This window comes from Somniosus microcephalus, chromosome 2, assembly GCF_052327205.1.
Source record: "Somniosus microcephalus isolate GS21.2 chromosome 2, FLI_Smic_1.0, whole genome shotgun sequence".
In the NCBI taxonomy this organism is placed as follows: Eukaryota; Metazoa; Chordata; class Chondrichthyes; order Squaliformes; family Somniosidae; genus Somniosus; species Somniosus microcephalus.
This window is the reverse complement of record NC_140988.1, coordinates 340,335,451-340,407,539: the sequence shown is the minus strand read 5'-3', so window position 1 is coordinate 340,407,539 and position 72,089 is coordinate 340,335,451. Positions and strand designations below refer to the sequence as shown.

Here is a 72,089-nt window from a genome sequence, read left to right as displayed (position 1 = left end):
GCCTGCAGCAGCTGTGGCCAGTGCCAGACCCCGAGCTGCCTCCATATTCGACGAAGCTTCACTGCAGGCATTATTGGATGGGGTTAGGGCCCACAGGGAGGTCCTCTTCCCTAGGTCAGGCAGGAAGAGGCCTCCCACTGAGACCAAGGCTGCATGGATGCAGGTATCAGCAGATGTCAAGTCGCTGGGAGTCACCAGAAGAACCTGGATACAATGTCGGAAACGATTCCATGACCTTCACCGTACAGGAAAAGTAAGAATGAAGTTTCCAACACCCTCAGCCTGATCCCCATTGCCTTTCCCCACCAGCACTCAGCTTTAGCACTCTCTTCCTCCACATCCCACTTCACAGTCACATCCATGCACCCTTACCCATTTCATCTCTCTCTATGCTCACATTCACATAACTATTCCACCATGCAGCCCTCACACTCCCTCTCACTCTAATGCTTTGAACACAGCTGACAACACACAGGGAGGGCCCTTGGTCTTGCAGCCTCACACCATCTTTGTCTCCCTCTAAGTATCTATGCTATGCCATCTCTACACTCACTCCTTCCTTCTCACTCAACCTCCACTTGTCTCCCTCATTGCAGGAAAAGAGAACTCACAACAACAGCGAGTGAGCCAGGACTGGAGGAGGCCCACCCTCAGTAGTCCACCTGACCCCCTGGGAGGAAGGAGTGCTGGAAATTGTTGGGGCTGATGTGGCCGCGGAAGTTGGGGAAGGAGAGACGGGGGCAGTCCCACAAGCTGGTGACAGAATAGTTTGCCATCTCCCTCATTGACATAGCATGAGTCGCTGTTATGATTCTGAAGCTACATCATTTGGACTTATGAACATCTGCCAACTCCAATGTGCATGTAACCTTGGCATCACATCTCTAACTCCTTCCTCTACTCCCCCACAGGAGCATCCAGAGCCCTCGCCCCCACTGTGGAGGAGGAAGAGGCTGTGCAGCCAGACTCCTCAGAGGAAGCTCCAACCTCTGAGGGCGCAGCGTCAGCAGAAGTAAGCACACCCAGCACCAGCGCAGACACTCACACCTCGGGGGGACCTTCAGGACATAGAGTAGTGCTGTCACCTGGTGTTTCACAGCTCACAAGTGAGCCTCAGCAGATTCTGGAGACAGGGACAGCAGTGGAGAGTCCTCGTTGGAGGGTGCAGGACTCTGCCAGCTCAGCTCAGCTGTGCTGCATGTCGACCCTCTGCCTCTGGGACCATCCGCAAGAGAAGAGGTGATGGATCTCCATGCACAGATGCAGGAGTCTCTGGCAGGTTTTGTCTCCAGGGTCGCTGCGAGTGTAGAGCGAATGGAGGCGTCCAAAGCGACCATGAGCAGAGCCTTTGTGGAGGCATTGGCGCATGAACGCATCACCATGGAAAGGTTGGCAACCTCCATGGAGGAGATAAGTTGCCAGGGTATGGAAAACATGGTGAGTGCTCATAAGAGAATGACATCTCTTGAGGAGCGATGGCCATCTATTGAACAGAGAAACCAGACCTTCATGGAAGTCCTTCTGAGTAGGATTGCCAGTGCAGATACGGGTCCCCATGACCCCCTAATGCGCAGCAAGGTGCTCTCAAGCTACTTCCAAGCGCTGGCCCCTTCTGGCCTGTGCAGCTTCAGGTGAGTGAGCAGCAGCCTGGTGCTCCTGTTGCTGATCCTGCTGTTCCTGGTTCTGCTGCTGCCGCCTCTGCTGCTGGAGAACCTCTAATGGCAAGAAGGGAAGGAAAAAAAAGCATCCCATGCTTCTGGTAGATGCCTCCACTGAGGAAGCGCTGAGTGAGGGTGGCGAGAGGGGCTTCCCAGGAGCTCACATTGGAGAAGTGTGTGAGGCTCTAACCTTCCACAGCTGTGCCTAAGCCTTGAACAAGTAGCCCCAAGCCTGCAACAACAAGGTCCTTCAACATACAAATGCTCTCCGATCAAATCTCAGCTTTCCCGAATGACCTGCAGCTGAGAGCAAGCAAGCCGGGATGCTTCACGCCAGGTTTCATCAGCGGGGTTCCCCGCAGGCGTGTTTAGCGTGGGAAACCCTTGAAAATAGCAAGGGCCCCTTAAAATGGCATTAAACATGCCAATAATTGCTGATTAGGGTCCCGACGGCCAGTCCCGCCAGCGGCGGGCGGGACTGATTCGGGTTGGAGAGAAACAGCGGTCCGAAAGTCGGACGGGGCGGAGAATCAGGTGGGGGGGGGGTGGTCGCGACCCCCTATTTCTGCGATTTTCAGCCCCCGCCTGCCTGAAAACCCGCCCGACGGCTGGGAGAAAATCGGGGCCAAAGAGTCTGCAATGGGATATAGATAGTTAAGTGAGTGGGCAAAAATTTGGCAGATGGAGTATAATGAGGGAAGATGTGAGGTAGGAAGAATAGAAAAGCAAAATATGATTTAAATGGAGAGATACTACAGAATGCTGCGGTACAGAAGGATCTGGGTGTCCTCGTACATGAAACTCAAAAAGCTAGCATGCAGGTACGGCAAGGAATTAGGAAGGCAAATGGAATGTTGGCCTTTATTGCTGGGGGATGGAATATAAAAGTAGGGAAGTCTTGCTACAACTGTACAGGGCATTGGTGAGACCACACCTAGAGCACTGTGTACAGTTTTGGTCACCTTATTTGAGGAGGGATATACTTGCATTGGAGGCAGTTCAGAGAAGGTTCACGAGGTTGATTCCTGGGATGGAAGGGTTGTCTTATGAGGAAAGGTTGAGCAGGTTGGGCCTGTACTCATTGGAGTTTAGAAGAATGAGAGGTGATCTTATTGAAACATATAAGATTCTGAGGGGGCTCGACAGGGTAGATGCAGGGAGGATGTTTCCCCTCGTGGGGGAATCTCGAACTAGGGGGCATAATTTCAGAATAAGGGGAAACACTTTTAAATTGGAAATGGGGAGGAATTTCTTCTCTCAGAGGGTCGTGAATCTTTGGAGTTCTCTACCCCAGCGAGCTGTGGAGGCGGAGTCAGTGAATATATTCAAGGCTGAGATAGACAGATATTTGAGCTACAGAGGAGTCAAGGGTTATGGGGAGCGGGCGGGAAAGTGGAGTTGAAGCGAAGATCAGATCTGCCATGATCTTATTGAATGGCGGAGCAGGCTCGAGGGGCCAAATGGCCTACTCCTGCTCCTATTTCTTATGGATCATCAGGGGTCAGGTCAGGAAGGTCGTAACGGAGACCTGGTGTTATGGGTCTCTGTCCATATTTCCTGTTCACTACACTTCTGCTACAAGTAATCTTGGGGTTCCAGGGCAAGGAAAATCTTAGATTCCTTCAGCAGGAGTTTAAGGGTACCAGTTCCAAATCGCATAGCATTTAACTCTTAGGAAAATTCACTACCCTTGAGAAATAACCTACTCTGCAGTCAAACCCTCAACAACTTGAGGTGCTGACTGCCAACCTCCTCAGCACCCATCAGAACATCCAAGCCTTTGGTTTTAAATCCATTAATCTCCTCAGCTGCCATCTTAAGCTAACATAGAAACATGGAAGATAGGAGCAGGAATAGGCCATTCGGCCCCTCGAGCCTGCTTCGCCATTTAATGAGATCATGGCTGATCATCCAAATTCAGTACCCTGTCCCTGCTTTCTCACCATATCCCTTGATCCCTTTCGCCTTAAGAAATATATCTAACTCCTTGAATATATTTAATGAATTGGCCTCAACTGCCTTGTGTGGTAAAGAATTCCACAGGTTCACCACTCTGGGTGAAGAAATTCCTCCTCATCTCTGTCCTAAATGGCTTACCCCTTATCTTTAGACTGTGACCCCTGGTTCGGGACTCCCCCGCCATCGGGAACATCCTTCCTGCATCTAGTCCCTCTAGTCTTGTTAGAATTTTATAAGTTTCAATGAGATCCCCTCTCATTCTTCTAAACTCCAGCGAATATAAGCACAATCGACCCAATCTCTCCTCATACGTCATTCCTGCCATCCCAGGTATCAGTCTGGTGAATCTTCGCTGCACTCCCTCCATGGCAAGAACATTCTTCCTCAGATAAGGCGACCAAAACTGCACACAATAGTCAAGGTGTGGTCTCACCAAGGCCCTGTCCAACTGCAGCAAGACATCCTTGCTCCTGTACTCGAATCCTCTCGCTATGAAGGCCAATATACCTTTTGCCTTCTTGACCGCCTGCTGCACCTGCATGCTTACCTTCAGCGACTGGTGCATAAGGACACCCAGGTTTCGTTGCACTTCCCCTTCTCCCAATCTATTGCCGTTCAGATAATAATCTGTCTTCCTGTTTTTGCCACCAAAGTGGATAACCTCGCATTTATCCACATTATACTGCATCTGCCATGCATCTGCCCAATCACCCAACCTGTCCAAATCAGATTGGAGTTTCTCGGCATCCTCCTCACAGCACACACGCCCACCCAGCTTTGTGTCATCTGCAAACTTGGAGATATTACATCTCGTCCCCTCGTCTAGATCATTAATATATATTGTGAATAGCTGGGGTCCTAGCACCGATCCCTGCGGTACCCCACTAGTCACTGCCTGCCACTCGGAAAAAGACCTGTTTATTCCAACTCTTTGCTTCCTGTCTGCCAACCAGTTCTCTATCCAAGTCAGTACCTTACCCCCAATCCCATGTGCTTTAACTTTACACGCTAATCTCTTATGCAGGAACTTATCGAAAGCCTTCTGAAAGTCCAAATACACCACATCCACTGGTTCTCCCTTATCTATTTTATCAGTTACATTGTGGCAGAGCCACTGAAGGACTTTGAGCAACTGTATATAATTCCCTTTAATGATGTTTTACTCCAACCTAAGCCTGTACCAGTCTGTTAGTGATTTCTGTGTTTGTACATACTGTTTGCATGTACGGGGCGTGGTCCCTTTAAGACTGCGGCAAAGCGCGGGTAAACGCGATGACGTCATGCCGCTAATCACGTGACCACCCAAGCGCGGGAGAAACGTGATGATGTCATGACGCCATCCACGGGACCACCCTGGCAGTTCTCGTGGAGCCTCCGACCAGCAAAGACCTGTTTTCGTGGTTCTCCTGTATCGATCTCGACAAACTGTTTAAACTCGTTAGTTCTGCATTAAAACTTGTTTGTTTGATCGCCTGAGTCGACCTCAGTTCTTAGATAGGAATTTGGCAATTCCTACATTGGTGACCCCGTCTTTTGCGAACATTTTTCGCAGAAAGAACGTGTTTGCGTGGGTTTCCTCCGGGTGCTCCGGTTTCCTCCCACAGTCCAAAGATGTGCGGGTTAGGTTGATTGGCTATGATAAATTGACCCTTAGTGTTAGGGGGATTAAATACGTGGGGTTACGGGGATAGGGTGGGATATGTGTTGGTGTAGGGGTTACGGGGATCGGGTGGGATATGTGTCGGTGCAGGCTCGATGGGCCGAAATGGCCTCTATCTGCACTGTGGGATTTCTGTGATTTACATGGAGGCCAACGCCGTTTCGTTGAAGCTACCGCAGTTCTGGGAGCAGCAGGCAACCTCGTGGTTCATCCAGGTTGAAGCCCAGTTCACCCTGAGAGGCATCGTTGCAGATCAAACTAAATATCTCTACGTGGTCTCGGCACTCGAAAGCTCCACCGCCTCGCGGATCATCAGGCTCCTCCAGAACCCACCAATGGAGCGCAAGTATGACACCATCAAAGCACGGTTGCTGCAAGTCTTCGGGCTCACTAAATCAGAGCGCGCACGTCGATTGCTCGCCATGCCCGGGCTGGGGGACTCCAAGCCTTCGGAATTGATGAGCCAAATGCTCACACTCCTGGGCTCCAAACCGGAATGCTTCCTTTTCCGGGAACTATTCCTCAGCCAGCTGCCTGAGCAGGTGCAAGCTGCCCTGGCCAGATCCGAGGTAGAAGACTGTGCGGCACTCGCGGCAGAGGCGGACAAAATATTGGTGGTTACGCAGCAGTACTGCACCGCCACGAGGCGCCCATCTCCCGCGGAAGCCGCCACGAGGTGCCCCTCCCCCACAGACGCCGCCACAGCTCGTCAGTCAACAGGGCTGTGTTTCTACCACGCGCAGTTCGGCACGAAGGCAAGACAGTGGCGTCCTCCCTGCAGCTTTCCCCAAAAAACAGAACAGCTGCGAATAATGAGGAATGGGTCTAATGGCCGCCCCGCGGCCGCCATTGCGATCGGCAATGCGGGCAAGCTGCTTTTCATTACCGACACGCTCTCCGGCCGTCGTTTTCTGTGCGACACTGGAGCGCAGTGCAGCATATTGCCAGCGTCGCCCCTCGATGTTCAGGCAGGGAAGCACGGCCTCGCCCCTGACGTGGCCAATGGCGGAGCGATTCGGACTTTCGGCAGACGGCGTGTGGAGGTTTGCTTTGGGGGGCAACGTTTTCACTGGGAGTTTGTTACGGCCAAGGTTTCTCAACCCATTCTCGGCGCAGATTTCTTGTGCGCCAACAGCCTCCTGGTCGACGTGAAAAACCGGCGGTTGATCAACGCGGCAACCTTCAATTCCATCCCCTGTTACCGCAGTAACACTACGTCACGCACGGTCGCCTGTGCTTTCCCGACTCCTGACGAGTTCGCCCGTCTGCTCACAGAATTTCCCAACCTGACGAGACCCACGTTCTCCTCCACAGCCACAAAACATGGTGTGGAACACCACATCACCACCAACGGTCCCCCGGTCTACGCGCGAGCTCGGCGCCTGGATCCTGGCAAGCTGGCGTTTGCAAAGGCAGAGTTCGCCACCATGGAACGTTTAGGGATTATTCGCCGGTCGAATAGTCCCTGGTCTTCACCCCTTCATATCGTTCCGAAGCCTGGCGGCGGATGGCGACCATGCGGCGACTATCGACGCCTGAACGACGCCACCACTCTGGATCGGTACCCGATCCCCCCACATCCAGGATTTCTCTGCCCATTTGGCAGGAAGCAACTTCTTCTCCAAAGTCGACCTCACCCGGGGCTACCACCAGGTCCCAGTGCACCCGCAGGACGTCCAGAAGACCGCGGTCATCACCCCATTCAGCCTCTTTGAATTTCTACGCATGCCGTTTGGCTTAAAGAACGCCGCCCAGGCTTTCCAGCGCCTGATGGATTCCGTGCTGTGGCACCTCAACTTCATCTTCATCTATCTGGACGACATTTTGATCGCCAGCTCCACCAAAGAGGAACATCTCCGTCACCTACGCACCCTTTTTCGACACCTCAGCCAACATGGCCTGATTATCAACCCGGCTAAGTGCCAGTTTGGCCTGCAACAAATTGATTTCCTGGGGCATCGCATCACCGCAGAGGGGGCGGTCCCTTTACAAGCTAAGGTAGAGGCGGTGACATCCTTTCCACGCCTGCAGAGCATAAAGGCCCTGCAGGAATTCCTAGGCATGGTAAACTTTTATCACCGTTCCGTGCCTAAGGCAGCACTGCTCATGCAGCCCCTGTACGAGGCCCTCAAGGGCAGGACTGGCAAGGACCCGATAGACTGGCCGGATGACATGGACCGAGCGTTCACCGACACCAAAAGCGCCTTAGCCAACGCAACCATGCTGGCACACCCATTACCAGGAGCCACCATCGCCCTCACCACCGACGCGTCAGACTACGCAATCGGCGCCATACAGGAGCAGTGGGTGAACGGGACGTGGCAGCCCTTGGCGTTCTTCAGCCGACAACTTAGACAGAACGAAAGATCCTATAGCACTTTCGACCGGGAGTTGCTAGCCCTTTTTCTGGCCATCCGCCATTTTCGGTTCCTGCTGGAAGGACGTCCTTTCACCGCTTTTGTGGACCACAAGCCACTCACCTTTGCCATGGCCAAGACCGCCGAACCGTGGTCATCCCAACAGCAGCGTCAGCTGACTTACATATCCGAATTCACTACGGATATCCAGCACGTGGCCGGTAAGGACAACCTGGTGGCAGACTGCCTCTCCTGCGCGACTGTCAATGCAGTCCATCTGGGCATCCACTACGCCCTCATGGCAGCGGACCAAGTCTCAGACCCAGAAGTTCAGGCTTACCGAGCCAACATCACTAGTCTCCAGTTAGCCAACATCGAGTTCCATTCAGCAGGTACCACGCTGCTGTGCGACGTCTCCGTACGGGACCCTCGCCCTGTCGTGCCGGTCGCCTGGCGCCGCAAGGTTTTCGACGCCATACATGGGTTGTCGCACCCAGGGATGAAGGCCTCTCAGAAGCTCGTGTCGGCTAAATTCATTTGGCACGGCATGCATAAGGATGTCCATGACTTGGCCAAAACCTATGTCGTCTGCCAAAAGGCCAAGGTACAGCGCCACATCAAGGCCCCATTGGCCACCTTCACGGTTCCAGAGCGGCATTTTGACCACGTCAATGTGGACCTGGTAGGACCACTTCCACCTTCCCATGGTTTTTCTCACATTCTGACCATGGTAGACCGCACCACCAGATGGCCAGAAGCGGTGCCCCTGTCATCCACTACTTTGGCGGACGTGGCCAGGGCGTTCATTTCTTCCTGGGTCGCCCGTTTTGGAGTGCCCGCTGACATTTCTTCGGATCGAGGACCGCAGTTTTCCTCCGAACTCTGGAATGCAGTGGCTCAGGGACTCGGCATCAAATTGCACCGCACTACAGCCTACCACCCTCAAGCGAATGGCCTTTGTGAACGTTTTCACAGATTGCTGAAAGCCGCCCTGAGGGCCAGCCTCCAGGACACTGGATGGGCGGACAAGCTACCGTGGGTTCTGTTGGGCCTTCGCACGGCCCCCAAAGAAGACCTTCACTCTTCCTCTGCAGAGTTGGTTTATGGTCAGCCGCTGCGAGTCCCAGGGGATTTCCTGCCAACGCCGACGGAGCCATGGTCCGCGTCAGGCCAGCTTAACAGTCACCAGGAGGCGGCCAGATGTTTCGTGCCAGTCCCCACGGGCTTCAGCGATCGCACGTGCCCACAGAGCTAAAAAAGGCTGAATACATTTTCATCCGCCACGATGCGCATCGGGATCCGCTCAAGGCCCTGTATACTCGTCCTTTCTGCGTGTTAGAGGCAGGAGACAAAACCTTCAAGGTGGATGTCGGTGGTAAACCGGACCACATTTCAGTCGACCGTTTAAAGCCGGCACACTTGGACCTCGACCGCCCCGTCGAGACAGCACAGCCGCCAAGACGAGGTCGGCCACCCATCATCATCACACCAGATCAAGTGCAATCGCCCACTCGACCGCCAGCCGTCCAGCAGCCTCCGCTTCGGGAGTACAGGAGTCGTTCTGACAGGCTTGTCTGACCCCCTCACCGTTTGACTTTTTCCGTTAAAGAGAATTCTGGGGGGGCGCATGTGGCAGAGCCACTGAGGGACTCTGAGCAACTGTATATAATTCCCTTTAACGATGTTTTACTCCAGCCTAAGCCTGTACCAGTCTGTTAGTGATTTCTGTGTTTGTACATACTGTTTGCATGTACGGGGCGCGATCCCTTTAAGACTGCGGCAAAGCGCGGGTAAACGCGATGACGTCATGCCGCTAATCACGTGACCACCCAAGCACGGGAGAAACGTGATGATGTCATGACGCCATCCACGGGACTGCCCTGGCAGTCCTCGTGGAGCCTCCAACCAGCAAAGACCTGTTTTCATGGTTCTCCTGTATCGATCTCGACAAACTGTTTAAACTCGTTAGTTCTGCATTAAAACTTGTTTGTTTGATCGCCTGAGTCGACCTCCGTTCTTAGATAGGAATTTGGCAATTCCTACAACATCCTCAAAAAATTCCAGTAGATTAGTCAAGCATGATTTACCTTTTGTAAATCCATGTTGACTTTGTCCGATCCTGTCACTGTTTTCCAAGTGCTCTGCTATTACATCTTTTATAATGGACTCTAGCATTTTCCCCACTACCGATGTCAGGCTTACCGGTCTATAATTCCCTGTTTTCTCTCTACCACCTTTTTTGAATAGTGGGGTTACATTAGCTACCCTCCAATCCATGGGAAATGTTCCAGAGTCTATAGAATTTTGGAAGGTGACCAGCAAAGCATCTACTATTTCTAGGGCCACTTCCTTAAGTACCCTAGGATGTAGATTATCAGGCCTGGGGATTTATCGGCCTTCAATCCCGTCAATTTCCCTAACGCCATTTCCCTACAAATACTGATTTCATTCAGTTCCTCCCTCTTATTAGACCCTATGTTCCCCGACATCTCTGGGAGGTTATTTGTGTCTTCCTTTGTGAAGACAGAACAAAAGTATGTATTTAATTGGTCTGCCATTTCTTTGTTCCCCATTATAAATTCCCCTGATTCTGACTGCAAGGGACCTACGTTTGACTTCACCAATCTTTTTCTCTTCACATATCTATAGAACCTTTTACAGTCAGTTTTTATGTTCCCTGCAAGCTTACACTCATACTCTATTTTCCCCCTCTTAATTAATCCCTTTGTCCTCCTTTGCTGAATCCTAAACTGCTCCCAATCCTCAGGTTTGCTGCTTTTTCTGGCCAATTTATATGTCCTCTCCTTGGATCTTATGCTATCCCTAATTTCCCTTGTTAGCCATGGTTGAGTCACCCTTCTTGTTTTATTTTTATGCCAAACAGAGATGAACAAATTCTGTAGTTCATCCATGCGATCTTTAAATGTTTGCCATTGCCTATCTACCGCCAACCCTTTAAGTAACGTTCCACAATCCATCCTAGCCAACTCATGCCTCATACCATCGTAGTTTCCTTTATTTCAATCCAGGAAGTGTGTAATTTAATGTCCTTCTGAACGGCAAGCTTAGCTTCCTCTCCCACATCTACTCCATTGCCTTCCTCTACCTCCGCAATAGTGGCCCCCACCCCTACCTCTCTTCTGCTACTGAATCACTAGTCCATGTATTTATCACCTCAAAGCTTGAATTCTCGAACACCCTGCTATCTGGTCTCCCTGTATCAACCCTCCATAAGCTTCAGCTCATCCAAATACCAGCGCCAGTGCTGTGTACTGATCTATACCTACCCATCACCCCATTTCTCTCCAAGCTCCACTGCTTTCCCATGCCCGAATGTGTCAATTTCAAAATTCTAATGCTTGTTTTCAAATATCTTCATGGCCTCATCCTCCCTCAGTAATCCCCTCCTTTCTGTGGGTTCCTTACACACCTACTGCTCCTCTAACACTGGACTTCTCTTCACCCTTCGCACTCTCTGCTCCATCATTGGTTCATACAGCCACGGCGCTCCTGTCTTTTGGAAAAGTCCACTCAGTCTACTCTGTCCTGTCATCAACTTTTTCAAAAACTCCTTCAAAACCCTCTCCTTCTATCATATTTTGGGTTCCACACCGTTGCCTCTCCATCCCCATCCTCCTTCTTCATGCTCACTTTCCACCATATAATTTTGCTCCTTATTGTAAAGTGCACATGAGGACTATTATAGCAATGCAGGCTGTTGTTTGACATTCCATAGAACCTCTGAAGGGCTAATCTCGGCATCAATGGCAAAGGAAAATAACATTTTCCAGAACCTTTTCATATTTCCTCTCAAATCCCACTCTGCACGAAGCCCAGCATTGTTCACATCAATGCATTTAGCAGAGTGCAGGTGATCAAGGTATTGTAAAGATGATTTCACCACAAGTGACATTTTTCCGTTAGCACTTGTTAACTAACATGGTAAAACTGGACAATCCTCGCTCTGCTGAATATTTTGCATTGTAACTGCGTGTAATAAAAGTAGCGACACTAGTTAAGAACATAAGAACATAAGAAATAGGAGCAGGAGTAGGCCAATCGGCCCCTCAAGCCTGCTCCGCCATTCAATAAGATCATGGCTGATCTGACCCTAACCGCCAATCTACTATCACAGAACCATCTCCTGAATCTAACAGAATTAGACACACGAAATAGGAGCAGGATCAGGCTACACGGCCCCTGGGCCCGCTCCGCTACCCACAGGGCCATGACCGATCCGAACCTAGACTCATGTCCAAATTCCTGCCCGCTCCCCATAACCCTTTATTCCCTTTACTTCTAGGAAACTGTCTATTTCTGTTTTAAATTTATGTAATGATGTAGCTTCTACAGCTTTTTGGGGCAGCATATTCCATGGACCTACCACCCTCTGAGTGAAGTAGTTCCTCCTCATCTCAGTTTTGAAAGAGCAGCCCCTTATTCTAAGACTATGCCCCCTAGTTCTAGTTTCACCCATCATCGGGAACATCCTCCCCGCATCCACCCGATCCAACCCCTTCACAATCTTATATGTTTCAATAAGATCGCCTCTCATTCTTCTGAACTCCAATGAGTAGAGTCCCAATCTACTCAACCTCTCCTCATATGTCCATCCCCTCATCCCCGGGATTAACCGAGTGAACCTTCTTTGTACTGACTCGAGAGCAAGTATGTCTTTTCTTAAGTATGGACACCAAAACTGTATGCAGTATTCCAGGTGCGGTCTCACCAATACCTTGTATAACTGAAGCAATACCTCCCTATTTTTATATTCTATCCCCCTAGCAATGAAAGCCAACATTCCATTGGCCTTCTTAATCACTTGCTGCACCTGCATACTAACCTTTTGAGTTTCGTGCACCAGGACCCCCAGATCCCTTTGTACTTCAGTACTTTCCAGTTTCTTGCCATTAAGATAATAACTTGCTCTACGATTTTTCCTGCCAAAGTGCATAACCTCACACTTTCCAGTATTGTATTCCATCTGCCAAATCTCTGCCCACTTACTTAGCCTGTCTATGTCCCCTTGCAGGTTTTTTATGCCCTCCTCACTCACTACTTTCCCTCCCATCTTAGTATCATCTGCAAACTTTGATATGTTATACTCGGTCCCCTCCTCCAAATCGTTAATATAGATTGTAAAGAGTTGGGGACCCAGCACTGACCCCTGTGGAACACCACTAGTTACTGATTGCCAGTCTGAGAATGAACCATTTATCCCAACTCTCTGCCTTCTGTTAGATAGCCAATCCTCTATCCATGCCAGAATATTACCCCCAATCCCGTGATTTTTTATCTTAGGCAATAATCTTTTGTGTGGCACCTTGTCAAATGCCTTTTGGAAGTCTAAATACACTACGTCCACTGGTTCCCCTTTATCCACCCTATATGTTACTTCCTCAAAGAACTCCAGCAAATTTGGCAAACATGACTTCCCCTTCATAAAACCATGCTGACTTTGTCCTATTAAATTATGATTATCCAAATGTCCTGTTACTGTCTCCTTAATAATGGACTCCAATATTTTACCTACCATAGATGTTAGGTTAACCGGTCTATAGTTTCCAGCCTTCTGTCTACTGCCCTTTTTAAATAAGGGCGTTACATTAGCAGTTTTCCAGTCTGCCGGGACCTTTGCTGAGTCCAGGGAGTTTTGGAAAATTATTACCAATGCATCCACAATCCCTACCGCCACTTCCCTCAAGACCCTAGGATGTAAGCCATCAGGTCCAGGTGATTTATCCGCCTTGAGTCCCATTATTTTACCGAGTACCACTTCCTTAGTGATTTTGATCGTGTTTAGCTCCTCCCCCCCTATAGCCCCCTGTTTGTCCAATGTTGGGATATTCTTAGTGTCTTCTACTGTAAAGACTGATACAAAATATTCATTCAGTGTTTTTGCCATCTCCATATTTCCCACCATTAATTTCCCGGTCTCATCCTCTAAGGGACCAACATTTACTTTATCCACCCTTTTTCTTTTTATATAACTATAAAAACTCTTACTATCTGTTTTTATATTTTTTGCTAATTTACTTTCATAATCTATCTTCCCTTTCTTAATTAATCTTTTTGTTATTTTTTGCTGTCTTTTAAAGTTTTCCCAATCCTCTATCCTCCCACTAGATTTGGCTACCTTATATGCCCTTGTTTTTAGTCGAATACTATCCTTAATTTCTTTACTTAGCCACGGATGGCTGTCTTTTCTTTTACACCCTTTTCTTCTCAGTGGAATATATTTTTTTTGGAAGTTGTAAAATAACTCCTTAAATTTACACCACTGATCGTGTATCGTCTTACCCTTTAATCTATTTTCCCAATCCACTTTACTCAATTCCGCTCTCATACCTTCATAGTCTCCTTTATTCAAGCTTGTTGTTTGAGATCCAACCTTCTCACCCTCTAATTGAATATGGAATTCAACCATATTATGGTCACTCATTCCAAGGGGATCCTTTACTAGGACATTTTTAATTAATCCTGTCTCGTTGCACAGGACCAGATCTAAGGTTGCTTGCCCCCTGGTTGGTTCAGTTACATACTGCTCAAGAAACCCATCCCTAATACACTCAATGAACTCATCCTCAAGGCAGCCCTGCCCAATTTGATTTGTCCAATTAATATGATAGTTAAAATCCCCCATAATTATAGATGCTCCCTTATTACAAGCCTCAACTATTTCCTGATTGATACTCCGTCCAACAGAGTTGCAACTGTTCGGAGGCCTATAGACTACGCCCACTAGTGTTTTTTTCCCCTTATTATTCCTTACCTCCACCCAAACTGTTTCATTATCCTGATCTTTTGACCCAATATAATTTCTCTGTATTACAGTGATTCCTTCCTTTATTAACATAGCCACCCCACCTCCCCTTCCTTCCTGCCTGGGACAAGGACATAAAAAAGGAAAGCAAGCTCTAGGGTTCATTTCTAGAGGGATAGAATTGAAAAGTAGAGAAGTTACACTAAACTTGTATCGAACCTTGGTTAGACAACACTTAGAGTACTGTGTACAATTCTGGTCACCATATTATAGAAAGGATGTAGAGGCAGTGGAGAGGGTGCAGAGATTTACAAGGATGATACCAGAAATACGAGAGTATACCTATCAGGAAAGGATGAACAGGCTGGGTTTCTTTTCTCTTGAAAACAGAAGGCTGAGGGGTGACCTAATAGAGGTCTTTAAAATTATGAAAGGTTTTGATAGAGTAGACACAGAGAGAATGTTTCAACTTGTGGGGAAGAGCATAACTAGAGGCCATCAATATAAGATAGCCACTAAGAAATCAAATAGTGAATTCAGAAGAAACTTCTTTACCCAGAGTGATGAGAATGTGGAATTCGCTACCACTGGGAGTGGTTGAAGCGAATAGTATAGATGTATTTAAGGGGAGGCTAGATAAGCATATGAGGGAGAAGGGAATAGAGGGTTTTGCTGATAGTTAGATGAGGAAAGATGGGAGGAGGCTCGAGTGGAGCATAAACACCGGCATAGACTGGTTGGGCCAAATGGCCTGTTTCTGTGCCGAATATCCTATGTAATTGATGTGCCTCAATAATCCCGAGACTCGATGTTAGCGAAACAAAACAAGGCTTTTATTAACTTAGAAGATAACACGCAGTGGAGAGAGGTATCTTCCCTGGAGGTCTGCAGTACTGGCTGTGAGGCCAGACTGAGCTGGCTTACATAGAGGCCAGGTATGGGCGGAGCCCTACACACAACACATTCCATACATTCCAATACACAATACAATGGTGAGGAGAAACCTGAAACCAACCACAGTCACAGGCAATACAATGGTAAGGGGGAACCTGAAACCAACCACAGTCACAGGCAGTGATGAATGGAATATTTCATCACAGTAATCCTATGTAATGTTCGTTGCTGGATGCACTCAATCTTGGCACAATCCTGAACAGTGAAGATAGTTTGTCACACCTGACAGGCACACTGCACCACTGGTCTACAACTGACATAAAATAATACAAATGGGCTGCTTTAGCTCTCTTGAGCATTGTCACAATATAATTAGCTTTCAAGTCTTAATTTATGCTTTTGGCTGTGGGTTCCAACGTGCAGTCGATGAACATATTTACAACTGGCATGGGAATTGGCTTGGCACCTGGCTTGCTTCATTGGTTAAATGCAAATGGACACCAACTGTCTGTGGTGTTGCATGGCCATAATAACCACCACAGTCTGTGTGTTATTTACCTTGGTACATTGGAAAGCTGGGCTTCCTGTTTCAAACTGTTAGAGATTATTTCACTGCAGGAGGTCTCTTAGAGCAGAGACCACCTCCCCCCCCACAAAGAATGTGAGAGAAGGAAAGGAGTTATGCATCCAAAATGAAAAATAAAAGGAAAGATCTTCCTGGGTCATGCCTAGGTGCATTGGATTGCCAGGATGCAACAAATATCAGAAAATTGGGCGGGTCAGATAAGATGCCTGTAAATGAATTTATCCGATCTTCTGATATTCAGCGCATCCAGGTGATCCATTGCAGCTGGGCACAGAGCCAGGAACATCTCCCCATAAATCTTTTTCTTTTTGGCCTTAATTACTACATTATTATTGGGCAGAGACCAGCTCTCGACATAGAATCACAGAAATTTACAGCACAGAAGGAGGCTGAAAAAGAGCTATCCAGCCTAATCCCACTTTCCAGCTCCTGGTCCGTAGCCTTGTAGGTTACGACACTTCAGGTGCATATCCAAGTACTTTTTAAATGTGGTGAGGGTTTCTGCCTCTACCACCCTTTCAGGCAGTGAGTTCCAGACCCCCACCACCCTCTGGGTGAAGAAAGTTCTCCTCAACTCCCCTCTAATCTTTCTACCAATTACTTTAAATCTATGCCCCCTGGTTATTGACCCTTCTGCGAAGAGAAATAGGTCCTTCCTATCCGCTCTATCTAGGCCTCTCATAATTTTATACACCTCAGTTAAGTCTCCCCTCAGCCTCCCCTGTTCCAAGGAAAACAACCCCAGCCTATCCAATCTTTCCTCATAGCTAAAATTCTCCAGTCCTGGCAACGTCCTCTTAAATCTCCTTCCTGACGTGCTTCAGGTCAGCCAACAATCCCCTCAAAGTGTAGATACTCAAGTTTACTGCCGTTTTGTATTATCCACTGTCATTGTTCCTGAAATTGAATTGTTTATTTATCAAAAAAGAAGTGGAGCAAGTCTGGTGCCTTGAGAGACACCAGTATCAGCAGCCAACCATCCTGATAATTCTCTTCCCCTGTTTTTACTTGCTGTACTCATTTGGTTAAAAAGAGAACCCAAAGCATCAAAGGAGAGCTGAATGGCTGTTCACAGCTTCATTTCGTGCAGAAGAATATGGTAGTTGATCAAGTTAAATGTTTTTCAACAATCTGCCAGTACTGATCTGACTGTACAGGCAACATTTTCTGCTCCATGTCCAGCTGAATTTGGACTGACTTAAAGTGGTCAGGATTGGGAAGTGTGGGGGAACCATTCTGCTAATTCCCCAGTATCCTCCACCATTTCCAGGACTTTCTGCCAGGAGCGATGACGGATATTGAATATGCAGCGCATTCAAATGATAGATTAATGATAATGTGGTTCCTAGTATCCAGTGTCATATTTCATGTTTTTTGTAAAACCATTTTTCCACAGAAAGGATTTGGAATAAAAAGATTTCCTTTAATGTTTTTAAAACAAGTTTAAAAAAATGATAGGTGATAGTTAGTTGAGATACTAATGAGCTAGCTTTGATGGCATTTCCCCATAAATTGTAAATACGCAATTTGTTAGCCTGTTTTGACAATCAAAAAGCCTTTGATTTTTTTGGCTGTGTACAGAGAGGTATCAGATAGAGGCAGGGACATAGACTGGCAGGGGAGGGTTTTGAACAGGAAGTCTGTAAGGCAGTCCAGCTTTAATTGTAAGGCCTCTCCCTGAGACTAAGAGGTCAGAAGTGCTGGAGGAACAAATAGAATTTATCTTGTTTAAGTCAAGTAAGCCAACCCACTGTTGCGGGAAAAGAGTGGCATGTTCTTTATTTTGTATTATTAAGCGAAAATAAGTTGTACTGTTTGAATTAAGCAAGTCCAGTTATAACTGCTGTTCAGTCTTTTCTGCATTATGGACAGGGACCAGCTCTTGACATGCTTTACTGTGTAATGAAACAACAACAATGCCTGTCAATGCAAAACATAGTAAAACATCCCAAGGCACTTTACAGGAGTGTTACCAAACAAAATTTGACAGCAAGCCACATAAACAGATAGTAGGACAGGTGACCAAAAGCTTGATCAAAGAGGTAGGTTTTAAGGAGTGTCTTAAAGGAGGAAAATGAGGTAGAGAGGTGGAGAGGTTTAGGGAGGGAATTCCAGAGCTTAGGGCCGAGGTAGCTGAAGGTATGGCCGCCAATGGTGATTATTTTGTATCATTAAGCGAAAATAAGTTGTACTATTTGAATTAAGCTAGTCCAATTATAACTTCTGTTCTGTATTTTCTACATTATTGGCCATGGACGGGGTACGGTAGTATAGTGGTAATGTTACTGGACTAGTAATCCAGAGGCCTGGACTATTGATCCGGAGACATGAGTTCAAATCCCACCACGGCAGCTGGGGAATTTAAATTCAAATAAATCTGGAATAAAAAGCTAGTGTCAGTAATGGTGACCATGAAACTACTGGATTGTCTTAATAAACCCTGATGCGCTATCAATTACTCATAAAAGACAGAGAGTAACTAAAGGCTTTTATTAGCAAAGAACAGAGCATGCCTCTCGTGGTTGACTGGGTTCCAAGAAGGCAGGGGGCTGCAGGTCAATCACCTTTATACCTGGGCCTGTGTGGGTGGAGCCAGCCGAGACATGTTGAGGCATGCATAGGTACAACAGTGTGTATCAACAACAACAACAACAACAGTGGTTTACCACAAACCCATCTGGTTCACTAATGTCCTTTAGGGAAGGAAATCTGCCGCCCCTTACCCGGTCTGGCCTATATGCAACTCCAGACCCACAGCAATGTGGTTGACTCTTAACTGCCCTCTGAAATGGCCTAGCAAGTCACTCAGTTGTATTCAAGAAGGCGGCTCACCACCACCTTCTTGAGGGCAATTAGTAATGGGCAATAAATGCTGGTCTTACCGGCGACATCCACATTCAATGAATTAAAAAAATGGACCAGCTTAATGATATATACAGGCCTTCAGAGAGATTAAAGAGCGTTAGCGTGAAAACGCAAATATACAGTCCGGATTACAAAAGGATGCTATTGTTACATCCCTGGGTTAAGCCTCCAGGGCAGCCTGAGTCAACACGCATAAAAGTAAGATGCTGTGACAGCTTACAGGACTAACTGATGTCACTGAACCAGAGAAAGTATCTACACCATATCAGAATTTGTAATACCAAAAACAAACTATAATACCTCCTTGCCCAAGTACAATCAATTGTCTTAGGCCATGATATAGATCCTCAGCCACTGCAAGTGACCCATCTGCCTCACAAATGCTATACACTAGGATCAGTATGGCATTATCACATTGGCTGACACATTCCTGTCATGTGACTGTGGCAACCCAAATATGTATTCAAAATCTGCCATCACTTCCAGGAGAAAATCTTGGAAGTAGCAGAGGGCACCTTGGAGACATTATACTGGCTCCAAGGTGCCCTCTGCTACTTCCAAGATTTTCTCCTGGAAATGATGGCAGACTTTGAATACATGTATGGGGGTATGTGAATGCCACACTTCACACTCCTGTAGCAGTCGGCGCAGACTCCATGGATTTTTAGATTATGAACATATACCCTTATTAAAAACTGGACAGGCTGTTTGGGGGGGAAGCTGTGAAAAACCACTCAAGCTGAAGGTGGCTCACGTAACCAGGTTGCATTCGTATGGTAACGAACTGTCCTTGGGAACAATGGCCCAAGAGGCCCACTCCCAAGTCTTGAATAACGAAGCTGGCGACTCATTGTTTCTGGAGAAGAGGAGCTCGTTAAGTTAATCGGCTGGGAGATCGAAATGAGATCTAAACCATCCAAACCTGGGATGAAGCCTGGAAACCATTTCCCTGAGGCCATGTGTCCATTAAAACCACAGACAGCGGTCTGTGTATTGGAGGGGTATATTAGAGAGCAGTTTGGATAGCTCTCTCTCTCCTGCCCTCCACACAACGGAACATCAAGAGGAGCTGAGCCTTGCTCTTCCAACCGAGACGGACTTCGACTAAGGCTGGGACTCGCATGCCGCAAGGCCGGTACGGAAGCAGGTAGCCGAGACGTACGGGAGGAAGCTGCAAGCAAGATCAAAGGGAAATCTAGGTGAGCATTGCCAAGCCTACAGACCCACAAGATCACTTGGCTGTGTGAGGGGGTGCCTGTATGTTCCTACCAAACCAGAGGGGGTTTAGCGTTGGAAGGGTCCTGTGATAGTTTAGTTCATGGGAGGGTGTTTTTAGGCTGTGGCAAGTCAGCACGGCAGGGGCTTGTTGGACAAGTCAGGGTTGTACTGTTTTAAACTGTACTGTTGTGTTCACACTGCTTGTACTGTATGCGAGTGGAGTGGTTTTTGTCAACCTTAATAAACACTGTATGGGTGAGTCCGAAAACGCTGTCTGTGTGCAAATCTGTCCTCAGTAATCCCTATCGTCCAGAACTTGTAGTAAGGGGGTTTGCATGCTCGCTATGGGCGGGGCGAAACCACTTACAATAATTGGCGATTGCGGCAGGGGCCATAGGAAATTGGCCACCGCAAAAACTGGTTACACTCCTAACTGCTTCAGAACAACAATAACTTATATTTATATTAGATCCACCCAAAATCAGGCGCACATGCAGCGAAACCTGTGCCCTAGACCTCTAAGTAATAACTTGGAGAAGCGGCATGATACTTGCATGATGCCCATCTTTAGAAAGGTGCCCATCAATCAATGGTTTCATAAACAAACACTGAAAGCAAATGAGGAGTACCGTCCTTCCATAAAATATGTGAGGTTCCAACAGGGTCACATAATTTGTGTATTTTAACTTTTGAACAATTAAAAAAATTAACATGCATCAAAAACCCAAACATATTATTGAAATGAGTGATATTTTGACAAGCATGAGAAAAACATTTTATTAAAGTGTATATTTATGTTTTGGGTATGAACATAAAAGCAGGAATCATTTTAAATGAAATAAAAAGTAACATAAGCAGGTAATCTATCTAATAGAATTGAGATTTCACAACAATAGTCACAGCAAAAGAGAAGACAATAAATGGATGGCTTCATCATGTTTATAAATCATTATAGCTTTTAACCAAAGTGGGTCAGACAAAACCAACCTGAGTTTCACTTTTCTGATTCTTCCTCCATCCAATTTCTGTCTTGCAGTTTCTTCAGCTTCCAATCTAAATAAGGCCTATTTGTTTATGCTGGTTTTATGGTCTCAGTTGCTCATCATACCTTTCTTGATTCATTTAATTTTGACCTGTTGCTAAATTTATAAGGCTAGAAATCCCTTGTGTCTCTGGTGTTCCAACGCACTCCTGGCTGGCCTCCCACATTCTACCCGACATAAACTTGAGGTGATCCAAAACTCGGCTGCCCGTGTCCCAACTCGCATCAAGTCCCGTTCACCCATCACCCCTGTGCTCGCTGACCTCCATTGGCTCCCGGTTAAGCAATGCCTCGATTTCAAAATTCTCATCCTTGTTTTCAAATCCCTCCATGGCCTCGCCCCTCCCTATCTCTGTAATCTCCCCACAATCCACGGAGATATCTGCGCTCCTCTAATTCTGCCCTCTTGAGCATCCCTGATTATAATCGCTCAACCATTGGTGGCCGTGCCTTCTGTTGCCTAGGCCCTAAGCTCTGGAATTCCCTCCCTAAACCTCTCCGCCTCTCTACCTCTCTTTCCTCCTTTAAGATGCTCCTTAAAACCTACCTCTTTGACCAAGCTTTTGGTCATCTGCCCTAATTTCTCCTTGTATGGCTCGGTGTCAAATTTATTGTCTTATAATACACCTGTGAAGCACCTTGGGATGTTTTACTACATTAAAGGTGCTATATAAATACAAATTGTTGTTGTTGTGTGGAATTAGTGTAATCTGGGAGAAAGGGAGGAACTTGGGATTTCTGCACCAACTTGACCTAGGGTTTTTCTTCCACCCTACCCATTATGACGTTGCCTTTGGAGGGGATACTGATGCCTGCATAACGCTTTACAAGGCAGTGTTAGAAAGCAGGGGTGTCCAAAATGTATATGGTTATGTGGATAAAATTGTGACGCAAATAATGCTGCGTTTACATGATTGTATTAAAACTGGAGACAAAAAGTCTCTTCAGACTAGTATTCGAATAATTAGATAGATGCTTAGAATCTGCTTGTGTTTTGGTTCCCTGTGGATGTTATAGCATTCTGCAGTGTGACGGTCATATATAATCTTGTTTCCAAGCTAACTATCTGCTGTTTTCAAGTTAGGAGTTCAACTTTGTTTATGTATCTCTAATTGGACCAACTAAGGCCCAAAGCCTATGTTTCTTCTATTATTGCTAATTACCATGATATAATGCTACGGTAGAAATTGGAGTTAGCTTAGCAAAACTGTTTGTGAAAATAATTAGCAGTTAGTTAGTATAGAAAGACATATAAGAAAAGAAATTTAGGGGAGTAAAGGTATCCATCTCAGGATGGAGCAGTTTGTTATATGAAAGTGAGATAATGACCGGCTGAAGCAGAACAGCTCTGGCTTGGGCATCTTGATCGAAAGGGTACAATGCCAGGCCTAGTACCAATTGTGCCAGGGAGGATGGGGACAAAGAGAGATAGGACAAATTCCAATGGAGAAACCTTCAAAATGTAAAAACAAGGAAGATAAATTGGCAAAGGACATGAGACCCCTGAGACAAAGAACTCGACGCCCCATTGGGTACTGAGTTTTATGGGGAACTTCTAAGTTAAATGGTCTTGTCAATAATTTGGCCTCAGGCCCACCCCTAAAAAGAGAATTAAAGCAAGACCCAAAAAGCCCTTAGACCAGACAGGGGAGCAGAGGGTGGACACAAGCGGACCCTGGTCCAACACCCTTGGGTAGTTCAGAGAAAGAGAGAGAGAGAGAGACACGTGAGACAAGAAGAGAATGAATAAGAAGAGTTGTTCGTGCAAGCCAGCCATCTGTCCAATTGGGTCCGGTACCAGCTACTTGTCACGGTCGTATGTTTTTGCTGTATTACTAGTGTGTTATATTCCGTCCTAAACTCCGATTAAACACAATAGACCAAATTGGTTTGCACTCGATCCTGTTTACCAGAGATACGCAAATCTCTACAGCAGCAAAGATCAGACAACATTTTTCCATGACAGAATTTGGGTCAAACCAGCTCGGGGCCCCCAAACCCTTCACCCCACCCACCCTGCCCTGCTCTAACATCCTGCTGACTTTGTTACTGGCATGGGTGCCCACACCTATTCTGCAAAAAAAAACCATCCCTGAGATTTGGATGGGGTCAGGTTGAGGGCAAACAGGTAGGTTGACGTCCCACCCTGCTGCACTTCCAGCTACAGAGCGAACCTTCAAGAATTTCAAGGCCTATACCGTACCAAATTCATTTGGTGCCTCCTAACCTTGATAAGTCTCTCGAACATTTCAACTTCTTGTCAAACAAAGTCAAATCTATCATTTCTAAGGGGTAAATTTTCCTCTTTAGTGCTCCCAGCACTGAGTTCCATAGGAAAAGTGGGCACTAGCTGGCCATGCTTTTCTACCATTCTGTGGAGGGGGTGTTAAGATGAAAATTTGTCACTAACTTCCCCGCTGCTGAAATGACCATTCTAGATGACTACCTGCGCTCACTATCATCTGTGACTCTGTTTCTCTCACTGCTCAGACTGGCACTGATGCTTGGTTTTCCTGCGGACATGCAAAACAAGCACCGAAGGATTTCCCAGCCCGTGCCTGTCCAAGACATGACTACTGCTGCTCCACAATTGGGAAGCTTTCTTCTATTGTAACATTTTTTGTTTCTGTTTTAATGATAGTGTTCTGGCCACTGCTGTCCTGAACTTTCTTCTCTTAATCTATGTCATCTTATTCATTCTTTCTCTCCCCTGCATCCTCACTGTTGAAATCAAGATGTCTGTTTCCCAGTCTAATTCAGTCTTCCTGAGCAGCATAAAACTAAGAACATTCCTCATTCTCTTCTTTCTTACAATCTGCATGCCTTTAAAACCCAAGCTTGGTCCTGCCTAACTCCTACTAATTGATTTGGCTAGTCTCCTGTCCTGATTTTTTTTTAACCTTGATGGTATCTGGCTGGCACTATGGGGCTTGGCCCCCTCACCCAATTTTCTAAATTCTACATCTAAGTACTATTTAATCAGACTGGAAAATACATGTTGCACAGCACACATGATTGAACCATATCTTTACATTACAGTTATTTAAATCGGCACATTTTGAAGATTTATGCATTCTTATATATTTCAGGTGGGGAGTTCTCTTCTGTCACCTTGTTCATTGATTGATGTTTCTCATGTGTATGTGAAATATTTTTATAGATGTTATCTAGAAAACAAAAAGGCAAAAATAAAATAAATCTATTCATAGCAAAGATATCTCAATCGTGACTATTGTATAGGCCAAAGTTGAGAAGATGAGCTTCAAACTCAAGGTACTGGCATCTTAATCTACTTTCCTCATTTCGGTGAGGTTTTGTTAGTTTCTAGTCAATGTGGAGGGTGAGGAGAAGGAACATAATGGACATTATTAAACTGAGCCTCTTTCTTTTTTGTTCTATTTTAAACATAATAACAATTTACAGCTGCAGGCAACTGCAACAACTATAAATAATTCACAAATGTTATCCTAGTGGTCGCTAGGAATACAGAAAGGCTTGGGAGGAATTGCACCAGAGGGGGAGGAAGTGGAAAGATCACCTTTTGCTCCCACAGAAAATGACAAACTTCAACAAATAAGGCAGAATCCAGGGCTCTGCCCCAAATTCCGGCAAAAGAAAATGGTCCGGAATTTGCGGTCAGCGGCGAAGCGACGGCAATCGCCGCTGACCTCAAAGAAAGCTGCTCACAAGATCTAGCGATCTCTGTGGCGTGAATTTCAGCTCTCCCAATGTTAGTTTGAATCTGGCGCCAAATCAAGTGAATCTCCAGCGTCCAGCAACAGTGATGTCATCAAGCAGGCTAAGCAGCCAATCACATTGAAGAATTCTCACAGGAAGTAAAATGCACAAATTATAATTTACTTTATAAATTTTGCCGAGAGCGAAATAAAGATTGACGCATAGACATAGGATTAAGGTAGAAGCTGAAATATCATAAACAAACTTAAAAAAAGTATTTTAAAAACCATGTCATTCTTACCATATCAATGGAAAAATGACATTCCACAAATATAAAATTAGATTTTCAGGACCAGAATGGTTGTTCAGCAGTCAATATGCCATTATAAACCCAGTTACGCCTCTTTCAACAAGGCTTTACTTTTTCAGCAGTGCGGGGAGGGGGGGTGGGTGTTTAACAGGTGATATTTCAGCTTACTAGGGGAAGTTTTCATCCTTCAGTATAATTCGAATTGATTGCCGGCTCCGCAAAATGTACCCCAAACTCTATGGAAGACACTGGCTATATGTTTTGAGTGGGCGCATAACATTCTTACCTGATATATCCTCAATTTTCCGACAAGCGAGGCTGAGTTCTGTGCTATTTACATAAAATTGAGAACTGTAACAGACATTTTATAACAGAAGTTTAATGCATGGATTAATTAATACATTTTGACTGAATATATACGGTGATACAAAAGGATTCAAACCGTTATCAGTTGCCGCTAAACTTATCTGGTATTTAACTCTGCTGCTTTTAAACAATATTAAATTATATCAACATAGGGCATGGAACCAGAAAGTGACATTCAGCCCATTCAGCCTGTTCCTTCCTCGATCCGATCTGTCATAGACGCAGCCCAATCTATTTAACTTCCTCAGAAAAAATCTTCAAGGTTTTTCCTTATCGCCGCAAAAATAAATCTAGCAAAACCCCAGAATATCTATCTTGACCAGTTACCAAAACCAGACGTAATCTACCCAGGAGCCGCTTTAACCTCTACAGGTGGCTCGGTTTTTAAAGAGGTCTCTGCTTTGGAGCTCATGTTAGTTGGCCTCAGAGCCTCTCAGCTAGAGAGTAAAAGGATTGCAGCAAGTGTCTGCCCTCTAGTGACCTCTTTTGTGAAGAGTACATCAAGGGGGACAGGATCAGCCATGATGCTCTCTGCCAGCGCTCATTGTCTGGGCTCACAAATGACGAAGCGGGTCTCGGAGGGGTGTTACTGCCCATGGAAATGTACTCCAGCCAACACAAGTCACGGTCTTCAGGACAGGAAGGGAGATAACAAAAGAAAATAAATGGTTCATACAGACTGGCAGCAACTGTTTGTCAGAGCACGAGCAGCAGAATCAGCCCTGCTGACTGGAGCCTTTCCTTTAGCAAGCAGCAGTGAATTATTCACCTTTTCTCTTTCTTCTGCTTAAGAGCTTTGTTCTTTCTTACAGAAGAGTCATCATTCACAGAACTGGCTGCACAGGAAATATCAAATGACATTAGTATTAATAAATATCAGTCTGCAGTCAATTTATAAGATATTGTGACATCCAAATTCAACTGAAAATAGCAAATTGGAATGAGTTCTGATGCACAAACAGCAACTAAATTACCTTATGCTTTTGAAAATCGTTGGCCTGGGCTCCTCAGCACGTGATACAAATGGGCTCGAACCACCGTAGGACCCCAATTTGTAAATGTAAGCAGCCTCCCTCCTGCCTGTTTCAGGCAGGTGTGCTGTGTCCCCAGTTACAGGCCCACCCGAAAATTGCATCAGATGAATTTGGATGTTCAAGGGGCGGCCAAAGTGCCCCTTTCACCCCAAACGCCACACCCCAATTTTCAACTGTCGACCACCCGTTTTTCAAGCTTAACTCTAACCATAGGGGAATATAACAGAAATGTTACACCACTGCATAAGTGTAACAATTCTGTTATCCACACATGGTATCTCTATGGCCCTGGAAACCTACCCAAATCAGGAATTGGATTGAAACTGCCTAATGCATTACATGAGTACAATATCGTAGTGGTTCTGTTACTGGGCTAGTAACCCAGAGGCCTGGACTAATAATCCAAAGAATTTAAGTTCAATTCCCACTCTGACAGTTTGATAATTCGAATTCCGTTAAACAAATCTCAAAATAAAAAGCTAGTAGTAATAAAAAATGACTACGAAGCTAGTCATAAAAAGCCAACTGGTTCACGAATGTCCTTTAGGGAACTTGATTGTTAACTGTCCTCTGAAGTTGTCTAGCAAGCCACTCGGTTATATCAAACCGCTAAGAAGGCAGATCACCATCTCCTTCTCAGGGCATCTAGTGATTAGCAATAAATGCCAGCCTTCAGGGCCCCGCCAGCGACGCTAACATCCTGCAAATGAATGACAAAAACATAGCACCTCTGTAGTATCAGCACAAGCAGGCTTTAGTCTGGGCTGGATTTCAGCCAAGTCCCAGGCAACATTCCCTCTAAGCTGCACAGCTCTCTGCTGGATTTGCACAGCCTGGGACTGGCTTTTTCACTGTTGAGTTTTTCCCTTAAAGGGGCCACGCACCCAAAAAAAATTATGGGGAACGAAAGGTCAGTGTGCCAACTCACCTTGCCAGTACTTTTCTGAGTATGGTTCTATTATTAAAAGTAGCGCTAGTAGTACCTGTACATCACTGGTGTTACAAGGCTTCTTTAACTTCACACATAGCGTAGGGAAGATTTTCCTGGGTGTATGCCCAGGTGCGCTGGATCACCTTGGCACAGTGGATATTGGAAAATCAGGTGGGTTCCTTTACAGGCAGCACTCCAATTTTCTGATATTCGATGTGCCCAGGCAATCCAGTGGAGCTGGGTACAGACCCAGGAAAATGTTCACCTCTATTGTTACATTTGTGTAGTTCAAGTGTGTTCTGTTAATTATGACAGTGGTGACCTACAGCAAACTTTCCAGTCAGACCCACTTTGCATTCACTGTTCGTAGTGACAATTTATTTCATTACTACCCTGTGACAAGAATGTCTTCTAACTTATATTCTCAAGTGAGACTAATTTGCTATTCACATTCGAAGTTGTCCAGTGATCTATGTATGCTGTCCTGTGCATGATAAATAACTAAATTATGTAAGAGCGCAAAAGCTCACTAGATGCAAAGGGGTAGATCTTGACTTTGTGTGATAATGTAAAACGGGTGATAGCGAATCAGCAGCCCGCTTTACATCTTTCCCGCTTTTAAATTGAGGGAGATGTACCACGGGCTGCCGATTCTCTAACATCCATTTTGCACCATTGCACAGGGTTAAGATCTACCCCCAATAATGTTATTGTCTTACTTACCTTTCGTTTGTGACATTTTCCCTTGAATTTCAGTTAGCTCTGCAGAATTTGTGTGTGATCTAAAGCTACAGAAAAGATATGAAAACAACTGAGGTATTATTCTAGCTAATCTTATTCAGAGCACGAAAGTGGTATGTTTAAACACAGGAGGGAAAACACGCTATTTTTCTTTCAAATCTTTCCTTCAAATTTCCACTTTTGATTTAAATCCACAAGGTTGGCAGCCCAACAAGACTGCTATTTCCTGTGGAGTTCCAATGACACCATATTGCAGAAACAAATAGCAAAACCCAAGGCACTCTTCATCCTGAATTTTGTTATCCAATAATTGCTCTGCTCTCCTGTCTCCTTATATGTGCTCTTTTTAAAAATTCCTTTGTCCTCCGTGCACTAAGCTCCAACTAGTTATTTGCTGATCTTCTTTAGCATGAGGGGAAAAACTGCTTGTCGAATCACCATAGTCAATCTCCTTGCCTCCCTGCAGTGCCTGCTCCCTAGTGTCACGGCAGGCAAGGGGCTAAAACGACTTGACCATCGTTGTTGGTTTGACACCGTGACAATTTTTGCCAACTAATTACAAGGTGGGTGATCGTATGGCACTGAGCTACACAGATCAGGAAGGTCCCAGCTTCATGCTCACCGGTCTCAGGGTCAAACAAGTCGGCCTCAGCTGAGGGAGGGAGGGACGGAACTAAAAATGTCCTCAGTGGTCATAGGTTAGGGAGCAGTAAAATCAGCCAGTGTTCCTGCTGTATCTGGCGACTCTGCCACGACAGTGTTTTATGTGCGGACATTGGACGGGGAATGTCCAAGGTTCTCCGGGTAAGGACGTTTTTTTCCTTTCTTTTGTGGGGCCAGCAGGAGCAGGAGTGATCCTCCGGGCTCCACACAGAAAGTTTGAGCCCCCCCCGTCCTGGATTCACCCCCCACCCCCAACCAACCCCGCCCCCGCAACCAACCCCCCAAAAAACCCCAAACCAACCCCCACCACAACCAACCCCCCAAATCCCCCCCAACCAACCCCCCCAACAAACCCCCAACCCCGCCCCCACAACCAACCCTCCAACCCCCCCACCCCCCCAACCAACCCCACCCCCAACAAACCCCCAACCAACCCCCAACCCCGCCCCCACAACCAACCCTCCAACACCCCCACCCCCCCAACCAACCCCACCCCCAACCAACCCCCCCAACAAACCCCCAACCCCGCCCCCACAACCAACCCTCCAACCCCCCAACCAACCCCACCCCCCCAACCAACCCCTCCCCCAACCAACCCCCCCCAACCTACCCCCCAACCAACCCCCAACCCCGCCCCCACAACCAACCCTCCAACACCCCCACCCCCCCCAACCAACCCCCCCAACAAACCCCCAACCAACCCCCAACCCCGCCCCCACAACCAACCCTCCAACCCCCCCACCCCCCCAACCAACCCCACCCCCAACCAACCCCCCCAACAAACCCCCAACCCCGCCCCCACAACCAACCCTCCAACCCCCCAACCAACCCCACCCCCAACCAACCCCCCCAACAAACCCCCAACCCCGCCCCCACAACCAACCCCCCCACCCCCCCCAACCAACCCCACCCCCCCAACCAACCCCTCCCCCAACCAACCCCCCCCAACCTACCCCCCAACCAACCCCCCCAACAAACCCCCAACCCCGCCCCCACAACCAACCCTCCAACACCCCCACCCCCCCAACCAACCCCCCCAACAAACCCCCAACCAACCCCCAACCCCGCCCCCACAACCAACCCTCCAACCCCCCCCACCCCCCCAACCAACCCCACCCCCAACCAACCCCCCCAACAAACCCCCAACCCCGCCCCCACAACCAACCCTCCAACCCCCCAACCAACCCCACCCCCAACCAACCCCCCCAACAAACCCCCAACCCCGCCCCCACAACCAACCCCCCCACCCCCCCCAACCAACCCCACCCCCCCAACCAACCCCTCCCCCAACCAACCCCCCCCAACCTACCCCCCAACCAACCCCCCCAACAAACCCCCAACCCCGCCCCCACAACCAACCCTCCAACACCCCCACCCCCCCAACCAACCCCCCCAACAAACCCCCAACCAACCCCCAACCCCGCCCCCACAACCAACCCTCCAACCCCCCCACCCCCCCAACCAACCCCACCCCCAACCAACCCCCCCAACAAACCCCCAACCCCGCCCCCACAACCAACCCTCCAACCCCCCAACCAACCCCACCCCCAACCAACCCCCCCAACAAACCCCCAACCCCGCCCCCACAACCAACCCTCCAACACCCCCACCCCCCCAACCAACCCCCCCAACAAACCCCCAACCAACCCCCAACCCCGCCCCCACAACCAACCCTCCAACCCCCCCACCCCCCCAACCAACCCCACCCCCAACCAACCCCCCCAACAAACCCCCAACCCCGCCCCCACAACCAACCCTCCAACCCCCCAACCAACCCCACCCCCAACCAACCCCCCCAACAAACCCCCAACCCCGCCCCCACAACCAACCCTCCAACCCCCCCACCCCCCCAACCAACCCCACCCCCAACCAACCCCCCACCCCCCCAACCAACACCCCACCCCCCCAACCAACCCCTCCCCCAACCAACCCCCCCCAACCTACCCCCCAAACCCCCCCCAACCAACCCCCCCAACAAACCCCCAACCCCGCCCCCACAACCAACCCTCCAACACCCCCACCCCCCCAACCAACCCCCCCAACAAACCCCCAACCCCGCCCCCACAACCAACCATCCAACACCCCCACCCCCCCAACCAACCCCCCCAACCAACCCCCCCAACAAACCCCCAACCAACCCCCAACCCCGCCCCCACAACCAACCCTCCAACCCCCCCACCCCCTAACCAACCCCCCCACCCCCCAACCAACCCCTCCCCCAACCAACCCCCCCCAACCTACCCCCCAAACCCCCCCCAACCAAACCTCCAATCAACCCCTCACCCCCAACCAACCCCGCCACACCCGCCCGCCCAACTTTCCCTCCAGAATCCCCTTCCCAAACTCACTGCCGGAGGCGACCAAGGGCGGTCTGATTTTCCAGACTCCGACAGTCATTTCCCACTACCCCCAACCCCCTTCCCATTCTGGCTAAAATCGCCGTGGCCTTATACTGCCCCGGGTGGGCAGGCAACAGAATGAAACTAGCAGTTTCCCACCGGAAACCCTTGAGCAGTTGAACCCCCTGCCTCTAAATTTCAATATCGTAAAGAAGAACACATACATAGAAGATACATAGAAGATAGGAGCAGGAGTAGGCCATTCGGCCCTTCGTGCCTGCTCCGCCATTCGATGAGATCATGGCTGATCTTTTAATTCAGTATCCCGTCCCCGCCTTCTCTCCGTAACCCTTAACCCCTTTTGCCCGTAGAAATATATCTAATTCCCTCTTAAATATATTTAATGAGCTGGCGTACACTGCCCTCTGTGGCAATGAGTTCCACAGGTTCACCACTCTCTGAGTGAAGAAATTCCCCCTCATCTCTGTCCTAAATGGTTTAGCCCTTATCCTTAAATTATGTCCTCTAGTTCTGTTCTCACCCGCCAAGGGAAACATTCCTTCTGCATCCAGTCTGTCTAGACCTGTCAGAATTTTATACACTTCTATGAGGTCCCCTCTCAATCTTCTAAACTCCAGTGTGTACATCCCTAAACTACATAGTCTCTCCTCATAGGTCATTCCCGCCATTCCTGGTATCAGCCTGGTGAATCGCCGCTGCACCCCCTCCATGGCAAGAACATCCTTCCTCAGATGAGGCGACCAAAACTGTACACAGTACTCGAGGTGTGTTACATGGAATGCTAATGAGCATTGTCTGGTATCCTAGCTCACTGAACACGTCAAGATCAGCAGCAAAACAATTGTGACACCTACCTACATATATCCTCCAGAGCAAGAGCTTACAGCCATTTTAGATTATAAGAAAGAAAGAAAGACTTGCATTTATATGGTGCCTTTCATGACCACCGGACATCTCAAAGCGTTTTACAGCCAATTAAGTACTTTTGAAGTGTAGTCACTGTTGTAATGTGGGAATTGCAGCAGCCAATTTGCACAAGCTCCCACAAACAGCAATGTGATAATGACCTGATAATCTGTTTTTATTATGTTGGTTGAGGGATAAATATTGGCCAGGACACCAGGGATAACTCCCCTGCTCTTCTTTGAAATAGTGCTATGGGGTCTTTTACGTCCACCTGAGAGAGCAGACGAGGCCTCGGTTTAACATCTCATCCGAAAGACGGCACCTCCGACAGTGCAGCACTCCCTCAGCACTGTACTGGAGTGTCAGCCTAGATTTTGTGCTCAGGTCCCTGGAGTGGGACTTGAACCCACAACCTTCTGACTTAGAGGTGAGTGTGAGCCACAGCTGAGACTATAGAAAGCGAGTGGAATCCATCCTAAATCTGGGTTACCACAGCTTTTAAACCTAGGCAGAAACCCAGCCGGGCAGAATTCCTGTATTTGTCACAGGCAGTTAGCAGAAAATTCAATGCTTAAGTCATATCTTAATGAAAGTCTTTATGACCTGTAAACCTGGGGATTTCTGCATTGCCACGAGGCCACCGTTTCAAATTATGAATGCAGCTTTTCCACCAGTGCAACCAAGGTGGTGGATTTTACGGCAACTTGGTTGCTGAGGCTCCATTCACAAGCGGCAAACATTGGATCATCATCTGAGTGTGAAGAATGCGAGGACAGGTAAAATGGTGACAGCAGTGAACATTCTGGTCCTCTGGACATTGTTCTCAAAGGGTTAGGCACAACCAAACTGGAAGTGTCTGAAGTGAGGCAGGTCCAGGCGAAAGAACTTTGAACTGGCCCAGTTCAGCTCAGGGCTGGGAATCAGCTTGGCTCTTAGCTCCATTCATGACTTCGTTTTCTGTCTTTATCTTCTAACATAATGAAGTTATCAGAAACAGATTCTAATGCAATTCATTCATACTTACCTCCTCCTTAAATTAGATATAATTCCTAAAACAAACAACAATAAAGGAATATAAATGCATTTTTAAATATAAGTCTACTTCTGAAAAAAGCAGGAGAATTGTGCAATCCTCACCATTTTGCCTTCTGTTCTTTGCTTTCCTTGAGCAGCAGCACCCAGCTACGATCACAATCAGCATTGTGGGACTAATTGCTGCCAGAAGCCAATTAACCATATTTGTCTCAACTTGGGCCTCTATATTAAAAAAAAGACATGTCGTTAAGGAGAATTTTATCACTCAAATATTTGTTTTTATTCATTCTTGGGATGGGACATCACTAGCAAGGTTGTCATTTATTGCCCATCCCCAGTTGCCCTCGAGAAGGCGGTGGTGGGCCTTCTTGAACCGCGGCAGTTCTTCTGGTGAAGGTACTCCCCATTACTACAAAAGCAAAATACTGCGGATGCTGGAAATCTGAAATAAAAACAGAAAATGCTGGAAATTTTCAGCAGGTCAGGCAGCATTTGTGGAGAAAGAAACAGAGTTAATGTTTCAGGTCGATGACCTTTCGTCAGAACTAACTGTTCTGACCCAGTTCTGATGAAGGGTCATCGACCTGAAACGTTAACTCTGTTTCTCTCTCTACAGATGCTGCCTGTCCTGCTGAGTATTTCCAGCATTTTCTGTTTTTACTCCCACATTACTGTTAGGGAGGGAATTCCGGGATTTTGACCCAGCGACGATAAAAGAACAGCGATATATTTCCAAGTTAGGACGGTGTGTGACTTGGAGGGGAACTTGGAGGTGATGGTGTCCCCATGCATCTGCTGGTTGTGTCGTTCTAGGTGATAGAACTCATGGGTTTTGGGCGGTGTTGTCGAAGAAGCTTTGTTGAGTTACTGCAGTACATCCTATGGATAGTTCACACTGCTGGCAGTGGTGGAGCGAGTGGCTGTTTGAGGATATTCTACTATTCACAGTGAAACGTGGGCTGAAGAAGGTTAGAGGAACATAACCTAGTCTTCAGATTCTGTATCGCATCAGCTGGATTCAGAAATCCCGCGCTTTCCATAGCATAGCTTTAGTTTTTATTTAAGCTGCAATTAATGGTGCTTAGCACATCTGAAGCTGAATTCATCTCCATTTGGTTACTCATGTCTCTGAGTTTGAATTAAAGGAGAACATCTTGAAACATTCAAATAGATGGTGCGTGACTTGGAGGGGAACTTGGAGGTGATGGTGTCCCCATTCATCTGCTGCTTCAGCTATGAGGAGAGACTGGACAGGCTGGGGTTGTTTTCCTTAGAGCAGAGAAGGCTAAGGGGGGACCTGATTGGGGTATACAAAATTATGAGGGGCATAGATGGGGTAGATAGAGGGGAACTTTTCCCCTTAGTAGAGGGGTAAATAACCAGGGGGCATAGTTTCAAGGTTGGGGGCAGGAAGTTTAGAGGGGATTTGAGCAAAAGCTTTTTCACCCGGAGGATAGTTGGAGTCTGGAGCTCACTGCCTGAAGGGGTGGTGGAGGCAGGAACCCTCACAGCGTTCAAGAAGCATTTAGATGAGCACTTGAAACGCCATAGCGGACCAAGTGCTGGAAAATGGGATTAGAATAGACAGGGCTTGATGGCCGGCACAGACACAATGGGCCGAAGGGCCTCTTTCTGTGCTGTATAACTCTATGACTCTATGAGATCTAAAACAGTCAATCAATGACAGCACCGTACTGTGTAGGGCTATGGTTCCATAATCACCAGCCACCCTCCTAGAACCATTCATCACCTATAATCTTGGTCAATGAGTATTAGCAGGCTATGTAACTGGGGGGGTCATCACAGCACAGCCTAAATCTGTGCTCAAAGTTAACACGCAGGTACAGCAAGCAATTAGGAAAGCAAATGGTATGTTAGCTTTTATTACAAAGGGATTAGAGTATAAGAGTAAAGAAGTCTTACTACAATTATATAGGGCCTTGGTGAGACCACACCTGGAGTATTGTGTACAGTTTTGGTCTCCTTACTTAAGGAAGAGGTATACTTGCCTTAGAGGGAGTGCAACGAAGGTTCACTAGATTGATCCCTGGGATGGGGATGATTGTCCTATGAGGAGAGATTGAGTAGACTAGGCCTAGGGTTTAGAAGAATGAGAGGTGATCTCATTGAAACATGCAAAATTCTTACAAGGCTTGACAGGGTAGATGCAGGGAGTGTGTTCCCCTGACTGGGGAGTCTAGAACTAGGGGTCATAGTCTCAGAATAAGGGGTCGGCCATTTAGGACAGAGATGAGAAATTTCTTCACTCAGAGGGTGGTGAATCTTTGGAATTCTCTACCCCAGAGGGCTGTGGAGGCTCAGTCATTGAGTATATTCAAGACAGAGATCAATAGATTTTTGGATACTAAGGGAATCAAGGGATATGGGGATAGTGCAGGAAGGTGGAGTTGAGGTAGAAGATCAGCCATCATCTCACTAAATGGCGGAGCAGGATCAAAGGGCCGAAGGGCCGACTCCTGCTCCTATTTCTTATGTGCTTATATTGGGCTGGAAATTACAGTCGGAGGCTTCCCGCGGGCGGATGCCTTCGAACCGCAAGAAAAGTACGCACCTACCTGGTGCCTCCATATCTTCAAAGGCTTGCGTTCCTGGGCCTGCAGGTGTAGGCCTGTGTGAAGGCCCACATAGCCCAGGAGCACACGCGGTTCGCAAGCGTCCCTGGGGTCACGCGGGCCGGCCCAACCAATCACAAAGGGGGATTCCCATTATGCTTATGGGGGATTACATTTACGTACGGAATCCCCATGAGCATAATTAGGAATCCCCTAAAAAACACAATTCACAGCTCTTAAATAAAAATAAATCATCACATGTTCAAAATTATTAAAATACAATTTATTTAAACATTTAAAAGAAAACGTTTATTTTTTGAAAAATAAATTTAAAGATTTTTCAAGTGGCCAAAAATAACCTAAACTAATTTTAAGGTTAACTCATTTAAAAAGTTTTATTTTAATATTTATTTAAATCCTTACGCTGGTAAAAGAAAGCCTTACGCCTGCTTTTTACCAGGTTAAGGGTTTCGTGGGTATTCGCTGCGTAGTAGTTGGGCGGGTTCCTGCGGATTTGTAGGCTTTGTGTCTTAATGCGAGGAGCATTCGGAATAAGGTGGATGAATTAGCTGCGCAAATAGAGGTAAACGAATATGATTTGATTGGGATTACAGAAACATGGCTCCAGGGTGGCCAAGGCTGGGAACTCAACATCAGGGGTATTCAATATTCAGGAAAGATAGGCAAAAAGGAAAAGGAGGTGGGGTAGCATTGCTGGTTAAAGAAGGGATTAACACAATTGTAAGGAAGAATATTAGCTCTGATGATGTGGAATCTGTATGGGTAGAACTGAGAAATACCAAGGGGCAGAAAATGTTAGTGGGAGTGGTATATAGACCTCCAAACAGTAATGCGAAGGTTGGGGATGGCATTAGAAGAGAAATTAGAGAAGCGTGCAATAAGGGCACAGCAGTCATCATGGGTGACTTTAATCTACATATAGATTGGGCTAACCAAATTAGTAACAATACTGTGGAGGAGGAATTCCTGGAGTGTTTACGGGATGGTTTCCTGGATCAATATGTCGAGGAACCAACCAGAGATCAGGCCATCTTAGACTGGGTATTATGTAATGAGAAAGGATTCATTAGCAATCTTGTTGTACGAGGCCCCTTGGGTTGGAGCGATCATAATATGATAGAATTCTTCATTAAGATGGAGAATGAAGTAGTTGACTCAGAGGCTATGGTCCTGAATTTAAATAAAGGAAACTACGATGGTCTGAGGTGTGAGTTGGGTAGGATTGATTGGGGAATGTCACTCAAAGGGTTGATGGTGGATAGGCAATGGCAAACATTCAAAGACTGCATGGATGAACTACAGAATTTGTTCATCCCAGTTTGGCACAAAAATAAAACAAAAAAGGTGACTCAACCGTGGCTAACAAAGGAAATTAGGGATAGCATAAGATCCAAGGAGAGGACATATAAATTGGCCAGAAAAAGCAATAAACCTGAGGATTGGGAGCAGTTTAGGATTCAACAAAGGAGGACAAAGGGATTAATTAAGAAGGGGAAAATAGAATATGAGAGTAAGCTTTCAGGGAACATAAAAACTGACTGTAAAAGCTTTTATAGATATGTGAAGAGAAATAGATTGGTGAAGTCAAGCGTAGGTCCCTTGCAGTCAGAATCAGGGGAATTTATAATGGGGAACAAAGAAATGGCAGACCAATTAAATACATATTTTGGTTCTGTCTTCACAAAGGAGGACACAAATAACCTCCCAGAGATGTCGGGGAACATAGGGTCTGATGAAAGGGAGGAACTGAAAGAAATCAGTATTTGTAGGGAAATGGTGTTAGGGAAATTGACGGGATTGAAGGCCGATATATCCCCAGGGCCTGATAATCTACATCCCAGGGTACTTAAGGAAGTGGCCCTAGAAATAGTAGATGCATTGCTGATCATCTTCCAACATTCGATGGAATCTGGAACAGTACCCATGGATTGGAGGGTAGCTAATGTTACCCCTGATGCGCCATCAATTACTCAAAAGACTGAGGTTAAGCGAGTAACAACCAGGCTTTTATTAACTAAAGAATGAAGGTCTTGTCTCGAGTGGTCGACCCGTCCAGAATACTAAGGGACTGGGAGGTAGTCACTTATATACCTGGAATAGTGGGAGGAGTCAGCCGAGGCATGTCCAGACCTGTACCTAGTGGAATACACATACACATACAGACAGGTATAACAGTGGTTTACCACATTCACCCCTCGTTTAAAAATGAGTCTGGCGGGGTGAAGTGTATTTAAAAGTTCGTGTATTGGAGTCTCTCCGGAGGTCTTATCTGCCGCTGTGATCGACGTGGCGACGGCAGGGGTGGTGGAGCTTCCGGCGTCGCGTCCCGTGTCGCGTCCCGTGTAGGCTGGGGCCCTGGAGTGTAGTCCTCGTGGGTGACGGTCCAAGGCGAGCCGGCTGCTGGGGTTGGATATCAGGTCGTGGGGGGCGGTGGTAATGGGTAGTGGGTTACAGCGGTCCCCGAGGGTGCGAGGTCTCGTATGGAGACTGTGCCGTAGTGGGTTACAGCGGTCCCCGAGGGTGCGAGGTCTCGTATGGAGACTGTGTCCTCCCGCCCGTCCGGGTACGCAATGTAAGCGTACTGGGGGTTGGCGTGGAGGAGGTCGACCCTCTCAACCAGGGGGTCCGTTTTATTGGCCCTCACGTGTCTTCTCAGTAGTACCGGCCCTGGGGACGTCAGCCATGGCGGTAATGATGTCCCCGATGTGGACTTCCTTGGGAAGACAAACATTTTCTCGTGAGGAGTGGCATTGGTGGCAGTGCAGAGCAGTGACCGAATCGAGTGGAGCGCATCGGGGAGCACCTCCTGCCAGCGGGAGGTCGGAAGGCCCCTAGACTTTAAGGCTAGTAGGGCGGCCTTCCAAACTGTTGCATTCTCTCTTTCCACCTGTCCGTTCCCCCGGGGGTTGTAACTGGTGGTCCTGCTTGTGGCTATACCCCTAGCGAGCAGGTACTGGCGGAGTTTGTCGCTCATAAACAATGAGCCCCGGTTGCTATGGATATAGCTGGGGAAACCAAACAGGGTGAAGAGGCTGTTCAGAGATTTAATGACCGTGGCACTGGTCATGTCCGGGCAGGGGATAGCGAACGGGAAACGGGAGTACTCGTCAATGATGTTGAGGAAGTATACATTGCGGTCGGAGGAGGGGAGAGGCCCTTTAAAATCGACGCTCGGGCGTTCGAAAGGGCGAGTGGCTTTTATCAGGTGGGCTCTGTCTGGTCTATAAAAGTGCGGTTTGCGCTCAGCGCAGACTTGGCAGTTCTTGGTCATGGTCCTGACCTCCTCGATGGAGTAAGGCAGGTTGCGGGCCTTGATGAAGTGGAAGAACCTGGTGACCCCCGGGTGGCAGAGGTCATTGTGGAGGGCCCTCAGCCTATCGATCTGCGCGCTGGCGCAGGTGCCACGCGATAGGGCATCTGGGGGTTCATTGAGCTTCCCAGGCCGGTACAAGATCTCGTAATTGTAGGTGGAAAGTTCGATTCTCCACCTCAAGATCTTGTCATTTTTGATTTTGCCCCTCTGCTTGTTGTTGAACATAAAAGCAACTGAACGCTGGTCAGTGAGCAGGGTAAATCGTTTTCCGGCCAGGTAGTGCCTCCAATGACGCACAGCCTCCACAATAGCCTGGGCCTCCTTCTCGACCGCGGAGTGTCTGGTCTCCGGGCCCTGGAGGGTTCGTGAGAAGAATGCCACAGGTCTCCCCGCCTGATTAAGGGTGGTGGCCAGAGCGAAGTCGGACGCATCGCTTTCCACCTGGAAGGGGATGGATTCGTCCACTGCATGCATGGTGGCTTTGGCAATGTCCTCCTTGATACGGTGGAAGGCCAAGCGGGCCTCTGCCATCAGGGGAAAAGAGGTGGTTTTGATCAGCGGACGGGCTTTGTCTGCATAGTAGGGGACCCACTGGGCATAATAGGAGAAAAAGCCTAGGCACCTCTTCAGAGCTTTTAGGCAGTGGGGCAGTGGGAGTTCCATAAGGGGACGCATCCGGTCCGGGTCGGGACCGATGACCCCGTGTTCCACAACACAGCCAAGGATGGCGAGGCGGTCTGTGCGGAATATGCACTTCTCCTTGTTATATGGCAGGTTCAGGAGTTGGGCGGTGCGGAGGAATTTCTCGAGGTTTGCGTCATGGTCCTGCAAGTCATGGCTGCAGATGGTCACATTGTCTAGGTAAGGGAAAGTGGCCTGCAGCGCGTTTTGATCGACCATCCGGTCCATCTCCCTTTGGAAGACGGAGACCCCGTTGGTAACGCCGAAGGGAACCCTAAGGAAGTGATAGAGGCGGCCGTTTGCCTCAAAAGCAGTATACTGGCGGTCTTCAGGGCGGATGGGGAGCTGGTGGTACGCTGATTTCAGGTCAATGGTCGAAAAGACGCGGTACTGCGCGATCTGGTTGACCATGTCAGCTATGCGGGGGAGTGGGTAGGCGTCCAGCAGGGTGTAGCGGTTTATTGTTTGGCTGTAGTCGATGACCAGGCGTTGTTTCTCGCCGGTCTTAACGACCACAACCTGGGCTCGCCAGGGGCTGGAGCTGCCCTCAATAATCCCCTCCTTCAGGAGCCGCTCCACTTCGGTTTTGGTGAAAACCCTGTCCTCGGCACTGTATCGCCTGCTCTTTGTGGCGATGGGCTTACAGTCGGGGGTGAGGTTAGCAAACAGTGGGGGGGGTGGGACTCTGAGTGTGGAGAGGTTGCATCTGGTGCGCGGCGGGCAATTTGGAGGCTGCTGGCTGCGGACTGTGAGTGGGGGGAGGGGGCCACCGTACGCCAGCGTAACGCTTTTGAGGTGGCACTGGAAATCCAACCCCAGTAGGATGGCAGCGCAGAGGTCGGGCAGGACCAGGAGTTTAAAATTATTGAACACAGTCCCGTCTACTACTAGTGTCACCACGCAGTAGCCGCCAATGTCTGCTGACTGGGACTCGGAGGCCATAGAAATCCGCTGGTGCGCAGGCAGGACTGGGAGAGAGCAACGCCGCACCGTGTCGGGGTGGATGAAGCTCTCTGTGCTCCCGGAGTCAAAAAGGCAGTTTATTGCATGGCCGTTTACCTTAACGTCCATTTTGGACCGAGCTAGTTGGTGTGGTCTCGTTTGGTCCAGCGTAACAGAGGCCAGCGTAGGGGTCGGTGTGTCGCTGCGGGTATCAGATGGGGGGGGTTGGCGGTCTGCTGCGTCCTGGCTGGTGTCCAAGATGGCGTCGTCCATGATTCCCATGTGGCTGGAGTCGTCCAAGATGGCTGCTGCTGCGGTGGTTCGCACATGGCTGGGGAGGCCCAAGATGGCGGCCCGCACGGCCCACACGCGGCGCTGATGGGGGCCCAAGATGGCGGCTCGCACGGCCCACACGCGGCGCTGCTGGCGTTCGGGGTGGCTTTGGCCTTGCAGACGCTGGCGTAGTGTCCCTTTTTCCCGCAGCCCGAGCGGGTCGCATTCTTTGCCGGGCAGCGCGCTCTGGGGTGTTTGGCCTGGCCACAGAAGTAGCATTTCTGGCCTTGGGATACTGCTGTCTGGCTTTGGGACACTGCTGCGGTAGTTGGGCCGTTGTTGGGCTGTGGCTGGGGTGGCACGGTGCTATGGGGCTGTCCTACCGTGTCCCAGGTTGTCGTTCCCCGCGGCGTCCACGGTGCAGAGGAGTAGGCTTCCATGCCCCGGTAGGCTGCGTCCAGCGTTAGTGCGATTTCGGAGGCTTTGTCGAGGGTGAGGTCACTCTGCTCCAGCAGTCGCTGTCGGGTGTAGTTGGACCTGTGGCCCGCTACGAAGGCATCCCGGATCAGTTCCTCCGTGTACTTAGCGGGCGTTACCGCCTTACACCCACAGGCCCGGCCAAGCACGGACAGTGCTTGGAGGTATTCCTCAGTCGATTCCCCAGGTTGTTGCTTGCGACTCCCCAGAAGGTGCCTGGCGTATACTTCGTTCACAGGGCGCGTGTACTGGGTCTTGAGGAGCTGGAGGGCGGCTGTGTACGAGGTCGCGTCCCGGATGACTGAGTACACTCGGTGGTTCACCTTGGAGATCAGGACAGACAGTTTGTCCGCATCCGTTACGACCGCAGTGGAGGCAGTCAGGAATGTCTCGAAGCACGTGAGCCAGTGAGCAAACTTGGTGGAAGCGTCCGCTTCCCGACTGTCCAGGTCCAGGCATGCTGGTGTGAGGATCTTCTCCATTATAAAAAATGTAGTTAATAAAATTGATGCGCCATCAATTACTCAAAAGACTGAGGTTAAGCGAGTAACAACCAGGCTTTTATTAACTAAAGAATGAAGGTCTTGTCTCGAGTGGTCGACCCGTCCAGAATACTAAGGGACTGGGAGGTAGTCACTTATATACCTGGAATAGTGGGAGGAGTCAGCCGAGGCATGTCCAGACCTGTACCTAGTGGAATACACATACACATACAGACAGGTATAACAGTGGTTTACCACAACCCCACTATTCAAAAAAGGTGGTAGAGAGAAAACGGGGAATTACAGACCGGTAAGCCTGACATCGGTAGTGGGGAAAATGTTAGAGTCCATTATAAAAGATGTAATAGCAGAGCATTTGGAAAACGTGACAGGATCGGACAAAGTCAACATGGATTTACAAAAGATAAATTGTGCTTGAATAATCTACTGGAATTTTTTGAGGATGTAACTGGTAAAATAGATAAGGGAGAACCAGTGGATGTGCTGTATTTGGACTTTCAGAAGGCTTTTGATAAGGTCCCGCATAAGAGATTAGCGTGTAAAGTTAAGGCACATGGGATTGGGGGCAAAGTATTGACTTGGATAGAGAACTGGTTGGCAGACAGAAAGCAAAGAGTTGGAATAAACGGATCTTTTTCCGAGTGGCAGGCAGTGACTAGTGGGGTACCGCAGGGATCGGTCCTTGGACCCCAGCTATTCACAATATTTATTAATGATCTAGACAAGGGAACTAGATGTAATATCTCCAAGTTTGCAGACAACACAAAGCTGGGTGGGCATGTGTGCTGTGAGGAGGATGCCGAGAAACTCCAGGATGATTTGGACAGGTTGGGTGATTGGGCAGAAGCATGGCAGATGCAATATAACGTGGATAAATGTGAGGTTATCCACTGGTGGCAAAAACAGGAAGGCAGATTATTATCTGAATGGCAATAGATTGGGAGAAGGGGAAGTGCAACGAGACCTGGGTGTCCTTGTGCACCAGTCGCTGAAGGTAAGCATGCAGGTGCAGCAGGTGGTTAAGAAGGCAAATGGTATGTTGACCTTCGTAGTGAAAGGGTTTGAGTACAGGAACAAGGATGTCTTGCTGCAGTTGTACAGGGCCTTGGTGAGACCACATCTTGAGTATTGTGTGCAGTTTTGGTTGCCTTATCTGAGGAGGGATGTTCTTGCCATGGAAGAAGTTCAGCGAAGATTCACCAGACTGATACCTGGGATGGCAGGAATGATGTATGAGGAGAGATTGGGTCGATTGGGCTTATACTCGCTGGAGTTTAGAAGAATGAGAGGGGATCTCATTGAAACTTATAAAATTCTGACAGGACTGGACAGACTAGATGCAGGAAGGATGTTCCCGATGGTCGGGGAGTCCAGAACCAGGGGTCACAGTCTAAGGATAAGGGGTAAGCCATTTAGGACAGAAATGAGGAGGAATTTCTTCACCCAGAGAGTGGTGAACCTGTGGAATTCTCTACCACAGAAGGCAGTAGAGGCCAATACATTAAACATATTCAAGAAGGAGTTGGATATATTTCTTAAGGCTAAAGGGATCAAGGGGTATGGGGAGAAAGCAGGAACAGTGTACTGAATTTGGATGATCAGCCATGATCACATTGAATGGCGGAGCAGGCTCGAGGGGCTGAATGGCCTACTCCTGCTCCTATCTTCTATGTTTCTATGTACAATCTGTCAAGCTTGAAACTTGACAGATCGCAAGTTCCGGGTTTTCACGCATACGCATCACATGCGGAAACCCGGAACCTGCGGGGCACGGAGTACGCTGTGTGTACACAGTCACGGGCCCCAGAAAATCCGGGCCAATGGTCCAGAAATTCGGGTCGGGGGCTTCCCACGGGTGCAAGCCCCCGACCCGCACTTACCTAGCGCGCCGGCCGTTGAGCTGTGGGCCCGCGTGGGATTGCGATCCTGGGCCTCCTTCAACTGCCAGCGCGCAGTGCTTGCGTATCCCAGGGGCGCAGTTAGTTCAATGCATCCCCTGGGATCACGTGGGCCATGGAGAGCCAATGGTAGCAGGGAATGCTTCATTCATACGTTTGACAAGAAGAGCTGTCAAAACCATAAATACTATAAGCCCCAAAACATCACTAAAACTTCAAATAAATTTTAAAAAGCATCACATTTTAAAAATAACTATAAATTATATAAAATAACTATTTTAAACAATAATTTAAATTTTTGAAAAAATTATATACATTTTCTAACGGGGCTAAAAATCAACTTACCTTTCTTTAAAGTATTTAAAAATAATAAACCTGTGGAAAAAATGTTTTAATTTTAATTAATTCACCACTTACCTTGTTAAAAGTAGGCCTTGCGCCTGCTTTTTAAAAGTGTAACTCCTGGAGACTTACCCTCCCGGAGAAACCTGCAAAAACAACGTAAGTTCAATGCGCACGCGCTGCCTCTCCGGCGCACGCGTTCGACCACTGAACCCCTTCTTTCAGGGGAACGGAAGTGCCGGTTTCCCGCGCATGCGCTGTGCATGCACAAAACCAACACTTTCGTTGGGCTTACGGGTGAGTACCCCATGTGTACTCATCCGTGGAGACCCGAATTTCTGGGCCAATATGTTCTCACCCAAGGTGCAAACATACACACTGTCCAGCAGAGGTCACTAGATAGCAATCTCAAGCAGGATCCCACTGTCATCTCAAGTGAAATCAGCTAACTCCATCACAGACCAACTTTCATGCGTTTGTATGGCTCAGTTACACTTTTTTTTAACCAGCCGAGTTACTGGGGCCACTGTGATGGGAATTTTAAAGATGAGTGTCTTTTTGTAAAAATGTCCATACAATCCTAAATGTGAGAATAGAATGTCTCTGCCCATAACATAAGAAAATATGGAACAAGGTTAGACCATCGGGGACATTAAGCCTGTTTTTTCCACAGACCACACAGACCTGTCTTCTCAACTCACTCAATCTCCATCATGATCAAAAGGGCAACATTGTGAATGACCAAGGTTAAGTTACACGGGTGAGGACTGTCCAACAACTTTGGGTACTCAGGCTTCAAACTGTATAACCGATGCCAGCTCGAGTATTGACCAGTAACCCAAAGCTTGTCCAGCCCGCTTAAGCACAGAGACAGCTGTGAGAATTATGCTAACAGATACTCGCATTTCAGATGGGTTTTCAGAGCTGAGAGTTAGAATAACAGCTGGGAGTACCGTGGCTGCAGTGTGTACCATCTACAAGATGCACTGCAACAACTCGCCAAGGCTTCTTCGACAGCACCTCCCAAACCCGTGACCTCTTCCAACTAGAAGGACAAGGGCAGCGGGCGCATGGGAACACCACCACCTCCAAGATCCCCTCCAAGTCTCACACCATCCTGACTTAGAAGTATATCGCCGATCCTTCATCGTCGCTGGGTCAAAATCCTGGAACTCCCTATCTAACAACACTGTGGGAGTACCTTCACCACACAGATTGCAGCGGTTCAAGAAGGCGGCGCACCACCACCTTCTCAAGGGTAACTAGGGATGGGCAATAAATGCTGGCATTGCCAGCGACGCCCACATCTCATAAGCGAATAAAACAAAAGTCAGATGATGCGGAATGGTGGATAATTGTGAATAAGAGCAGGGGCAATGAAATGCGAGGACATTAAACCAAGAGAGAAAGGTAAAGATACTGTCGAGTGATTTTGAATGATGCGGTATGAAGATCTGTGGAGTCTGAGGGTTGGTGAGGTGGTACTGACAGAGTTAATGTGAGACTATACCTAAACCTATAAAGGCTTATGATTTCATTACCCATCGCACAGACCTACAGCTTCCGTACAGTGGCAGTCATGCTAGCGTCCACTGTCAGGGTATTGGCATTGCTATATTTGAAGCAGTGATCAGGCTTTTAACAATAGTAAGAGGATTGTACAAGTCCAGATGAACTTCTGGTATTGTTGTGTGACATATATACAGAGCTGGAGAAACTGAAATGGCTTAGAAGATGGAAAAACTGGAATAACAACAGAAAATGCTGGAAAAACTCAGCAGGCCAGGCAACATCCGTGGAGAGAAAATAGAGTCAACGTTTCAGGTGAACCCTTTGTCAAGACTAAAGAGGCACAGAAAATGAAATAGATTAAGAGGCCAGGCTGGGAGAGAACAAAAGAGAAGAGACATTAAGAGGTATTCAAAACGAGACGAGATGGTGATAGGACTAGTGGAAACAAAAGACGGCTCTAGATTAGGTGTCAAATGCGCTGGCAGAATGGGAGACAGCTGCCATGTGGGAGAGAGAAAAAAAAGAAAGGGCGGGGGGTGAGGGGAGGGGAAAGGCCAAAACAAAGGTGTGGATAAAAAATATAAGTAAAAATGTAATAGGGGCCGAGGTTATGATCTGAAATTGTTGAACTCGATATTGTGTCCGGAAGGCTGTAAAGTGCCTAATCGGAAGATGAGGTGCTGTTCCTCGAGTTTATGGTGAGCTTCCGATGGAAAAACTGGAATTTTACAAGAATTTTTTTTACTAAAGGTATTACACTGCCTCACAAGTAGAAATATTTCTTTTACTACATGGTTAATTATAACATTTTGTTTGTAACATTCGTAATAGATGTACACCTAAACAAACTTAAAGTGGCCATTTCTCTTCCCTTCCTTCCCTACTATGATGTATCTTATAGAATCATAGAAAGTTACGGCACAGAAGGAGGCCATTCGGCCCATCGTGTCTGCGCCGGTCGAAAAAGAGCTATCCAGCCCAATCCCACTTTCCAGCTCTTGGCCCTTGTAGGTTGCAGCACTTCGAGTGCGTATCCAAGTACTTTTTAAATGTGATGAGGGTTTCTGCTTCTACCACCCTTTTAGGCAGTGAGTTCCAGCTCACCGCCCCCACCACCACCCCGCCCCCCCCCACCACTCTCTGGGTGAAAAACGTTCTCCTCAAATCCCCTCTAAACCTCCTACCAATTACTTTCAATCTGTGCCCCCTGGTTATTGACACCTCTGTTAAGGAGAGCTTGTTGACCAATTCAGCAACCAAGGAGTATTTTAGGATGTACGGTGTATGACAAGCATTTATCTGATTGCTCCACCAATGGCTCAGTGGCACTGAGGCAGAGGAGGAGCAAGGTTCAACTCTCAGTCTCTGCTGAGTTAGTAATTCCCAGCAGTCCCTGGTTGCTCCTCCTGATCCCAATCCAGTAACTCTGATGGAAGCACAAAGATATGGATGCCGGGTGAAGATCAGAATATGGCTTGGCTGTGATGCCCACGGTGGTGAAACAACCTATTAACACTTGAGGGCTGAATTTGTGCGGGATTGTCCTGATTTCCTGCCATAACTTTAATGGGAGATTGGTGGAACCCAGGGGAAATGACAGGAATGGCCATTTGTCTGGGGATTCCGCCGATCCCCAATCAAACGTTGCAGCAGGATATCAGGAGAGCCCTTGCAGATGTTCAGAGCTTCAGTGGCTGAGCTTACACATGTGAGCAGCTGCAGGGGTATAGAAGGGTGGAACTGTATTCCAGCACGGGTCAGCACATTTAAGAGAGAAATAACAACAACAACTTGGATTTATATAGCACCTTTAACGTAGTAAAACGTCCCAAGGTGCTTCACAGGAGCGTTCTAAAACAAAATTTGACACCGAGCCACATAAGGAGAAATTAGGGCAGATTGGTCAACGAGGTAGATTTTAAGGAGCATCTTAAAGGAGGAAAAAGAGGTAGAGAGGCGGGGAGGTTTAGGGAGGGAATTCCAGAGCTGAGGGCCTCGGCAGCTGAAGACACGGCCGCCAACGGTGGAGCGATTAAAATCAGGGATGCTCAAGAGGCCAGAATTGGAGGAACACAGATACTTCGTTGGGGGCGGGGGGGGGCGGTGGGGGGAGGGGGGTGTTTGTGGGGCTGAAGGAGATTACAGAGATAGGGAGGGGCGAGGCCATGGAGGGAGTTGAAAATAAGGATGAGAATTTTTAAATCGAGGCGTTGCTTAACCGGGAGACAATGTAGGTCAGCAAAATAAGAAGTTTAAAACATTGGGTGCGGGGAGGGGAGGAGGGAAGCATTTTTTGATCAGAATTGCTTATGTTTATAGTGTATCTGCAGCACAGTATAAGAACATAAGAAATAGGAGCAGGAGTAGGCCATACGGCCCCTCGAGCCTGCTCCACCAATCAATAAGATTATGGCTGATCATCGACCGCAACTCCACCTTCTTGCCGGGCAGTTGAGAGTCAACCACATTTGCTGTCGATCTGGAGTCACATTTCGGCCAGAATGGGTAAGGATGGCAGAGTATGTTGCCTTGGGTTTACTAGGTCATAATCTGCTTTTTGTCCAACTGGAATCAGAACTCCATTAGAACCTGGAATGGCAATCAGTACCTACCTGGATGGGAGACCCCCATTACACTTATATATCAGTTACATATGGTAAGTCATTGAATCTTAAGGTATACGTTCAATAAATTACCTTACCAAAGACAATTAACAATGTCCCTTCTCCACTTGCTTGACGGACTGGTGCTGGTATCTCCACCAACACCGTACAATAATACCATCCCGAGTCATTTAGAACAGTACTAGGAATGGTCAGCTTTGTGTAGTTTCTATCGATAATGTACTTTCTTCTGTCAGATGTATATGTTCCGTTGATGTTTATTGTAAAAATGTTGTTGTTGTCCTTGAACCATTCCACTCTAACACCCTCACTCTGTCTGATGTTCCACAAACATGTCATTGTGACAGGATCTCCCTCAGTAATGTTGACTGCTGGGGGTTGTTGTGTGATTGTTAAAGCCTCCTTTTGACCTGTGAAGGAAAAAAAAGACAATATTTGCATACACCCAGCGAGCTGCTAAGGCACCCATCAGGGACTTGAGCACATAAATCTAGGCTGACACTCCCAGTGCAGTGCTGAGCGAGTGCTGCACTGTCGGACATGCCGTTTTTCGGATGAGACGTTAAACCGAGGCCCCGTCTGCTCATTCAGGTGGACGTAAAAGATCCCAAGGCACTATTTCGAAGAACAGCAGGGGAGTTATCCCCGGTGTCCTGGCTAATAGTTATCCCTCAATCCGCATAACAAAAACAGATGATCTGGTCATTATCACATTGCTGTTTGTGGGAGCTTGCTGTGCACAAATTGGCTGCCGCATTTCCTACATTACAACAGTGACTACACTTCAAAAGTACTTCATTGGCTGTAAAGTGCTTTGAGACGTCCGGTGGTTGTGAAAGGCGCTATAAAAATTCCTTCCTTCCTTTCCCTTCCCTTCCCTTCCCTTCCCTTTCCTTTCCTTTCCTTCCCTACCTTTGGCGAATGTATATATTCTAGGGCAGGACATTTGTCTCATTTGTTTTCACCACCATATGCTGCACTGCATTACTCTGTTACACGATAGAATATAGTACCGCTGAAACTGATGTTCCCCTGCTGCAAATTGCATGAAACATCAGTCACCTACCCAATGTGTCAGCCCTGGCTCAGCGATAGCACTCTCACTTTCGAGCCAGAATGTTGTGGGTTCAAGTCCCACTCCAGGGATTTGAGCACATAATCTAGGCTGACACTGCAGTGTAGTACTGAGGCGGGTGCTGCATTGTTGGAGGTGCGTAAAAGATTCCATGACACTATTTCAAAGAAGAGCAGGGGAGTTCTCCCCAGTGTCCTGGCTAATATTTATCCCTCACCCAACATCACTAAAACAGATTTATCTGGTCATGATCACATTGCTGTTTGTGGGACCTTGCTGTGTGCAAATTGGCTGCTACGTTACAACAGTGACCACGCTTCAAAAAGTACTTTATTGGCGCTTTGGGATGTCCTGAGGTCATGTGAGGCGCTATATAAATGCAAGTCTTTATTTCTTTCAATGCATTTGCCAAGGCTTTCGTTTGTTATATCGTCATCTTAGTAATGCTTGCACACAATAAAATCCTTTGCCATTTATTATGTCCGTGAATAATTGAGACACGGACAGTAGGAGTTAAACAAAACACGTCTTTACTGATGGAAGTCAATAGTGAAACTAAAAACACAGAGGCTCACTAGCGCCTTTTATACAGGGGTGGTCACTGCCGGTACTGCAGTCTGAGACCAGTTATTCTCTTAAAGGTACATACACAACAATTCCTCCCCTTTTAGATAAACAGTACATAACATTCATTTAACAACTAAATGATAACTAATTACAATCACAATTACTGTTGCTAGATACATTGGTTAAGTTTAAGCAATTATAAGTTCAGTCTTTGAGGAGGCTTCCTGATTCTGTCTGGATAACGCCTCTTTGGGGTATCAGGTTCTTCTGGCAATGTTGAGTCGGGATCAATGTCGTTGTTTGGTTCGTCTGCTTCCAATATTACCGGTTCTGCGGTAGCTGCAATTGGAACGTCGATTTCATTACCAGGTGTATCAGATCGTGGTGTGGAGTTGACGTTTTCCAGTGACTCTAGAATCTGGTCAACATGGCATCTTACAATGCTCTCCCCAACGTCCACGGTATACATGAGAGGTCCTTGTCGTGTACAAATCGTTCCTGGCTGCCATTTCTCAGTGCGGTAGTCCCGGGCCAAAACTGGTTGACCTATCTTAAAACTCCTGGTCGGCCTTTCATTCATATTCTGAAACTGCCTGTTCTCCACATCTCTTCGGACGTTTGGCTTAACCAAATCCAAGCGGCATCGTAGTCTTCGATTGAAGAACGTCATGGCTGGAGTTTGGTTGGTAACCGCATGTGTCGCATTCCGGTAGGCAAACAAGAAGTTGTCCATCTTGTGTTGTAGGGGTATATCTTCATTACACATTGCCTTGATAGCCTTCTTGAATGTTTGGACAAACCTCTCTGCCAATCCATTAGTGGCTGGATGATATGGGGCAGATGACTAATGCTTAACACCATTGTTCTTTAAGAACCTCCGGAAATCTTCAGACACAAACTGTGGTCCATTGTCAGAGCAAATATGTTCAGGCAGCCCATTCCTGGCGAATATGGTTCGTAAAACTGTGATAGTTTTTTCCGTGGTGGTTGAGGACATTTTTATTACCTCTGGCCACTTTGAATGTGCATCCACCGCAATTAAAAACATTAAGTCCATGAAGGGACCAGCAAAATCAATGTGCACCCTTTGCCATGGAGATGAGGGCCACTCCCATGGATGCAGAGGAGCTTGTGGTGGGGCGTTTTGGACCTTCTGGCATCCTGCACAGCTCTTGGTCATCTCTTCGATTTCTCTATCGATTCCCGGCCACCACACAAACGCTCTGGCTAAGTTCTTCATTTTTACCCCACCCAGATGACCCTCATGAAGCTCATTGAGCACTCTATCCGTCAACTTAGGTGGAATTACTACTCTGGATCCACACATCAAGGTTCCTCTGCACACTGACAACTGTTCTCTTCTCGGCGAGAATGCTGGCAGCAGTGGTTCGCCATGTGCTGGCCATCCCTTCACCGTTAAATCATAGACCCGTGATAGTGTCGGGTCATTCCGTGTTTCCTTTTCTATGTTTGCATTCGTCACAGGGAGACATTCGACTATGGTCGAGTGGAATAACTCCATTGGATCCACTGCAAGGTCTTCTTCTTCCACCGTCGGCAACGGTAGACGTGACAATCCATCAGCATTTCCATGCTGTTTAGTTCCTTTGTACTCGATGTCATATTGGTGTGCCCCTAGGAAAAGGGACCATCTCTGCAGCTGCTGTGCTGTCATTATCGGTACGCCCTTCTGAGGGTTGAAAATGGAGACAAGAGGTTGATGATCGGTTAGTAGAGTAAATTTTTGACCGTGCAGGTAGTGATTGAACTTCTTCATCCCCCACACTAGGCTGAGGGCCTCTCTGTCAATCTGGGCGTAGTTACGCTCAGCAGAAGTTAACGAGTGTGACGCAAAAGCTGTCGGCCTCTCTAAACCATCAAGAAATTTATGTGACAGTACCGCCCCAATGCCGTAGGGAGACGCATCACACGCCAGTCTGATCGGCAGTGCTGGGTTGTAGTGAGCCAATACTTCCCTTGAAGTGATTAAGTCCTTACTCTTCTGAAAAGCACGCTTACAATCATCGCTCCATTTCCATGCTACCCCCGTTCGTAGCAGGGCGTTCAGTGGGTGTAGAATTGTCGACAAATTCGGCGAAAACTTATGATAGTAATTCACCAATCCGAGGAATGACCTCAGTTGCGACACATTTTCAGGCGCTGGGGCCTTAACAACCGCTTCAATTTTGTCAGGGGACTTATGTAACCCCTCTTCATCAATCACGTGGCCACAATACGATATCTGTTTCTTAAAAAATTCGCACTTGGGGCGGTTGGCTCGCAGCCCATGTTCCCGTAGTCTAGTGAGCACCTGTTCTAGGTTGTTAAGGTGTTCACTGTCATCTTCACCTGTCACAAGGTTGTCGTCCAAGTAATACTGAGTCCCCGGAATCCCTTGCAGGACTTGTTCCATCGCTCTTTGCCATATCGCCGGAGCCGATGCTACTCCGAATACCAATCGATGATACTGGTAAAGACCTTTGTGAGTGTTTATCGTGAGATACTTCCTAGAGGACTCTTCAACCTCCATCTGCAAATATGCTTGTGCTAGGTCAATTTTTGTAAAACGCTTCCCTCCAGACAGTGAGGCGAAGATGTCTTCTATCCTTGGAAGAGGATATTGTACTGTGTGAAGGACTGGGTTCACCGTCACCTTGAAATCCCCACAGATGCGAATCTTCCTTGGCTCCCCGGACTTATTGCTTAACGTTTTCTTCATGACAGGAACGATGGGTGTTGCCCACTCGCTCCAGTCGACCTTAGACAACACGCCCGCCTTCTCCAGATTCTCCAGCTCTGCTCGACGGCTGGGCGAATTGCATATGGTACCAGTCTTGCTTTGAAAAACTTGGGAACTGCATTCTCTTTTATTTTTATCGAGGCGGTTACGCCTTTAAGCGTGCCCAGTTCTTGTTGAAATACCTCTTTGGCGTTAGCTAAGATTGTTGACAATCGTCCAGGAGTGACGTCTTTATCTTTTTTACCGTCCACCGTCATTGCATGAATGGAGTGCCAATCTAAGTTTATCTTCCTGATCCATTCCCGTCCCAATAACGGTGGTCCACCATTTGGCAGTATGTAGAGATACAATTTCCGTATTTTCTTGCCGTTGTATTCGACAGGTACCCTTATTTTTCCTCTGGGGTATACTTTTTGCCCCGTATACGTCGTCAAGACAATGGATGTCTCTCTCAAGGGTATGTGTGAAAATAGCCGCTCATAGTCTCGTCGATTCATGACGGTTAGCGCTGATCCTGTATCCAATTCCATTTTAACTTGGGACCCTGCTATCGTGAGGGTGACCCAAATGGTTCGGTGATCCTCTTTTGCGATTACATTGTGAAGTTTGAGACAGCTTAGTCTCCTGTTCCCGGATTCACTATCGCTCATCTGGTCTTCGGAACTACTGTCCGTCATCTTTTGTACTTTCTTGTACGGTTCCTTAGTAGCCTTTTTGTTGTCGCTGGTCTTCTTCCCAGACCTGCAAACTCGTGCAATGTGTCCCATCTTCCCGCATTGCCTGCATATTTTGTCTTTGGACCAGCAGTCCTTCTGGTCATGGTTAGTTCTGCTGCAGCGATAACATTTTGCAAATCCCCGTGTCATTTCATGGGTGCCGTATTCCTGTGGTTTTTGTTGAATTTCTGCAGCTCCCCTGGCTGCTGCTTAGTGGAGGCAATGCGGCACTGGAGACACTACCTAGCCGGCAAACGTTTCACCCTGCTCACCGACCAGCGGTCGGTGGCTTTCATGTTTAATAACAAACAAAGGGGGAAAATCAAGAATGACAAAATACTCAGGTGGAGGATCGAACTATCCACATTCGACGATGATATTATGTACAGGCCGGGAGCCCTTAATGAACCCCCAGACGCCCTATCGCGGGGAATGTGTGCCAGCATTCATACGGACAAATTACAGGGTCTCCACAACGACCTCTGTCACCCAGGGGTCACCCGACTATACCATTTTATAAAGTCCCGCAATCTGCCCCACTCCATCGAGGAGGTCAGGGCAATGACCAGAGCCTGCCGCATCTGTGCGGAATGCAAGCCTCGTTTCTACAGGCCTGACCGTGCACACCTTATCAAAGCCACACGGCCATTCGAGCGCCTAAGTCTGGACTTCAAGGGACCCCTTCCCTCTGCCGACCGTAACGTATACTTCCTCAATATCATCGATGAATATTCCCGCTTCCCCTACGCCATTCCCTGCCCAGACATGACCAGTGCCACGGTCATCAAGTGTCTCGGTAATCTATTCTGCATGTTTGGCATGCCGAACTACATACACAGCGATAGGGGGACGTCATTTATGAGTGACGAACTGCACCAGTTCTTGCTCTCAAAGGGGATAGCCACTAGCAGAACCACTAGCGACAACCCCCGGGGTAATGGGCAAGTGGAAAGGGAGAATGCTACTGTTTGGAAGGCTGTCACGTTAGCCACAAAGTCAAAAGGCCTTCCGACCTCCCGCTGGCAGGAAGTCCTCCCAGACGTGCTCCACTCCATAAGGTCTCTGTTATGTACAGCCACTAATGCTACCCCTCACGAAAGGATGTTCGTTTTCCCCCGGAAATCGACCTCGGGCATATCTCTACCCGCGTGGCTGACGTCCCCGGGGACAGTACTATTGCGGAAGCACGTGAGAGGCCATAAAATGGACCCCCTTGTGGAAAAGGTACAGCTCCTCCATGCAAACCCTCAGTACGCCTATATCGAATACTCTGACGGGCGAGAGGACACTGTTTCCATAAAAGACCTCGCTCCCTCGGGGAGCGGAGAGAACGATGAGAGACTACCCGAGGAAGACCTACACAAAGAGACAGGACGCCCAGAGGTATCAATACCCAACTTTAACCTGGAGGACACTGCAGATAACCTGGAAGACACTGCGGAGGCCCGGACAGCGGAGGAACCAGAATCCACTCCCCTAGAGGCACCCCAACCGGCTTTGCGCCAATCACTGAGAACCGCAAAACCTTCTGACAGACTCACTTATACCAACTTTTAAGAAACATCACCCCGATGGACTAAATCTAAAGAAGGGGTGAATGTAATGAAATCTGTTTGTTCTTGCCTGTATTCGTTCTTGCCTGTATTCGTTTTGCACTCATGTATATTACCCTCCCCCACACGGTGTATAGTTTCACTTCCTCTTTCCTGACTAACCTGTATGACTCATTCCTGCGAGCCAGTCAGTATGTTGAGATGTTAGCTCTGATCTTAGTGATTAAAAGCCAACTTGTTAAAGTCTATGGCCTAGAAATTCAGTTGCCTTAGCGCCGCTTTTGAGGCGCTAGAGGGACTAGCGCCAGAGTTATGGCCAGTTTAAAAATTCCCTGGGGCCCTAAATCGGCGTTGCACCGGTAGCGCTGCACCGGCACCGATGACGTCATCGGTGTGCGCAGCGTCCCGGTTGCCATGGTAACCCGCCCGAACTCCGAAATTGAGTTGCGGCCGCCTCGCCCGTGGCAGCCGCAAGCAACGTTCTGTCAGAGGTGCCTTACTCCAGTTTGCGCCGGCGCATTAAAGGCCCCGCGGCGGCCGGCCACTTTCCCGCCGGCCGCCTGCCCGCAGCTCCCTCCCCGGACTTCTCCCCCCCCCCCCCCCCCGGAACAGATGCAAGCCCGGCACTTGTCCGAGGTGCCGGGCTCATTTTTAAGCTGATTTGCGCGGGCCGCGGCCGGGTGCAGGCAGCTCCTCCTTAACGGGAGGAGGAGGCCTGCATGTCCCCAGCCTGCCGCACCACATCGGGTGCCGCAGCGCCGGAATTGCGGCGCAAAACGGCAGTTAGCGCCGATGTACCGCCGCAACGACCCTTCAGTAGCGCTGGCAGCCGTTTGGGCGCGGCACTACTGAATTTTTGGCGCGCGCAGGGGGACTTAGCGCCGGCACTAACTTCTGGCGCTAAAGCCCTGCCTACGCCAGAACCCAATTTCTAGGCCTATAACTTCTAGTTTTGTGGTTATTGAAGGCACATCAACCTTCCTCAACATGACTGAGCAGCAGTGCCAAAGGAGGCTGAGGCTTTCACGAGAGCTAATCTGCGCAATGCTGCACCAACACCTGGAGCCCAGAGGAGCAGGTGGACACCCCTTGCCAGTGGCTGTCAAAGTCACCACCACCCTCAATTTTTTTGCTTCAGGGTCCTTCCAGGGCTCATCAGCAGACATCAGCAGCATCTCCCAGTCGGCTGCATACACTTGCATTGTAGCGTTCCTCAGCTTTGTTCGATGGCCACCTCAACGGCATCATCAGCCATGTCTTCAGGGGATAGCCCTTGTTTCCAAGTAGCCATCTGGAAAGTTGGGTTGGCGGATTGAAGAGCGAAGGCACAGTAGATTGCCGCAGGATGAACGAGTCATGGCAACTGCCAGGGTACTTTGCGCAAACATGCCCTCTTTGCAAAGGCGCACAATTACATCCACTTCTCGACGGATCAAGCAAGTGTAACCACCCGTGTGGTTGGCTTTGCAAATATGGCAGGCTTGCCAAGGCTGCAGGATGTCATAGACTGCACACATGTGGCCATTAGGGCACCCCATCAAAACCCAGCTGTTTTTGTCAACCGCAAGGGCTTCCACTCCCTTAACGTCCAGCTGGTGTGTAACCACAGGAAGGACATTTTGCATGTTTGCGCAAAGTACCCTGGCAGTTGCCATGACTCGTTCATCCTGCGGCAGTCTACTGTGCCTCCGCTCTTCAATCCGCCAACCCAACTTTCCAGATGGCTACTTGGAAACAAGGGCTATCCCCTGAAGACATGGCTGATGACGCCGTTGAGGTGGCCATCGAACGAAGCTGAGGAACGCTACAATGCCAGCCACATTTCGACCTGATCTATCATCGAGCAAACCATCAGCTTGCTCAAGATGTGATTCAGATGCCTTGACAGATCAGGTGGAGCCCTACAGTACTCAGTAGCCAGGGTCTCCAGAATCATCGTGGTCTGCTGTGCACTGTACAACATCGCACAGCATCGTGGCTTGCAGCTGCCTGAGGAACAAGTGGCTTAGCGCATAGCCTCCTCGGAAGAGGAGGAGGAGGAGGAGGAGGAAGAAGACCTTGCGGAGGCGGATGAGCCAGCTGCAGCAGCACGCGAGCACATTGCTGCCCGTGATGCAAGGGATACACTAATCTTTGCCAGAATCGCTTAGGTAGACGAATCATACACATGTGGCTGGCACCTTCTTATCACACAATGGACAAGAACCTGTGGGTTCCTATCACTCTGCCTTGTTTCATTCTCTCATTATTTGATGGTGGATTTCGTGCTAACAACTGGTGTCATGACTGAGTTGTACTAGTCTGCCTTGATTGAATAGCCCATTAACACTCACTATGGTCTCAGCTTCACATGTAAAGGATGGTTACTTGAGCGAGGGTTGCATTGTGGAGCAATACCCTGAAACAATCAATGTTTTCAGGAGAAGATTGGAGAAAATGAGTTATGGGGGATATGAGGGTTAATCAGATTGAAGGCTTTTATGAACATATTTATCTCAATAATTTAGACCAATTAAAGAGAGAGAAAAAGGTCACACAGAGCCCATTGTGCGGATTTCAGCAACAATCAGATATATGTTTTTGAACATTATCTTGGGAAGGGGTGTTTACATTCTATAAGGTGAATTGAAAAGGTCAGACTTAAATCGTTTCCAAATGGAAACAAGTCTCAGCTGCACTGAAAAACACATGACTGAGGAATCTGAATTAATCTGTTGAAACTGAAAACTGTTTTACAGAGTTTCTATAAATAATTGGGATTAAATTCATGTCTCATGCATTTTATAGAGACAACTTTTGATGGGATAAATCACGCAATAGTTTTTGAGGAAGGAATCAGTGTTAGATTACTGAAAGAAAAGAGCTCAGTTTAAAAAGGTCAGGAGCCGAGGGGTCCTTACAAATTGCAAACAACTCAGTTAAAACCTTCCCATCGTAGTGAGAAATGAGGTTACCACTTTATTCAGGAGCAATCTCTTTCAGTCATTGTACTTAACAGCAGACATTGCATTTTACCTTTATGGCCATTAATTCAATTAGTAGCTGCTATCCTATAAGTACATGCATGCTTGATGCAATTCGTATCAGGGTTCCACAGGAAGAGGTTGGCCTCAGGGATTGAGGTTCGGACCTTTGCTATTTACAATTATTATTAATGATCTAGATGTAGGTGTTGGGGAAGTGAGCCACAAGTTTGCGGACGACACCAAGATACGTGCGAGCATTAGGACAGTAGAGGATGTTCAACCACTGCGAGCAGATCTCGTTGTGTTGGGGGAATGGGCCCATGTTTGGTAAATGACATTTAACTGAGAAAAGTGTGGTATTCTGCATGTGAGCAGGTCTATTGCTCAATATACATACACCCTACAGGGAGCAGAATTGAAGCCAGTGGTGAAAGAGAGAGATCTGAGTGTTACAGTGCATCAATCTCTAAAGGCTCATGAACAATGCCATGAGGCAAACAGGGTTTCACGTTGTATTCACAAGGCAAAACAAAGCATACCATTTTGTTGTGGTGCAATACTATAATACTTTTGGTCTCCTCACATAATGGAAAATATTGAGGATTTGGAAAGGGTGCAGAGCAGGGCCACAAGATTAATTTCCCAGTCTAAAACACCTTAGTTACTCAGTTAGGCTCGAAGAGCTGAGTCTATATACGTTAGAAAAGCATAGACTCAGCGGTGATTTTGTTACGTCCGTGTATAATAAGACACAGACTGCGGAGAACGGTCCAACAGGTGTTTACTCAACGTGGCTCACACTGCAACTGAACTGTACAGATTACTACTCAGGACTATATACAGGTGTGGTCACTGCCGGTACTGCAGTATACATGAGCTGTAAAAGATAGTTCCCCACTTAAAGGTATATACACTACAATTCCTCCCCTCTTAGATTAACAGTACCATAACACTCATTTAACAATTAAATATCAAACTAATTACAATTAACACTTTTAACATGCAACATTAGCTGAAAATAGTCTATTTATATATTCAGTCTTTGGGGAGGCTTCCTGATCCTTTCTGGATAGCGCTTTTCCCGAGTGTCTTGCTCTTGGTGCGGAGGCGATTCTGGCCCCCTGTCGTCGGTTGGCTCATCAGCTTCCGATGCTACTGTTTCTGGGGTAGATGCGACCTGTACGTTGGGTTCATCACCAGGTACGTATGGGCGAGGCATGGGGTTGACTTGTTCCTGTGACTCTAGGATCTGGTCAGCATGGCGTCTCACGATGCTCTCTCCAACGTCCACTGTGTACATTAGTGGGCCCTGCCGTGTGCATATCGTTCCTGGCTGCCATTTTTCTGTTCGGTAGTCGCGGGCCAAGACTGGTTGCCCTACATTGAAGCTCCTTGTTGGCTTCTCATGGATGTGCTGGAATTGCTAACTCTCAACATCTCTTCGTACGTTTGGTCTGAGCAAATCCAGGCGAGATCTTAACCTTCGGTTGGTGGCTGCATGTGTCGCATTCCGGTAGGCGAACAGGAAATTGTCCACCTTGTGCTGCAGCGGAATGTTGTCATTGTACATAGCCTTTATTGCCTTCTTAAAGGTTTGTACGAACCTCTCAGCCAATCCATTTGTGGCTGGATGATACGGGGCAGATGTGTAATGCCTTACCCCATTCTTTTTCAAGAACCTCCAGAACTCTTCGGACACAAACTGTGGTCCGTTGTCGGAGCAAATCTGTTCTGGCAAGCCATTCCTGGCAAAAATGGTCCGTAGGACTGCAATAGTTTTCTCCGTGGTGGTGGAGGACATTTTGATGACCTCAGGCCATTTCGAGTGCGCATCCACGGCTATTAAAAACATTGAGTCCATGAATGGACCAGCAAAATCAATATGCACCCGTTGCCATGGAGATGAGGGCCACTCCCATGGGTGTAGAGGGGCCTGTGGTGGTGCATTTTGGACTTTCTGGCATCCTGAGCAGCTCTTGGTCAGGTCCTCGATTTGTTTATCGATTCCCGGCCACCACACATAAGCCCTGGCTAGGCTTTTCATTTTTACCCCTCCCAGATGACCCTCATGAAGCTCATTGAGCACTCTATCCCTTAACTTGGGTGGAATTACCACTCGGGATCCACACATCAAGGTTCCCCGGCACACTGACAGCTGTTCTCTCCTTGTCGAGAATGCTGGCAATAGTGAGTCGCGATGTGCTGGCCATCCCTTCACCGTCAAATCATATACCCGAGACAGTGTTGGGTCATTTCGGGTTTCCTTTTCGACACAAGCGTTAGTTACCGGTAGGTATTCAACTATAGTCGAATGGAATATTTCGACAGGATCCACTGCTGGTGCTTCCTCCGCAGTAGGCAGTGGCAGGCGTGATAGCCCATCAGCATTTCCATGCTGTTTCGTGCCCTTATATTCAATCTCATAGTAGTGCGCCCCTAGAAAAAGTGACCATCTTTGTAGTCGTTGCGCAGTCATCACCGGAACGCCCTTCTTCGGATTAAAAATGGAGACAAGAGGCTGGTGATCAGTCAGCAAGGTGAATTTCTGCCCGTGCAGATAGTGATTGAACTTTTTCACTCCCCACACTAGGCTGAGGGCCTCCCTGTCAATCTGGGCGTAGTTACGCTTGGCTGAGGTTAGTGATCGTGACGCAAAGGCTATTGGCCTCTCTGAGCCGTCCGAGAATTTGTGCGACAGCGCCGCTCCAATGCCGTAGGGTGACGCATCACATGCCAACCGAATTGGTAATGCTGGGTTGTAATGGGCCAATACCTCTTTCGATGTGATTAGTGTTTTGCTCTTCTGGAAAGCTCGTCTACATTCGTCATTCCACTTCCATGGCACCCCAGTTTGCAGTAGGGTGTTCAGTGGGTGTAGTATTGTAGACAAATTTGGCAAGAACTTATGGTAGTAGTTTACCAGCCCGAGGAACGACCTCAGTTGTGACACATTTTCCGGTGCTGGACCCTTGACTACTGCCTCAATCTTCTCTAGGGACTTATGTAACCCCTCTTTATCGATAACGTGGCCACAATACGAGATCTGTTTTCTAAAAGACTCGCATTTGGGGCGGTTAGCTCGGAGCCCATATTCCTGCAATCTAGTGAGCACCTGCTCCAGGTTGGCAAGGTGATCACTGTCATTTTCGCCCGTGACCAGGATGTCGTCCAAGTAACACTGGGTCCCTGGGATCCCTTGCAGGACTTGTTCCATTGCCCTCTGCCAAATAGCCGGAGCTGATGCTACCCCGAATACGAGCCGGTTGTATTGGTAGAGACTTTTATGGATGTTGATTGTGAGGTATTTTTTTGATGCTTCTTCTACCTCCATTTGCAGATACGCCTGGGCCAGGTCAATCTTAGTGAAGCGTTTCCCTCCAGATAGCGAGGCTAAAATATCTTCAATCCGCAGAAGTGGATATTGTACGGTGTGAAGGACCGGGTTCAATGTTACCTTAAAGTCCCCACAGATGCGAACCTTCCTTGGTTCCCCAGGCGTGCTGCTCAATGACTTTTTCATCACAGGGACGATGGGTGTAGCCCACTCGCTCCAGTCTACCTTGGACAGTACACCTGAACGTTCCAGACTCTCCAGCTCTGCTTCGATGGCTGGGCGGATCGCAAAAGGTACCGGTCTGGCCTTAGTAAATTTTGGGCTTGCGTTTTCTTCAATTTTAATCGTCGCTGTCATGCTTTTAGTGTTCCGAGTCCTTGCTGGAACACTTCTTTCACATCAGTTAGGATCTTTGACAGTTGCCCAGGTGTGATGTCGTCATCCTTTTTGTCAGCCACAGTCAGTGCCTGTATGGAATGCCAATCCAGTTGTATTTTCCGGATCCATTCACGTCCCAGTAATGGTGGTCCTCCATCTTGTAATACATACAGGTCTAGTTTTGGTGTTTCCTTACCGTTATATCTAACGGTCACCCTTATTTTTCCTTTGGGGTAGACTTTTTGCCCCGTGTACGTCTTCAAAATAATTTTTGTGTCTCTCAAGGGTATGTGTGAGAATAGCCGCTCATAGTCCCGTCGGTTTATGACTGTTAGGGCTGATCCTGTGTCTAATTCCATCTTTACCTGGACTCCTGCTATCTTGAGAGTGACCCAAATGATTCGGTGATCCTCCGTTGTGATCACATTATGTAGTTTCAGACAACTCAGTTCCCTGCTTTCGGAGTCGTTATCACTCTTTTGTTCATCTGAACTGTTCTCCGTTATCTTATGTACCTTCTTGTACTTTCCTTTGGTCGGTTTCTTATTGCTGGTTTTCTTTCCCGACCTGCAGACTCGTGATCTGTGTCCTACTTTTCCACACTGTCTGCACACTTTGTCTTTGAACCAGCAATCATTCTGGTCGTGTGTTGTTCTGCCGCAGCGATAGCACTTCTCTGTTCTATATGACATTTCGTTTGTGCCATATTCTTGCGGTCTCTGTTGTATCTCTGCAGCGCCCTGTGCTGCTGCTTCATATGATACCGCAATGCTGAATGCCTTTTCCAGCGTAAGGTCCTTTTCAGATAAAAGCCGTTTCTGGGTTCCTTCACTTTGAAGCCCACACACAAACTTGTCCCTTAAGGTATCTGCCAGTCCCGCTCCAAACTGGCAGTGTTTCGATAGTTTGCGCAGTTCTGTTAAATAATCAGCATTACTTTCATCCTTATGCTGGTTCTGTTTGTGAAACTTGAATCTTTCTGCTATCAGCAGCGGTGTGGGGTTTAAATGTTCCTTTAGTATCGTTACTATGTCTTCAAAACTCTTTTCCATTGGCTTCGTTGGGGTTACTAGATTTCGTAATAAACCATACGTCTTTGCACCCATTAAATTTAACAATACCGACGCTTTCTTGTCATCTGACACCTCATTTGCCTCGCAGTACACCTCTATTCGTTCGACATATGTAGTCCAATCTTCGACTTCATTGTCAAATGCGGTGATACTGCCACTCTTCGGCATTTTGGGTGTGGTTTAAAATGGCGTCTCCCAATGGCTTAAAATGGTGTCTCCTGCGCTTTCCTTCCTCCCCCGCTGCTGCCGACGCCGCTCCCGGCGGTTCTCGTGGCAATGGCAGCGCCCTGTAGGTTTCGCGCGCTTCTCCTGCGCTGCTGCCAACGCCGCTCTCGGCGGTCCTCGTGGCAATGGCGGCGCCTCGCGTGTTTCTGCACGTCTCTTGCTCCCTGTCTCCGACGCTGCTCGGCCCCTGAACACCGGCTGCGCCCCGTGCGCTCTGCCCTTTCTCTCTCTCCCCCGTCGACGCTGCTCGGCCCTTTGCTGTGCCGCTCGGTCGGGCTCTAGCCCGCCGCCGTCCGGGAAGGGTCTGCGCACTACCTGTTGCCAGCCCGTTTCGCTGGACCACCTCGACTGGAAAGCCAAGCCTGGCTCTCGACAGCCTCCCCCGCAATTCTCGAGTCTCTGCTGGATGACTGGGTGGTTGCCTGTGGTTGATGCCCGAGTCTCTGGCCTTGACCTCCAATCCACTGATCTCCAGGAATGAATCCCCGGGAGGTGATGCAGAGTTGCAGGTAGGTTCGAGCCTGCCTCGTCGCCAATGTTACGTCCGTGTATAATAAGACACAGACTGCGGAGAACGGTCCAACAGCTGTTTACTCAACGTGGCTCACACTGCAACTGAACTGTACAGATTACTACTCAGGGCTATATACAGGTGTGGTCACTGCCGGTACTGCAGTATACATGAGCTGTAAAAGATAGTTCCCCACTTATAGGTATATACACTGCAGATTTGATTGAGGTTTAGAAAATAATGAAGTGCCTAGATTGTGCTTATGTGGCCCAATTATTTCCACTGGCTAGGTTAGGGAGGACCAGGGACCATGCTTACAAGTTATGTAAGGATATTAGGCGGGTTATTCTTTTCGCAGAGAATAGTGCACCTGTGGAAGAGGTTGCCGGCTCGTACAGTGTACACTGATTTGCTAAATTCTTTCAAGAGAGAGGTAGGTACACTGTAATATAAACCAGGGTCAATGTGAATCTTCTGGACTAGTTTTGATCACCTAAAGGGGTCACAGAAGCATTTTCCAGATGTTTTTCTCTAATTGGCCTTGGTTTTGATGTGGTTATTCACCTATACCAGGAGATGCCTAGCTCTGGGTGGGTAGTGAGCATCTGTATCATGCTGCATAGTGCATCACAACTATATGGGACTGGCTAGATGGACCAGTTGGTCTTTTCCTGTCTGTCATTTTTCTCTATGTTCATATGTATGTATGAAACTGTGCTGTGTGATATTAGTAACCAATGCATTAAAGTGCTTGTATGAAATTTCTTTGTCTGCTACAATTTAATGAAGTCATTATAATCCAAATATTTTAAATGAGATAGCTCCTTCATCAAAATCATGGAAGGAGGAATTTTAGGGATTAACACTTTCTGGTCCACAAAAGCAGAATTTGCATTTGTCTATGCTGCTTGTGGATAGTAACTACTTGAGCAACTAAAATGTAAATTGAAAATAAATCTATTGACAAGTGATGTCTTATCTTAAAATAATACCTAATTCTGAAACTTTTTAACCAAAAGGCACCCGAGTGAGGCACATGGGGTAGTAACAACTGAAATGGTGGAGCCAGGATGATGGCAATATTTGGAACCTCAAAGGATATCTACTGCTGTATCAGAAAGTTAACATCCAGCAGCAATTAGGAAGGTAAATGATATGGTAGCCTTTATTGCAATGGAGTATAAGAGTAAGGAAGTCTTGCTGCATTTATATAAAAAGCCCTATATAAATGCAGGCATCTCCTGGGACAGGTGAATAACCACATCAAAACCAAGGCCAATTAGAGAAAAACATCTGGAAAATGCTTCTGTGACCCCTATAGGAGTACTGTGTACAGTTTTGGTCTCCTTACCTAAGGAAGGATATATTTGCCTTAGAGTGGGTGCAACGGAGGTTCACTAAATTGATTCCTGGGATGAGATGGCTGTTCTATGAGGAGAGATTGAGTAGAATGGAGTTTAGAACAATGAGAGGTGATCTAATTGAAATGTATAAAATTCTTACAGGGCTTGACAGGGTAGATGTTGAGAGAGTGTTTCCCCTGGCTGGAGAGTCTAGAACTAGGGTTCATAGTCTCAGGCCATTTAGGACTGAGCTGAGGAGAAATTTCTTCACTCAGAGGTTGGTGAATCTTTAGAATTCTCTGCCCCAGAGGGCTGTGGAGGCTCAGTCGTTGAGTATATTCAAGACAGAGAGCGAGAGATTTTGGAGCTATAAGGGAATCAAGGGATATGGGGATAGGGCGGGAAAGTGGAACTGATGTAGAAGATCAACCATGATCTTATTGAATGGCAGAGCAGGCTCCTATTTCTTATGTTCTTACCAAAGAATAATATTTAGTACAATAGCAAAATACTGCAGATGCTGGAAATCTGAAACAACAGAAAATGCTGGAAACACTCAGCAGGTCGGGCAGCATTGTGGAGAGAGAAACAGAGTTAACGTTTCGGGTCGATCACCCTTCGGCAGAACGTTCTGACGAAGGGCCATCGACCTGAAACGTTAACTCTGTTTCTCTCTCCATGATGCTGCCTGACCTGCTGAGTGTTTCCAATAATATTCAGTAGATGTGTATGGAAAATAGTGTTTGTTTAATGTTACTGCTCTGTCGGCTAAAGTAACAATTTTAGTGATTACTGGGCTATTGCATTGTGACAGTTTGGATATTCAGGTGTCGAAGTACTAAAGCTAGTTGACAAACAAGTCAGTGGCAGAGTACTCACTACATCCCATCTTCATGTCACTGATTGTTCCGTTCTTTTATTAAAGTTTTTAACTGATCCCAATGAGGTATGTACCTGACGGTTACTCTTGTATTTTATTCTATCATTTTACAAGCACTCTGTGACATCGACAGGCTAACCAACAGTAAAGGCACTGAATGGAACGGAAAAGGAAATGACCATGGACACAATAATATTTCATCCTCCACAATTTAAAAAAAACTCTCAATGAATCCAACAGCTTTGGGTCAGTGTATTCAGCACAAAGAGATTTCCAATTGCTTTAGTCTGCATATTGTGATGCATTTATGGTTTGAATTATCATTATTTTTCATTTTCATATTTATTGTATGTTTGTGTGAAATATATGGTACGTATGACCTATAGGAACATTCACAAGATGTTGCCATTTCGATGTATTTAACAATAAGTTTAAATGTTAAAAAATGCAATTAATGTTAAACTATATGCCTGTCTTAATTATGTTCATTTGTAAGTCCCAAATATGAAGGCAAAATGACTTACAAACATTTTAACCAATCCTTGAATCTTTCTTTGCTCATCTTTAACGTTTTGCTCCTTTTTCACAAAGATAATAAAGGTAAAGTCAGAAGAGGGAGGCTATTTGGACTATCTAATGCATTCTGCCATAGAAACCTACTGTTCCATCATCAGAGCATAATTGAATAATTCCAGAGTCTTTGCCTGCTTCCTGATGTCATCTTAAACTTGCCTCTTCCTACTTTTCACTACATCGCCTTATCCTACAATGGCAGTTTAACTTGAAATAGTGCTCCAATTTTACATTTTCTGGTCCAGTTAATACCTTAATCTTTAAAAGTTCCTCTTTCATTCACATCCTTTCAAGGATGAAGAGTACAAGTTTCCCTCATAACTTGGTTCTCTGACACTAAAACATCAGTCTCTCAGCACTTTTCTGCACTATTTACAGGGCTCGGATGTTTTCCACCCATGACCAGAACTAAACGCAATATGTGGCCTGACCAAAGCACAATGCAGTGGTAGCATGACCGTCTCAAGCTTACACTCTACTGATGTGGCAATCTAGCTCAGCATTCTACTTGTATTGCTGATTATTTCTCTGCAATGCCTGGACATTATAAATATTGATTCTACTATTACTCTCAAACCTCCTTCACTCTCTCCCCAGCCAGACTGACACCAATGAGTAGGGATGTCCCCCATTTTGTCTCCAAAAGGGTAGCACGTTAAGCGTATCTGTATTGAATTTTAACTGCCCATCTACAAATTTTATCGAGACTCTCTGCATTTCCTTGCTGCTTCATCAGATTCCACTGCCTCCTAATATAGAATCATCTGCACATTTGACTAAACTTAACTTATTTTTGACTCAAAATCAGAAAGAGCAGGAGCCCCAGCATCGATTATGGGGCAGTCCATTCTGCACATCTCCTCAGCCCGATATCACTCCCCTAACTGATACATGTTGCATCTCTCTTTTAGCCAATTGCTCAACAACCTCCAGTCTTAACTAGAATGTCCAGGTACATTACATCTCAGGGCTTTCCAGTGTCCACTTGGGATGTTACTCCTCAAGTCAAGGAGGTTGGCGAGGCAGGATCGGCCCCTTCTGAACCCATGTTGAGGCTTTCAAATTTCAGTTGTTTTTTTTTTCTCTCCAGTGAAAATAAATATTTTAAAACTAAACATGAAATATTTTAAAACTTTTTTAAAACCCTGAAACAGTTAAGTTCTTACCTGCAGTAGCCAAATGGTGCCGAAGGAGAATTTGTTGAATGATGAGCAAGAGTCTTTTGCAAAGACTGGTGCTTTTTATCCCCATATCTGACAGGATTAGAAGCTTAACAGAAAATGAAATATGCTGCTCCTTCTGTTTCAAGTCGTAACTTCACATTCTCTGAACTGCATCCTGTTTAACAGAGAGACACAGGTTCCCACCAGCCACAAACTTCCTGCTTACAACTCAAACAATAGATTTGATGGCCTGTCAGTTATGGGTTCGACAGTAAATGGAAAAAAATGTTTGGCCCCATCAAGAACTAAAAGGACATATATTGCCTCAAAATAATAAAGCAATGACAAAAAAGAACCATTTTAGATTTTAGGTCTGTCTATATACAAAGACAGTAAAAAAGTGACATTTTTGGGACAGAATGCCATTCTGATCCCACCAGTGTGGTCCTGTTACTGCAAAAAATGTGAGTGACTCCTGTTTAATTATGTCAATTGATATTAGATTTCGTCAGATTTGGTGTCAGTGGTAGCCCTCGTGTCTCTGAGTCAGAAGGTCTTGGGTCCAAGCCCCAGTTCAGAGACTTGAGCACATAATCTAGGTTGATACTTCAGTCCAGTACTGTTATCCCTCGTTGTCCTCCTCAGCCACCACATTCTGTTCCTTCACTTCTTCTCTGGTGTCCAACTACAGAGGACTGCTACTCCTACCTATCTGAACACAGCCAGTGCATCTCCAGCAATATCTTAGAATAGAATGGAATGGTTACAGCACAGAAAGAGGCCATTCAGCCCATCGAGCCCGTGCCGGCTCTCTGCAAGAGCACTTCAGCTAGTCCCACTCCCTCGCCCTTTCCCTGTAGTCCTGAAATTTTTTCCCTGCAGGAAGAATGTTCCCGATGGTCGGGGAGTCCAGAACCAGGGGTCACAGTCTAAGGATAAGGGGTAAGCCATTTAGGACTGAGATGAGGAGGAATTTCTTCACCCAGAGAGCGGTGAACCTGTGGAATTCTCTACCACACAAGGCAGTTGAGGCCAACTTATTAAATATATTCAAGAAGGAGTTAGATATACTTCTTAAGGCTAAAGGGATCAAGGGATATGGGGAGAAAGCAGGGACAGGGTACTGAATTTGGATGATCAGCCATGATCTCATTAAATGGCGGAACAGGCTCGAGGGGCCAAATGGCCTACTCCTGCTCCTATCTTCTATGTTTCTATGTTTATCCAATTCCCTTTTGAAAGCCATGATTGAATCTGCCTCCGCCACCCTTTCAGGCAGTGCATTCCAGATCCTAACCACTCGCTACGTAAAAAAGTTTTTCCTCGTGTCACCTTTGGTTCTTTTGCCAATGAAGTGGTGCACCGATAACAACCTGGCCCTTAACATCAAGAAAACCAAAGAAATCATTGTGGACTTCAGGAAGTCTAAAGGCGGAAGTCACACCCCCATCCACATCAATGGGGCTGTTGTGGAAAGGGTGGACAGCTTTCAGTTCCTCAGAGTCCACATCACGGAAGACCTCTCCTGGTCCCTCAATACCTCCTCTCTGGTGAAGAAGGCCCAGCAGCGCCTATATTTCCTAAGGAGGCTGAAGGGATGTAACCTGTCACCCCTGATCCTCTCTAACTTTTACCGCTGCACAATAGAGAGCATCCTGACGAACTGTATCACAGTATGGTATGGCAGCTGTAGCTACTATGACCGGAAAGCCCTGCAGCGGGTAGTCAAAACTGCCCAACGCATTACCGGCACCCGGCTACCGACCATAGAGCACATATACCAGAAACGCTGTTTACGGAGGTCACGGTCCATCATCAAAGACCCTACCCACCCCAGCCACAGTCTGTTCGCCCTCCTGCCATCTGGGAGACACTACAGATGCATTCGCACCCGTACGACCAGATTTAGGAACAGCTTCTTTCCCAGGGCTGTCATCCTACTGAACTCCACAAATAAATTCTAAAGCCTGCACATCTGCCAATGCACTTTATTATGGTTATGTTTATGTTAATGTATTACAAGCCAAATGTATGTTGAATGTTTAAATGTCTTAATCTAAATGTACACTCTCGGGAGCCGCAAGCCTACATTTCGTTGTACTGCATTTGTGCACTAACAATGACAATAAAAGTTGATTTGATTTGATTGAGTTGATTTGATCTGTGTCCTCTGGTTCTCGACCATTTCGCCAGTAGGAACAGTTTCTCTCTATCTACTCTGTCTAGATCTCTACTTGCCCTATAGTTTACAGTTATACATTGAGATAACTATGAAACAAGTATTTGCTTAGGAACACATCTGAAAATAAATTCATCCCAAACCTTCCACACTTGCCTTGCCCAAATTGGTCTTAAGACTGTGCAGAAACACAAAACTATCCCTGGAGCTGAGGTGGGAATACCTCACCTTGTGCTTGATTTTTCGAGTGCTAAGTTAACTGTGTTATATATATTTGTTGTCAAGTCATATACGGCCCAGGATTTCAGAGGCTGAACATTGCATTATTTAAAAAGTGGATGGCAGACGGATGTTTCAGTGAGAGGTCATCGACTTGAAACGTTAACTCTGTTTCTCTCTTCACAGATGCTGCCTGACCTGCTGAGTATCTCCAGCATTTTCTGTTTTTATTTCAGATTTCCAGCATCTGCAGTATTTTCTTTTTGAACCAAAATAACTAGTTGGGCAGCAAGGTAGAATTAATAAACTCCCAAGTGGGGAAGTGATATTGCAAACTATTTTTGGACTTTTTCCTCTGCTCTTTCGGCATTTATTAGGAAATACTGGAGTCTATTGTCTTTGAAACCATCCAGCCAGCTGCATTAATGCACAAGCAAGGCTCCATTTACAAAACTCAATTTCTACTTGTTAATTTATTTTAAAAAAAAACTTATTTTGTAAGGGAATTTTCTTTGATTTCCATTGCACAAATTTGTGTTGAAGATAAATGCAATGGCTGAAAATGCAAATTTTTGGAAAAATTGGGAAGCATTCACACTAAAAGCACGAATGGCAAATGGTGTGAGCCACGGTGACAACAGTGATTACATTTTAAAAGTACTTCATTTCACTCTGAAACGCTTTAGGACATCCTGAGGTTGTGAACAGTGCTACGTAAATGAAGGTTCTTTCCTTCTTTGAGTGTGAATTACAGCAATTATGTGCGCACAATTGAAATAACTGGTTATGTAAAGGGAAAAATAACTTCTGTAGGCATGAAACTCCACAGGAAGCCATGAAAGCAGAGAAATCATCAACACAACTAGAACGAAGCAGATAGCACTTACAACTGTAATAGTCATTGATCTATTAAAAACGATACATCTGCGCACACTTCCAATCAATTTTCTCCATTATAAATTCCCATGTCCCCATTTATAATGGAGAGAGCCCATGTAAACCGGTCATGTCTTAATTTCACATATTACCAATGGAGGCTCAGCACCACAACTGGTGGGAGGGTAGAATTACCTTGTGACAAGTTACACTAGTCAGTTTCCGTTACAAATGTGGACATAGCAATTTATAGTGTAAATATAAAGACAGGATGCATGACTTTAAAATTATGGATTTAATTATGTCAGTGCAGCCTGATCCAATTACCCCCTCTAACCCCGCTTCACCCAAGGACACACCTGGTCTTTGACTTCCTGTGTACAACGCCACAGGACAGTCTTCTTACATCGGTTTATCATATCCCCACACCCTGTTTTCCGTTCAACTTCACTACTACCCTGTAAAAAGGAGGGGTAGGGTAGTAGGGGGTAAACAGTATATCCACTTTTCATTTTTTAAAATTATATATAAGATTAAACACTGTTGTACTTATGGTAACATATCTTCCACATACATAGACATTATGTTTAATCTTCATTCATATATTTATATTCCATGTAAAATTCACATCGTTCATAAACATTACATATTTGCATATTCCCCCTCAAGCTTATTAACAGGCTAAAAATAAATCCCCATTCCAATACTAAGTGGGTAATTATGAATGATTTATTGCCCATATAATTTATCCCCACTTATTGCTCAAACCTGGCATCTGATTAGTAATTTAGGTTCATCTTATCCTCAATCACATCATCCCTCTTTGGAAGGCAAGACTAAGATTTTTTTGAGATGCAACTGTATAGCATCTTCTCTTCCCTTCCCCACAGTGACACCATCGGAGTCCCCTCAGGATCTCTCTGATGTCCCTGAACGATATCATACAGACGACAAGGTCAGCTTCCATATATGTGCTGATGACACCCAACTCCACCTCTTCATCTCTTGACCCCATAACCACCTCCGTGAGTTTAGATTGCTTGTCTAGCATTAGCTCACGATGAGACTCAAACATCCTCCAGCTGAAGACCAATGTCCCCTGTGCCTTCAGTTTAGGGCTGATGCGACCTTAACAGCCGCTGGCAAAATGATGCCTATTGTAAAATATGGCTGCCGTTCGGATTGCAGCATGGAGGGAAACTTCTATTACAGCCTTTCTGGTGAATTTAAGCTAATGTGTACACTGTTCCTCCATGAGTCCAGCTAAGTCTGTCTTTGTCTGTATATTTGGTTTGCAGGTGGGTGCAACCTTCCTCTGGTGAGCCCTGTTGTATCTAGAATTTCTCTGGTCTTCCTCTTCTTCCTCCTCTGAATAGTATAAAAAGAGAGGGGCTCCTGAGGGACACCCATTATCCCAATTTGTAGATGTCAAACAAAACTCATGCCACAAACACTCTTCAGTTGGGCAAAAGAAAAAATAAATAAAAATGAACAAAAAGAGTTTCAGAATCAATTAGATTTTCTGGTTGTCCC

General features: G+C 47.1%; 1 protein-coding gene across 1 annotated transcript; it reads right to left on the bottom strand.

Moving 5' to 3' along the window:
- Positions 1-23,027: 23,027 nt before the first annotated feature.
- On the bottom strand, positions 23,028-71,631 carry LOC147123638 (uncharacterized). The gene is made up of 6 exons (XM_085966739.1): positions 71,502-71,631; positions 48,263-48,595; positions 33,129-33,248; positions 26,126-26,192; positions 25,277-25,341; positions 23,028-24,169 (listed from the first exon to the last, which is right to left on the bottom strand). The coding sequence occupies exons 1-6, from the start codon at positions 71,629-71,631 to the stop codon at positions 24,069-24,071; spliced, it is 816 nt and encodes a 271-aa protein (XP_085822865.1). The 3' UTR covers positions 23,028-24,068.
- Between the last annotated feature and the right edge of the window lie 458 nt (positions 71,632-72,089).

Excerpts from the sequence above, each read along its gene's own strand:
- LOC147123638 (XM_085966739.1), bottom strand. The coding sequence starts at position 71,631 with ATGTTTGAGTCTCATCGTGAGCTAATGCTAGACAAGCAATCTAAACTC. Across the intron at positions 48,596-71,501 it reads GGAAGCTGACCTTGTCGTCT|GTCAAAAGGAGGCTTTAACA; the intron begins GTATGATATCGT and ends TTTCCTTCACAG. Across the intron at positions 33,249-48,262 it reads GACATTGTTAATTGTCTTTG|AGGCCCAAGTTGAGACAAAT; the intron begins GTAAGGTAATTT and ends TTTTTAATATAG.